This window comes from Podarcis tiliguerta (genome assembly GCF_965153285.1).
Source record: "Podarcis tiliguerta genome assembly, chromosome: 3".
NCBI classification, from domain to species: Eukaryota; Metazoa; Chordata; class Lepidosauria; order Squamata; family Lacertidae; genus Podarcis; species Podarcis tiliguerta.
The window spans coordinates 104,358,869-104,419,816 of NC_139536.1; the positions used below are offsets into that span (position 1 = coordinate 104,358,869).

A 60,948-nucleotide genomic window follows, 5' to 3' on the forward strand; every position below is an offset into this window, starting at 1 on the left:
TTGGCTCACCGAAGGAATTGTACCACCTGAAGCTGCTTCATCCTCGTTCTTCTGAACCAACGAGCCAAGGAATGTAATGAGGGGAGAATGATGAGGATGGAGAGAGCAGGAGAAATGACAAGGGAGATCTTCATTTCAGCAAACAGTGAAAGAATAGATCCATGTAGGCGAAAGGATGTAGAGAAGAATGGGAAAGAGCAAACAAACCACATGTAAATAATAAAATAAAATAAGGAAACAATCCTAGCATACAGTACTTCATTGCTCTTGAGTGCACTTTATGTCACAGAAAATGTGCATGCAAACTCCCCTCCCCCACTATATTGAATCTGCCTGAAATGGGGAGCTGCAAAAATTCAAATGTGTTAACAGTGTATCTGGCCTGTAAGCACTGCATTCTGTTCCTAATTTCAGCAGGCAGCCTTCACAAAGTTGGAAAATATTAAAGGTAAAGGTAAAGGGACCTCTGAACATTAGGTACAGTTCTGACTGACCCTGGGGTTGCGGCACTCATCTCGCTTTACTGGCTGAGGGAGCCGGCGTACAGCTTCCGGGTCATGTGGCCAGCATGATAAAGCCGCTTCTGGCGAACCAGAGCAGCACACGGAAAGGCCATTTACCTTCCCACCGGAGCAGTAACTATTTATCTACTTGCACTTTGACGTGCTTTCGAACTGCTGGGTTGGCAGGAGCAGGGACTGAGCAACGGGAGCTCACCCCGTCGCAGGGATTCAAACTGCCGACCTTCTGATCGGCAAGTCCTAGGCTCTGTGGTTTAACCCACATCACCACCCACGTCCCTTCATGGAAAATATTAGGGCATCATTAAATAGATGCAGCTCTTTCCTTCATCACAGCCACATTGTACTATAACTAAAGTCACAATTTCAAACACAAGTGTAAGCCTTTGTATATCCCATCCACACATCCACACACCATGGGGGGGACATCAGTACCGAGGCATAACATTATTGTGCCATAAAGCAGCTTTCTCCAATGTGGTGCCTTCTAGATCTTGTTGGTCTCCCACTCCCATCAGTCCTGGCCAGCATGACCAATGGTCAAGGATGGTGGTAGCTGAAATCCAGCAACATCCGGAGGGTGACAGATTCCCTAGCTTACATTTACTGCTCCACTATTTTATCATCACAACCACCCTGTGATGGAGGTTAAGAGAGAGAACACCTGACCCAAATTGCCTCCCTGGCCCAAGGAGCCCTGTGAGTAGGGTTTTGAATGTAGCTCTACCCACTCCTACTGTGATGCTACTCTAATCCAGTGGTGGTTGACCTGTGGTCCTCCAGAGATTTCGGAACTATAGCTCCCATCATCTCTGACCAATGGCTGGGGTAGTTCAGTTGGTAGATCATGAGACTCTTAAATCTCAGGTCGTGGGTTTGAGCCCCACACTGGGCAAAGGATTCCTGCATTGCAGGGGATTGGACTTGTGGTTTCTTCCAACTCTACAATTCTATTATTCCAGGGTTTCCTGAACTTGGCCCTCCAGCTGCTTTTGGACCACAACTCCCACCATCTCTAGCTAGAAGGACCAGTGGTCAGGGATGATAGGGATTGTAGTCCAAAAACAGCTGGAGACCCAAGTATTATTCTATGCTGAAGCTAATGGGAGATGAAACCCCACAACCTCTGTGGGGACGGAGGGGCAGTTGTGCAGGGTGCCTTTGAAATTTGATTTTTAAACACAGAAAAGTTCCATAATGTTTACCTTTTCTGCTGCATTTGATGTGATTTGCAAGCACACACACCCTACCCTCCACCCCTGTTCTGAGAGGGGGAGATATCACCACCATAGCAATAGCCCTGTGGAGTTTGGATCATTGGTGAGAGTGGGCTGGCTTTTGCCTGCTCATGGGTTTAAAAGGTAAAGGGTAAATGGACCCCTGACTATTAGGTCCAGTCGCGGACAACTCTGGGGTTGCGGTGCTCATCTCGCTCTATAGGCTGAGGAGCCAGCGCTTTGTCCACGGACAGCTTCCGGGTCATGTGGCCAGCATGACTAAGCCGCTTCTGGCAAAACCAGAGCAGCACACAGAAACACCGTTTACCTTCCTGCCAGAGCGGTACCTATTTATCTACTTGCACTTTGATGTGCTTTCGAACTGCTAGGTTGGCAGGAGCAGGGACCGAGCAACGGGAGCTCACCCCATCGCGGGGATTCGAACCGCAACCTTCTGATTGGCAAGCCCTAGGCTCAGTGGTTTAGACCACAGTGCCACCCGCGTCCTGCTCATGGGTTTGGAAAGATACAATTAATTTACAATTAATTAGGCATAGATCCACATGAAAAATAGCTCCAAATCAACCAATTGATTCGCTAATTAAAAGCAAGAGCTCAAGGTGCTGCTCTAGAAGAGCAATCCATTCCCTGTGTTCGCAAGGTGTCCCAGCAGTGCAACTAAAGTGCCAGAGATCCCAATGCCCAGATCCTGCTACTAGAGTTCTGTGGGAGTTTGTGTTCACAGAAAGAACAGTCAAAGGCAATACAGATAGGAACATGACCATGGACAGCTCCAGAGGGCCCTGCTAAGGCAGCTACAGAAAATGCTATCTCTGCATGAAACTGAAACTAACTGAAGTCTATTCGGTTTACAAACTCTGCAAAACCGGAAGTAGTGTCCCGGTTTGCAAACTTTACCTCAGTCTAAGAATGGAAGCTGAATGGTGGGAGGGCACCAGCAGTGGAAGGCCTCATTAAGGAAAGCGCGCCTCAGTTTAAGAATGGTTTCGATTTAAGAACGGACTTCCAGAATGGATTAAGTTTGTAAACCGAGGTACCACTGTACAGGGGATTCTTTTTATTCTGAATGAACTGGTGTGTGCTATTTCTCTTTAACAGATGTGTGAAAGGAAACACATAACGGTGCTTTATGCCACTTATCAAAAATTGTTGAACCTTTTTAGCCGGCATATGCAGCTGCCTTTAAATATACATGATGTAAGTGGAGCTCGTTGCTATTCCATTTTCAAATTCCATTTTGTTTTGACTGCAGAGAAAAAGGTTGACTTAATGGGCATCCCATTCTTTAAAGAGATAATGCACATCTTAGAGGTGGGAAGCAAAGTGGTGTGCACTGTGGTAACTACAGCATCACCTTTTAACACTCCTTGTTAAGTAAATGGGATCATTCTACTAGGCTGCATGTCAATTATAATACCATTATCAAAAGGTTATGCAGGGCTCTGTGGTGCTTTCAGGCCATTGTGTAGGTGACTAATCCTCAATCCACCAGGCATTGTGCATGGCTTGTCACAATGTTTGCTAGCAAGATCAGGCATTTCTAGAGTAGCAGGAGTAATATACTCTGCTATGATACACTATGTGATATTACCCTGGCACAGAAGTAAGTGTACCTGATCCTAAATGCTTATTCACCAGCACAAGTGTGCATAGCATCAGACTGTAACTCCTACCTATCTTAATGTCGAGCTAGATTGGTATATTTGGAAACGGGAGACACTATTATTCCCCTGCCCCCAAATTTTGTTTCCCTCTTCCACATAAGAGATGGAAGACACCTTTGCTTTCTTTGGCCCTGCATCGCTTTGGGCTTAATTTGACTTCATGTTGGCACTGTACAAGAGTATCAATATTACAGTATGTAGTTTTTCGTTTTGGCAGCTTCTTTTAAAATGGATGCTATTGCATGTTCCAACTAGTGACAAATCATGCGGCAATGCCACTTAGAACTCTAAAGCAGAATTATCTTGCTTCCGGGGGTATGATGGAAAATGCAATACAATGAGAATGTCTGTCTGTCTGTCTGTCTGTCTGTCTCTGTCTGTCTGTCTCTCTGTGTCTCTCTCTTCTTTATCTCTCTCTCTCTCTCTCTCTCTCTCTCTGTGTGTGTGTGTGTGTGTGTGTGTGTGTACACAGACAGACAGACAATTGCTTCATGAAAGAAATGTGGACTGATCTGAGATCTACCAGCTGAGCTTCTGACCTCAACAATTTTCACAGTAACTCTGACACATACTGAGTTTTCTATTCTTGGTTGCAAGTTGGAAGCCAATTAAATTAAAAGGCTATTTGTTTCAGAATATTTGTCTCCAAGCTGCTTAAAGAGGAACACAAACAATGCCTATTCAGAGAGCTCTCTGCATCAGAGGCATTGACAGTGTGCTGCTAGGTTGCAGAAATTCAGCCCAAGACCAATTTGTAATAATTCGGAGGATACATCATTGCTTCAACGAAACATCAACAAAACAAAACAAAACAAAACCTTCCCACGCTGCTTCTTTACATATCACATTGACACAGTAGTTCTGGCACTTTCCCTGGGAAGCATACAACAGGAATAATGTTTTGACACTACTTTCTGCTACAGCACAGCAACTTTGGGGAGGGGGGGATAAGTCATTCCACTCCACATTCCTCAAACCTTTCAACTACCTCCATTACTACAGATACTGGGGCCACATCGATATAACCCTTTTTCTTCAGAACTAAGTTGGGAATTCCCCACTTCCCATGACAGACGACTGGTTCACACACTCAGTTACCTAGATGTATATATAGGAGGGTTGGGCAGTGTTTCTTTCCTGGGGCTTGGAGTGCCCTAATAAATATAATATGTTTTTCAATATCTCTTTCTCTATGTCAAGGAGTGAGGCCTGTTCAGCATTGAAGAGCTCTGGATGATTCTTTTGTTGTTGTTAAGCGAGCCCTATATTTCTGGAGGGTGGGGTGGGGTATGGGTACATGCTTCCATATGTGGTGGAGGTGCCCACCCATTCAGATTTTGGCTGAATGGGTGGTTATTTTATGAAATTTGTTTGATTACATCTCAATACTTACTAATAGACCTGATGAGGACACTACTATATTTGATAACTCAGAAGTTGGAGTTTCCCATATGGACTTAACTATACTTACTGTTCACGGCAGCCAGAGTTAACAGTGGGCAAATACTGATAGTGACTTTCAAGACCACTAGTATCACCAGCTCTGGACTGTTGCACTAATGGCAAAATTAACCAAACATCTAAGATCGTTGCATAAACCCAAAACCAGGAAGACTTCCTTCAGGTTTGACATCCTTTTATTGAAAACATTGCAGTGAAGGAACATGATTGGCATCCATCCTCTTCCCATGGACTGTTGTGGAAGGATGCCCTTGGATAATGCGTTAATAATGGACAATTGTCTGGAACCACAGTCTTTTTCTGTCTTCTAAACTCTCTTCACATTATTATCTCCCCTTCTCTCCTTTTCCTTCCTCCTCTTTTTCTACTCTTTCTTCCCCCCTCTATTTCATTTGTAATTGATGGGTTTAACTGTTATTGTAAAACCTGTTTTTGTAAAGGAAAAGGAAAAGGAAACTATAATTCTTAAAAACAGCAACAGGACAGCAGGTTTTTTTTAAAGTTACAAGCTTTATTTAACTTTTAAAAATGTTGTCCTGCTTGTGAGGAGGATCCCTCAGAGCTGTTCAATACTCTACAGGTAGCAGTTTACACAGCCTCACCCTATAATGTACCGTATTTTTCCACGTATAAAACGATGCTTTTTGCTAAAAAAAAGAAGAAGCAACAATTGGGTGTCGTCTTATACATGGATAGTGAATGCAGAGAGGGGATGTGCAATTAATGGCAGCAGCAAGCAGGAGATTGGCAGCGGCAATTGCGCGGGTAATTGGTGGCTACGGCAAGGCCTGTTGGTGATTAGCTGTGACTGCTGCAATTGGGAAGGCAATTGGGGGCTGTGGCGAGGCAGGCAGGCAATTGGCAGCTGCAGCAAGTGGGTGGGCGTGCTGTTGGGGGCGGTGAGCGGGCAGACAATTGGTGGCTGCAGCGAGGTGTACGATCAGCGGTGGCAGTGGCAAGCGATCGCAGTGGCGGGCAGGTGGGTGGGCGACTGGCAGAAGTGACCTCCCCCCCCCCCAAAGCTAAACAACTTAATTTCTTAATTTTGGGTTAAAAAAAATAGGGGTCGTCTTATACATAGGGCACAGGTGGCGCTGTGGTCTAAACCACTGAGCCCAGGGCTTGCCGATCAGAAGGTCGGCAGTTTGAATCCCCGTGAGGGGGTGAGCTCCCGCTGCTCGGTCCCTGCTCCTGCCAACCTAGCAGTTCGAAAGCACGTCAAAGTGCAAGTAGATAAATAGGTACCAGTCCAGCGGGAAGGTAAACAGTGTTTCCGTGTGCTGCTCTGGTTTTGCCAGAAGCGGCTTAGTCATGCTGGCCACATGACCCGGAAAAACTGTCTGCGGACAAACTTCAGCTCCCTTGGCCAGTAAAGTGAGATGAGCGCAACAACCCCAGAGTCGACCGCGACTGGACTTAACTCTCAGGGGTCCTTTACCTTTACACATCATCAAGAATATTGAAATTTTGTGTGTCTGTACATTCTGCTTTGCTCCCTCCACACTAGTGGGCATAACAGAGCAGCTATGTGTGGGTCCATCAGCCCCAAGACAAATGAAATCAGTCCCATGACACACTAGATTTCCCCATCATTGCCTGAATATCAGCCTGGATAACTTAGTTGGTTAGAGTGTGGTGCTGATAATGCCATGGTTGCAGATTCGATCCCCATAATGGACAGCTGCATATTCCCGTATTGCAGGAGGTTCGACTAGATGATTCCGTTCCAGCTATATGAATCTATGATTCGAGATAATGTCATGTAACATCAGCTGATAGGTACAAGTGAATCCAAGATGGTCTGGTAGTGGCCCAACCATTTGATCTCCTGTTGATTTGTGTAGGAGGCAGGCGTTCATCGAAAACATACAGGGAAGGTTTACAAAGTATAAAGCAAGATGAATATCAGAACAAAACATTTAGAACTTATAATAACCCTTTGAAGCAGGTACATCCGTACACAGGAGGGACTGATGCTTTGGGGTTCTGTACAGGCAAGTCAACATCTTGTCAAATGACATGAGACTGAATAGATACCCAAAAATTCCCATGGCTGTTTGTTATGGCTCTATATTTCTCTTTAAAGTTTAATTTCTGCTTCAAGGGAATGACCTTCATGCTGACGGGGAGGAAAGGGAGTTCGGAACTATCCACCAAGAGACAAAATAACAGCCTGTGTGATGTGCCATTTAGAGATCAGTTCTGCAGCCTGGCAAGCACAAATTAAACTTTCCTATCATCAATGGTGGATCAAATTTTGAGGCTCCCCGTAATGGCCATGGTACCGAAGGCTTGTTGATAGAGAAGATGAGGCTTATAATGGTAGCAGCAGCCTTCATTATAGTTTATCTGGACATAGCTGGCAGGATGTAATAAAAGTGAACGAGACTGAAATGACAAGTCTCTGAGCTTAAGAGACCCTAGCAGGATTTTCAAGCAAAGAAGCAGCAGGGTTTTTTTTACTAAAAAAAAAAAAAGACATGTGCTTAACTCGATGTTCAGAGTTAAAATAGAGTAGGGCTAGGGAAACATTCTGGACTAAGAATGATGTCAAAGTGGTTGAAATGCATTTCTTATTTCCACTGCAGATCTTGGGGAATGATGAATAACTTTGCTGCTCTTTAGCGACCAATAGGATTAGTACTGATAAATGTTTCAGCCCTATTTACATTTCCCTCAGCCTTGTTGAAACGCTTAACAGAAAATATCTTCATCTCTGCCACAGAACCTCATTAAATGCTTTTGGCAATGTATATATTAGGGATGCCTGCACACTCTCTTTAATGAATGGATGGAGCTGTCTGGTCCATTGAGGTAATTGGGAAAGCGATTTTGTGAGAAGGAGCTCACTTAATTTAAATTTAACACATTAATTGTTTTTTTGTTTTTACTTTCTGAAAAAATAAATACCTCTAACTTATATAAACACACAAATAGAAAGGAGGGGGGGAACTATATTGAAAAGTGCTTTAGCTGGACTCCCAGGTCATATGATTTATGAAATTTTATTTTATTTAACAACATTTCTGTACCTCTAAGCAGTTGACAGAAATATTAAAATTATCAATACAAGCAATTAAAGACATTTAAAGATGAGGTAACGTTGCTGAGGTTAAGCACGTCACAGTCTGGCCAGTAACTTAATATTGCTTTGATTTCCATGAAAGATAGGCTCAAAAAAATCAATAAAATAAAAAAGTAATGACAAACTAGTCATCAGCACTGATGTTGCATGTGTAGTTCTTTATTCTTCTAAAGGTCTATGCTGGGGTGGGCTGCTGTACATTTGTATAGGGCTCAGCTGAGAAGGGGGCATTTTGGGGAAATCGTTGTTGTGTGTGCATACACTGATTGGCTAGGATTAATCATATGACCTGTATAGGAAGCATTGCTTTTGTGGTAACCAAACGGAGTCAATCTGCAATTTGTTGTGCCAGCAAACAGTTGATTGGCTGCACAGAATCATGATGTCATCATATCCAGTGTGTGATCCCTGATTGCCAGAGATCACCTGGAGAACGGGGGGAGAGATGTCCACCAAAGAAGAAAAGGGAAGTGAAAGAAATGGGGAAAGTTGGGATTAAGGTTTGTAAGGAGTTTCAATGCCTCGCTTCCAAGGATGTTTCTAGCACACACAAAAATAAATCTGAATATCATTCCGTTCACCCTTAGCAGAGGTCTGTTCAGATCAGAAATGGTCTTTATCATCTTTCAAAGAGGCAGGAATGGGAGTGGATGTGTGGAGTATCCTTTCATTTGAAAGAAAAGAAGTGTGCGGCTTCATCTTTTGCTGCACAGCAATTCCTTCTCAATGTAATACTTCAGACCTTTTGCCTCCCCTGTGCTTGAAAGTGCATTTCTCGTCTCCAGATGCAGAGGCACCTATTTTAAAATGAAACAACCAGCGAGGGAGATTTCTTGTGCAGCAGCTCCCACACTGTGTCCTAAAGCAAAAGTGTTAGAAGAGCAGCTAGGGGCATCGTAATGCCAGTGGCTAATTGTTATGTACTGAGACGAATAGGATCCAAAATGCAGCAGTCTGATTGGTCCTAGAACAATAGGACCCAGAATGCAGCAGTCTGACTGGTCCTAGAACAATAGGATTCAGAATGCAGCAGTCTGATTGGTCCACAGGAGCCACCCAATCCAGCTCCAGGTAGAAGTGAATCTGCAACCTGATTGGCCTACAGGACAACCACAGAATCAGCCAATCACGTGGGGCCCATTGTGTAAATAATGTATATAAAGCAGACATTCTGGGGGAACTTCAATTCCTCCTCACCACTATGAGCTGAATAAAGAGCTTGAAATCCACTCTCGACTCCGAGTATATTTCACTAATATTAAAAAGCAATGGGAATAGTTTATACAAGCCCTTTGGACACAGAGACATGTTACTCAAGTGTTTTTGGATGTACTGTCCACACAGGAAATCAACAATGTTGTGCAAGAGGTTACATGTCTGGGATAGGGAGCCTCTCCTCATTCTAAGCCACTGTCAGCAGTGTGGTCACCTACTGTGTGGTTGAGAGGCAGGAGAAAGGGGCACCTGGGGTGAATATGATGAATACTTGCCCCTCTCATCCTAACTATCAGGTAATAGGCTCCAGGCATTGTGCAATGTCTGGAAGCTGTTGATCTTCAAACGTAATTTAGGCACCTGGCTCAAGCAGCAGACAGAGAAGACTTGTCGTGTTGCCTTGCTATTTAGCACTAACCTAGAATTATCTCCCGGTGTTATTAGTTAGTATTGTTCTGAGTTTGTGGGTGCCAGACTCCCCTGTGTTATGAGTTTCAGACTCCCTTGCATTATGAGTTGTTGGGTGCCAGACACTGAACCCCTGGATTTAGCAAATATGACAACAGAAGCCAGGCCAGTTGCCTGGGAGATGAGCCATTAGGAGAACAAAAGGAAGGTGGCAAAGTGGGGGGGGGGGGGAGAGACTGTGCCAGATGAGAAATGGGAGAGGCCCCTCTCTTAACTCAGACTTAGCTAGAAGACAAAACCAGTTTTTTGAAGCAGAGTTTTAGACTTTTGCTGTTATGTGAGCTAAACGCTAGATGCAAAGAAAGGTTGCAGGCTATTAAAGGCGGTAAGCTGGAGAGGGGGGTCAGAGCACGGTGGTTGATCTCTGTTTGAATCCACGGCTGCAGATATGGCAGAAGCAAGACCCTCTTGGAGTGTCAATGCCGTGAAGCCCGCCATCATAGGCTCAGGTTGTATCTATGTGTAAAGGTACCCCTGCCCGTACGGGCCAGTCTTGCCAGACTCTAGGGTTGTGCGCCCATCTCACTCTATTGGCCGGGAGCCAGCGCTGTCCGCAGACACTTCCGGGTCACGTGGCCAGCGTGACAAGCTGCATCTGGCGAGCCAGAGCCGCACACAGAAACGCCGTTTACCTTCCCGCTGGTAAGCGGTCCCTATTTATCTACTTGCACCCGGGAGTGCTTTCGAACTGCTAGGTGGGCAGGAGCTGGGACCGAACGACGGGAGCGCACCCCGCTGCGGGGATTCGAACCGCCGACCATGCGATTGGCAAGTTCTAGGCACTGAGGTTTTACCCACAAGCCACCCGCGTCCCGTATCTATGTGTAAATAATCCATATAAAGACACCATAGCCTCTACTGTATCTCATTTTCAAAAGGGAACATTAACCCTGGATAAAGTGCCTGGACCTCCCTGGAATCTTGCACCACTCAGAGATTGTGTGTGTGTGTGTGTGTGTGTGTGTGCGCGCGCACACACACACACACACACACAACAGTATAAAGAAATATAAGCCAGCTACAGGACAAAACAAACCCAATAAGCCTGCTCCAATCCAAGGTTAATCCATATTGGCCTCAGTATTTATGGGAAAGAAAATAAATTCAGTAGGAAACCTGGATGCTGCAGTATGGGATGCGGAAGAGGGCCTGATGTGTCAGTTAAGCATATTTAAGTTTACCCAAGGTGGGTGGGTCAAAAGTATTTTAAAGGCAGAATGTAGTGCCCAACTACCTTCAATTTTTTACATTTCTTCCTCTTTCGAATGTTATTCTCCCTGGATAAGCATCAATGTGCTTTATGGTTTTAAAATAATTTTATCAGGTACATGTGCGTGTTTAGTACAATGTGATCTTCACTTATCATTATGAGAATCCATATTGGTTTTGAGGGTGGGGATTGTGTGGGATGTCTAGCTGAGCCCAAAGAAAAACATTGTGTAGACTAGTTTCATTTGTGGGGGGCCTATTCTGCTTCAAAATCCTCCAACAACCAGCTATGATATTTATGAGATGTGAAAGAAAGAAAGAAAGAAAGAAAGAAAGAAAGAAAGGGTTTATAACTATCTTCTGGAACAATTTAGTCACATGAGACCTTGCAACTCAGATATTTGACCCAAACAATTCCAATTACATTTGTATATTTTGGCCTTCTTCCTTTATTATCTTGGCTTTGTAAATTGCCCATAACACATTCTTAAACCAAGCGTACCTGATATGAGAGTACTATCAAACTGATTTCCCCCCTATTGTTTAAAATGAATTATGCACCATAGCCTTAAGATATTTTTGGAGTGGACCAGCCTATTTCTTGATTGTCTTCTTTTGTTCGAAAGGTACTGGCTGACGGAGGAAAGGGGGAGTGGAGGGTGAATCTTAATTTAAATTACACCGCTGTCACTAATCATGGATTAGTTGCCTTTGAGAATTAACATAATCCCAAAGAAAGTCATGTACATGTTTGGCATACCAGTTATTTCAGATATATATGTTAATCATGTTCAAATTAACACAACCTATATAAGTACATAGATTAAAACATCATGCAGAGGTACAGCAAAGCAACTAAGTAGCTGGCAGCCCTGTGAATGGGGGCTCTAATTCTCTTAAAGCTTTCAAAGATCAGTTGTCAGGTGCCTGTATCTTAAAGGAAACAAGTCTTTACCGCCTGTCATTTGAATGATATTTGCAGTAACTCCAAAGAGGGTTATAGGCTGTTTTATTGTTTGAATAGGGAGGATGTTGCTCCTGTGACCTCCCATTGAACCAAGGATTTCTCAAAATGAAAACCTGACTTCTTTTGAGCTCCAGCAAGGTTGTTGGTTTTTTCAAAAATGTGCTTGAGTGAATTGAATATTTATGGCACTGAAAAGAATGTCTTCAACCAGAGTTCTGACGATGGTACATAGGACAGGAGTTCCCAAACTGGTCCATGGGCCACCAGTGGCCTGCAATCTTCATTCAGGAGGTCTGTGACATGTCCAGTTATAATGGGTGGAATGCAACATTCCACGAAATGCAAATCATAAGGCAATGAAATACAATATAACAGGGATGTCCAAGAGGTTGATCGCGATCTACTGGCCAATCGTAGGGTCTCCCTGGTCAATCGCGTGATCCTCCAAAAAAGCTCTACAACTTGATCACTGTCAGATTTTTTTTTAGTGGGAGTAGATCGCAGTCTCTTGGAAGTTGGACATCCCTGCAATATAAGATACAAAAGAAGCAATGAAAAGACAACTTTCTCCATCTTCCCTGTGACATCTCTGGATGAAGTCTCTGGGTGTATCTCTCTCTTGTTTTCCAATCATGTCTAGCTGGGATGGCCATCATCTCTGGTGAGGGTCTCTTCCAACTCTACAATTCTATGATTCTATGTGCCCCCTAAATTATGGCCCAGGACATTTAGGACTTCAGAGTCAGCATCTTAAAATGTTGCAAAAGAAAACCAATGCAGCAGTCGCTTCAGAATTGTACTGGCAGTGTTGCTGTTGCAAGAACTATAAATAGATCAACCTCACACATTTGTCATGCAGCATAGCCCTGATGTGTGCATTTGTGGCAGGACAAATTGTGTGTGGTGGGTGTGGGGTTGTATTTTCTAAATATAAAGAAGCAAAAGATTTATGTAATTTGATTTCATAGCTGACAGTCATTTTTCATCATTGTTCCAAGCATGAAAGGTTCTGCAGCGGCTATATAAAGCTTCAGGGACTCAAACCTTTGATATCATGGGAAGTAGCTTTGCTTTTCTCTCTTAAGCAAAGCAGACCTACAAATCAGTTCCCAATAAGTCTTGGTGAGGAAGATTATTATTGGGGAAGGTATGAATCAGGGGAGATTTAAAGCGTTATTAAAAGAAATGGTGTATCTCCAAAAATTAGACAAATGGCGTTGAGTGGTTCAGCTGCATATCAATTTAATGACCCTGTTCCCTGGCATGAGCTGGTTGCATTGTGTTGTTTAATGATCAAAACATCCAAATTTGAAAGCATTTATGTGAAACTGTGTGGCTAGGGAGTTGGTCCTACAATATATTGACTCAGGCAGCTTTGTCCATCATAACTTTACTTGCCAGGTAATCCAAATGCCCAATCTGCTGTTCTGGGAGTATTGGATGAAGCTGAAATATTGTCCTGCTCATCCCTGACTGGGTTTGCCATCCAGCAGTGCTGGGGAACCTTCACTGCTGAGGGGGGAAACCCCACCAGCAAGGAGTACCTCAATGAACCCACCCAAATGGCAGTGGGTAGAAGCTACCACCAGTGGTATCTCTGCCGGCCATTGTTCTGTTGACAAAGAAAAATGGTCTGGTAAGAAGACTTTGCATTGCCTTCTGCTTGGGATGAATGAAACTGTTGATTTCAGTTCTCCACGTTTCTCATTTCTCCAGTCTTAAATTCAGGTTTCCACATTTTTGCAGAAATTTCTGTTCTTTTAAAAATAATAATACTAGTCATCATCATCATCACCTTGCTGGGAATGTATCAACATTGCAAATTCTCCTAATACATCTTGAAATGCAGTTTTAACTTTTGCAAACATTTTGCAAGCAATTCTCCACGTTATTTTCACTGATATTTGTCATATGCATTTTGGATGGAGAACTACATCACAAGGTTCAGATTGAACCTAAAAGATTATTAGCATAAAAATTTAAGATTAAGAAAGATTAATGTTTTAAGATATATGGAAAATATAATTGTATTAAGACACTAAGATTATGTTGAATTTAAGATATGATAGAGGGAAGGAATTTACTGTCAGAATATAAGATCTGGAATACAGAGTGGGAAGGTCTGGGGAAGTCGCAGAACCAGGGTAATGTTAAAAAATACAAGGACACAATGATTGATTTTAATTTTTCTTTCTTTATTTTTTATATTTTCCTTTTATATCTGTTGTTGTATTGTATATATGTTGTAGTATTGTATTGCATTGTTTTTCCTTTGTCTTAGTTTGTTTGTATTGTGTGTTTCTTGATTGTAAAACTTAATAAAATATTATATATATATATAAAAAAAGAGAACTCCATCACAAGATCCCACTTACTGCAGATTTTGAAGGACAGCTGTGTTTGGTTCAAGAATTAGGGAAATTTTCATTCAAACGCAAACACAATTGTGTCTGTCCTCCACCCCTGTCCTCTGCCTTGCAGGAGTAGATTAAAAGTTTGTGCTCCATGTTCAATGTATAAACTGGTCAAATATGCAAGGATGGAATATGTGCTCATATAAAAAGTTTCCTCCGAAGCACCCTGCAAACTTGATGAGAAATATGATGGCTGCCGCCCTGCCTCTAGTTAAATGCAACTTAGTCCCACTGAAATCATTGCAACTTGCAGTGGTGCACAATTAGTACTGAATGAACTTCCCTCCGTTTTTAGCTGCAGAGATTTTTCTTTTACTCTTATTTCAGAAAATTACTGCAGGCGCCCAAACCCTGGGTGTTAAAACTCAAAATGAGCAGGATGGGGAAAGGATGGCGGCTTTGCGGGGAGCTAATGGGGGCCACGCAGTGAAGATGGCTGAAGGTATATAAGCAAGACAGAAATGATAGTAGATGGCAAGTATACAGAGGAGAGAGTCGGTAATGATGATAAAAGGAAAACCTAGCTGACTGAGTAGAGAGAGCATTATTGGGTGCTTTGATGGATGAACAGGGTCTAAACCCGAGATGTGGGTACTTACCCTAAACACATTTTGGAACTTCCAGCACAGAAAGTGAATTCAAGACATTCTGGTTTAATAAAGCCCCTTGGCGTACTGTAATCAATCAAGGCCATAAGCTTGTCATGCTCAAGTTAGAAATAACTTTCCCTGATTCCATTTAATAACCAGTTACTTCCTAAGAATAAAAGTGTCTCCACGTTCTGTAATATTTTTCTCTCTCCACTTGCCCCCCTTTTTTATTTTCCTGCTAGTGCCTTATTGATTAAGTCCTGAATCTTGCTATAAAATTGGGCCTACACTCAAATATTTTATTGTTCTGACAGGCCAATGCATTTCCCGGGGATTTTTCTCTAAGCCTTTTTCGCCCCCAAATCACCATGGCAATAGGGCCTCCATTTATAAGTTCGTTTATCTTCAACGTACACCCCAATAAGGAAGAAATGAATTTTATTGTCTCTACTTTACAAATGGAGTAGAAAGGCAGTGCAACTAAATACCTGTCTCAAGGTAACAAAGGGAGCCTGTGAGAGAGACAAGAATGGGTTAGCAAATTGGCATCTATTTCAAGGCAGGCGGATGGAACTTATTTATTTATTTCTAAAAGTTAGTCTATGACAGGGGTCAGCAAAGTTTTTGTGGCTTTGGTGCAGTTCACAGTCCCGCAGACGCTGTGGTGAGCCGGAGTGTGCGCGCACGCACATACACGCATGTGTAAACGCTATTTCCAGCACCCCTTCCAGCGTGGAAGAGAAGTGCGCAGCTTCCCATTGGCTGCAGGACCTTCCTGCAGCCAGTGAGAAGCTGGCCAGCGTCACGGAAGACGGTCCCTGCTCTGCTTCATGCCAGTTTAAAACGACGCACGGGAGCCGACCGAGAGGGTGGCGAGGGTCCCCGAGTGGGCGGCAGGGGTCCCTGGGCTGGTTAAACAACCTCATGCCGACCCCTGGTCTATGAAGACTATCATATTTATGGTGCTAAAACCCTTCATATACAAGAACTCACTTCGCCGAGACCATATAACACTGGTCCTGAAAGACCTACATTGGCTCCCAGTATATTTCCAATCACAATTCAAAGTGTTGGTGCTGACCATTAAAGCCCTAAACAGCCTCAGCCCAGTATCCCTGAAGGAGCGTCTCCACCCTCATTGTTCAGCAGGACACTGAGGTCCAGCTCTGAGGGCCTTCTGGTGGTTCCCTCCCTGTGAGAAGTGAGGTTACAGGGAATCAGGCAGAGGGCCTTCTTGGTGGTGGCGCCTGCCCTGTGGAACGCCCTCCCATCAGATGTCAAGAAAATGAACAACTATCTGACTTTTAGAAGACATCTGAAGGCAACCATGTTTAGGGAAGTTTTTAATGTTTGATGTTTTATCGTGTTTTTTATATTCTGTTGGGAGCCGCAAAGAGTGGCTGGGGAGGCCTGGCCAGATGGGCAGGGTATAAGTAATATTGTTGTTGATGATGATGATTTTAATTTTGCACGTATATATATATATATATATATATATATGGGGCGCGGGTGGCGCTGTGGGTAAAACCTCAGAGCCTAGGACTTGCCGATCGCATGGTCGGCGGGTCGAATCCCGCGGCGGGGTGAGCTCCCGTTGTTCGGTCCCTGCTCCTGCCCACCTAGCAGTTCGAAAGCACCCTTAAGTGCAAGTAGATAAATAGGTACCGCTTTATAGCGGGAAGGTAAATGGCGTTTCCGTGTGCGGCACTGGTGCCGGTTCGACGGAGCAGCTTCATCACGCTGGCCACGTGACCCGGAAGTGTCTGCGGACAGCGCTGGCTCCCGGCCTCTAGAGTGAGATGAGCGCACAACCCTAGAGTCTGTCAAGACTGGCCCGTACGGGCAGGGGTACCTTTACCTTTTCCTGTTTGTAATAAAACCTATAATGCAGGTCGGACTGCAAGAATGGGCCGCAAGAATACTTTCACTCAGAACCTGGGGGCTGCATGCTGAATTAAATTCCCATATAGTAAATTAAAGTGTTTGCAATATGGTTAATATAATTTTCAGGTTTCTACATTTCACTAATTTTACAATCATTTTAACGTTACAAAACTTGACTTCCTTCCCCCTCTTTCTGCGGTTCCTTAAATTTATTTTTAAAGATCTTCTGCATATCCAAATTAACTGAATTTTCTCATTTATTCATCTACTTCAAATATATACTCTTATCAAACTGCAGGTTATTACAATAATCCTGCCAATGTTCTTATCTGTTTACAATTTATCTGTATATATTCAATAAAGCATTTCCATACTTTTATAAAAAGTTTGTTGTCTTGATTTTTTTTACTCTTTCGGTAGGTTTCGCCATTTCTGCATATTCCATAAGTTTTAGTACCCATTCTTCCTTTGATGGGACTTATTTGTTGCTGGGTTATTCTCAGAGAAAGACAAATCCTTAAGGTGACCAGACTTCTCCGCTGCTGTGGTATAATTTCTGCAAGCAGCCTTTTTAAATCTTCCCCTCCGTCCTCTCCCTCCCTTCTCCTCAGCTCTTTCTGTAAGCAAACCTTTCTAGTTAAGTAATTTGGCAAATGAGTGGCATTTTTACTCGCAATTACAGAATGGCTGTGAGGCATTATAGTCAGCAGGAATACCAGCCAGAAGATTCATGGCTGTAAAAATGCATAAACAGCAACCTTCCCTTAACCAAAGTAGTTTTTACCGGGGAGTGCAGGCCTGAAAGTTTTGATTTATTAGGGTGAGAACAAGCGTGAAAGCACCAGGCTCCTAAAAGTTCTGAGGGCGTTCGGCACACTCTGCTCACGTACATGAAGCTAGCTTTGAAAGACAGGAAACTGGTCAATTGTAAATTCGGAAATCCTTCGGGCGGGTAGGTGCTATGTCCTTTTGTGAGCAAAACGTTTCGCTGACTTTGAATAAATATCCCAGGCACAAAATATTGCACCGTTTTTGTTCCTTTCATAACAAATGTCATTTTTCCCACTCTCCCTTCCTTTTGCAAAGTAAGAATAGAAGTCAAAAGTTTAAATTCACCCTGCTGAGTTATGTTGACTGCTTTGATTGGTTGTGCGGCAGTTCTGAGAGGAAGAAAATAGAAGGTATCAGACGCCTTTCTTTGCTTATCCTTCCTGCTGCTTTACCTGCAAGTTGTTTTACAGATAGCCAATTGATTTTATAGATTTCAGGCAAGTTCCAACCTTCAAAACTTTCAGACAGAGAAGCTGCAACTTCTACAAATTGCCTTTTTGCCATTGTATATATTGTGTTCTTTGCCACAACTCTAAATGGACTTTTTATTAACAAACGAGAGACAACAAGCTGGAAGCATCAGAAAGTTTCCAAATAAAAGACATAATAGTTATTAGAAGTATCCAGCTTTCCCCAAAATTAGAAAATAAAGGATTAGATCTAGACTTTGCCTCTGGTACCAAACAAGGAAAGATTCCTTCCTCTGCAGAAATGTTCTGCTCAATGTTGCCAGTTGAATAGGAGAAGATGTGATTTCCATCAATTCCTCCCTTCCTCTATGTCCCTGAAAATCTGCTCCAGGGGCTTGGGGAACCTTCTGGAACAATGTGGGAGGCAGCTCTGGAGACTGCAGATGGAAAGGGAAGTTGGCCAAAATTGCCTCTTCCCGGCTTTCATTTGGTGGGGAGATTCTGAATGGAACTCCCCTCAGGAGATGCTACTGCCAGTGGGAGGAAGCTTAAGATCCAGCCGAAATTATTTGGGGACAAACATTACATTAGCTCTTGTTTTGTTGCAGATGCCAGGCTGTGAGTCAGAGAGTTTTTGGTTCACATCTTGCATCTGCCACGAACTCGGCAGTTCCTCTCAGCCCCTTCCTGCAACAACAACAACAACGATGGTGCCAGATTCCACAATTTAGGGGTTCTGACAGACAATGTCCTATCCCAGGTCACACCCCTGCAGGGGTGCCACCTTGAATTAACTATTGGGTAGGGCCAAGTAAGCCCCGCCCTGTAAAATCGATCACAAGACACAGCACGGGCCCACCATTTGCATGGGAATGCCAACCAACTTTGGGGGGCTGTGGCCCCCTCAAATATTTCACTGGGGGTTGAAGGAACCTTGGCCCCTAGGAGTTTGCTCCTATGTACCCCTGTACCTCTGAGGATGGCAGAACTAGCAAGTTCTGATCTTAACACCTGAGAGGGTCTGTAGAGAAGGTGGTAGATTCTCAGATATTTGGGGCCTAAGTAGTTTAGGCCTGGAAACCTTAGAATGAGCACCTTAAATTGGGCATAGAAACAAACTGGCAACCAGCGCAGCTGTTGCAAAACCAGAGAGAGTTGTGTTCTAAAGGAAACATCAGCTGTTGCATTTTGGACCAGTGGAAGTTTCTCAGTTGTCTTCAGGTTATCTTCACATAGAGAGCATTGCAGTAATCCAGTCTGGAAGCTACCAGAGACATCTCTGCCCCAAAGAGAGGCCATCTCCCCACCTCCTGGTCTTGAGAACCAACCTCCCCTCTGCCTCTCGCTCCTGGTAAGCGCAGTGATGCCAGTGACAGCAGATCAGGTAAGCACCAACACCTCTACCTGCTGCCCGATATTGGTGTGTAGCTCACCTATGTAAGAGCTGTATTGTATCTGTGAAATAAGCTTTGATTATGTTGGCACAACATGGAAACATGTATTTTAATTTTATGAGATAATTTACAAAGGACAACGGCATCAATGGCTTTGCACTCTGATGGGGAAAGCAAGAAAACCTATTTCAGGTCCACACCATGTATTTAAAGCTCATCCGATGTACTTTGAAAGCATGTAGCTTCCCCCAAAGAGTTTTAGGAACTGAAGTATGTTCAGGATGCTCGGAATTTTAGCTTTGCAAAAGGGAAACCACATTTCCCAGGATTGTTTGGTGAAAGTCATGTGCACTGAATGTGCTTTGAATGTATGGTACAGATCTGGTACAGAATAGGGGCGGACTTTGGCCATCTGTTACAATATGGTGCCCTGTGCGAGGCCAAAATTTGGTGCCCCAAATGGATCTTCTCAATTACAGATCTTCTCAATTTTGCACCCCCTTGGTTCGGCATCCATGGGGGGGGGTGGAACTGCCTGCACCACCCTAAATCCAGCACTGACACAGAAAGTGGGTCACTCAGGTTATTTCTAAAGATCTTTAAAGGTTCCTTCTCCTCACAGAATCCCATGTGCATTATCATTAGCAACTCATTCAGTGCTGAAGACTAACTGATATCCAAGGAGTGTGCTTTGTAGATAGCCTGTCTGCTGACTAGGGAAATCGCTTTGCCAGAGCTGTAAATAATGTAAGAGTCTTGCAAGTAGTTAACAGCTCAGGAAAGCTTCGATTTGACATCAAACCCCCACCCCCTACACTGCCCCACCCTTAGAGATTAAATGGGGCACTTGGTGAGGCAGAAGACACCATGACTTCAAAGGTTCCTGTCTTAGTTAAAAAGAAACAAATTGCTTCCCCAGTGACTTCTCTCAGGAGAAAAAGAGAGAATAAAAAACTGAGGAAATACAAGCCTAAAGAGATTCTGTGCACTCTTTCTCTCTCTGTTTGTGTGTGTGTTCATGTTATTTAAATGGACACTCTTTAAAAGTAGAATCTTACATGCTGGGGGGGATTCTTCATATTTTATATTTACTTTCTGGCAAGATACTCATTATATCGCAGCAGACGCAGAAGGAAGATTACAGAGTTGTTTTGATGGACTTTCCATCCCTAAGCATTTTCATCCTGATTTTCATTACCACTAATTTGCTCCATTGAGAGTGCAATTGAGGAGCTGCACGATTTGGTAGAATGCCTGTTCTAGACTGAGGGGAGCTCAGATAAACCACTGGGGTGACAGATATGCAGCAAAATGACTGAAACAGGGCAGAGCTATGGGCCAAAGATGAGCCAATTTGGACAACTGAAAGGGATCGCCTTGAAGAAACTCCAACTGGTGCAAAATGCGGCAGTCAGCGTAGTTTCAGAGTTCCCTTCTCAGAACATAACACACCAGTTCTTTTTCATTTGCGCTAACTTCAAGTCTTGGTTATTACATATGAACCCCAAAAAAGTTTGGGGTGTGGTCAGCTGAAGGACTGCCTTCTCTCACATGAACCTGGTTGCTTTGCATTCAACATTTGAGATCCTGCTCCAATGTTATGTCATCTTTAGAGGTGGTCTTGGAGAGTAGTAGCAGCATCTAGATTGTGGAGCTCAAACCCGAAAACGATTGTTTAGCGTCCTTCTGTTTTCATCTTTAAAACGGCATAGGAGGCAGTGATGGAAAACAACCTGGATAGCTTTAAAAGAGGGTTAGACAAATTCATGGAGGAGAGGACTATCAATGACTACCAGCCATCATCATCATCATTTATTATTTATTCCCCCTTCCATCTGGCTGGGTATCCCCAACCACTCTAGGAGGCTCCCAACAGAATATTAAAAACACAATAAAACATCAAACATTAGAAACTTGCCTAAACAGGGCTGCCTTCAGATGTCTTCTAAAAGTCAGTTAGTTGTTTATTTCCTTGATATCTGATGGGAGGGTGTTCCACAGGGTGGGCGCCACTATCAAGAAGGCCCTCTGCCTGGTTCCCTGTAACCTCACTTCTCACAGGGAGGGAACCGCCAGAAGGCCCTCGGAACTGGACCTCAATGTCCGGGCTGAACAACGGGGGTGGAGATGCTCCTTCAGGTATACTGGGCCGAGGCCATTTAGGGCTTTCAAGGTCAGTACCAACACTTTGAATTGTGCTCGGAAACGTACCGGGAGGCAATGTAGGTCTTTCAGGACCATTGTTATGTGGTCTCAGCGGCCACTCCCAGTCACCAGTCTGGCTGCCGCATTCTGGATTAGTTGCAATTTCCAGGTCACCTTCAAAGGTAGTCCCACGTAGAGCGCGTTGCAGTAGTCCAAGCAGGAGATAACCAGAGCATGCACCACTCTGGCACGACAGTCTGCGGGCAGGTAGGGTCCCAGCCGGCGTACCAGATGGAGCTGGTAGACAATGGTGTTGCTCTGTCTCCACAGCTGGAGGCAGCAAAGCTCCTGAATACCAGAGGAGGAAACCACAGGAGGGAAGTGTGCTCTTCTGCTTTCTGGCTTCCCACAGGCATGTGGCTTGCCACTGTAAGAACAGGATTCTGGACTAGAAGGTCCATTGGCCTGAGGCAGCAGGCTCTTCATATGTTCTTAGAGCAGCAAATACTTTTCTTCTTTTTCTTTCCTCAATATCCTTAATCTGTTTTAAGCACCTGCTGAGGCAATGTATTTTTAAATGGGCCCAGCTGTTTTAATGATTTAATTGATGCAATTTGTTTTTTTATCTCATTGCTTCTCAGCGTATTTTTGTGTTTTGAATCGGGAAGCCTCTTTGGGAGGGAGCTAAAAGGTGAGTAGAAATGGTACGGAATAGGTAGTAAGAAAATATTAAACTGTGTTCACTCAGAGGGAAGAGAAAAGGGGGGGGGGGATATTTCTGAGAAAAGGAAACTCAGAGCAATTTCTCCCCCCCCCCGCCCCCCCCCCACTTCACCTGAGGAGTGCATAAAATCACTTTAGACTCATGGCTGGGCAGGGCATAAGGAACCAGGATGCTATGCTTTCCAATGAAAGATCTGAAAGCTTTCATCATCTCCACTGTCATGGAAATAGCCATTGTGAGAGCAATGCCCACGTATGGTTTCCAGGGAGATAAGAGCTTTGGTGGTAGAAAGAATCCTGGAGGAATTGGTGTTGGTCCTAGGGGCTCTTGATGACTATTACAACCCTGATTTGAATCCAATAGTAATACAGTGGTACCTCAGGTTACAGGCGCTTCAGGTTACAGACTCCGCTAACCCAGAAATAGTACCTCGGGTTAAGAACTTTACTTCAGGATTAGAACAGAAATCGTGCACCGGCGGCGCAGCGGCAGAGGGATGCCACATTAGCTAAAGTGGAACCTCAGGTTAAGAACAGTTTCAGGTTAAGAACGGACCTCCAGAACAAATTAAGTTCTTAACCTGAGGTACCACTGTAATAATAATAATAATAATATATTATTTATACCAACAAATGTGGCGGGTGGCACAGAGCCTAGGGCTTGCCAATCAGAAGGTTGGTGGTTCGGATCCCCGCAACGGGGTGAGCTCCCATTGCTCGGTCCCTGCTCCTGCCAACCTACAATTCGAAAGTACATCAAAGTGCAAGTAGATAAAAAGGTACCGCTCCAGCAGGAAGGTAAATGGTGTTTCCGTGCGCTGCTCTGGTTCGCCAGAAGTGGCTTAATCATGCTGGCCACATGACCTGAAAATGTACGCTGGCTCCCTCAGCCAATAAAGCGAGATGAGCGCCGCAACCCCAGAGTTGTCCACGACTGGACCTAACGGTCAGGGGTCCCTTTACCTTTACCAACAAAAGATTTAAAATACATGAAACCATCAGTCATTAAAAACCAGAGAAGCTAGAGAAGAGCTCCACTTGTTTGGCTATTGACAACACCAACATCTGGTTCAGCTTTCATTTTCACTCTTCCCCCCTCCCTCTCTCTCTGTCATCCCACTCGCAGCACTAAGGCTGGGAGATATCTGGCTTTCATCAACATCGTGAGATATTACCACCTAAACATTGCAATATACCAATAATATCATGATGTCTAATATAAGGATGGAGCCATGTAGAGGCATTGTCTGGCTTCGCAGTTTTTCCTGCATTGTGGTTTTCGCCAGCACTTGCTCTTCTGATCTGCAGGAGGCCAGTGAGAGCCGAGCCAGCAGAGTTAACAGGGGCTGCAAGAATCGAGAGAAGTCTTGAGCTGGCTTCACGGATTTCCCCACCTTGTGATTTTTGCCTAGCAGACACACACACACACACCATGATTCATGATATATTGCCAGGTCAAAAATTATGAGACCGCTATCGTGATGTGGAAAAGGGACGCGGGTGGCGCTGTGGGTTAAACCACAGAGCCTAGGACTTGCCGATCAGAAGGTCGGTAGTTCGAATCCCCGCGATGGGGTGAGCTCCCATTGCTCGGTCCCTGCTCCTGCCAACCTAGCAGTTCAAAGTCACGTCAAAGTGCAAGTAGTTAAATAGGTACCACTCCGGTGGGAAGGTAAACGGTGTTTCCATGTGCTGCTCTGGTTCGCCAGAAGCGGCTTAGTCATGCTGGCCACATGACCTGGAAGCTGTACGCCGGCTCCCTCGGCCAATAAAGCGAGATGAGCGCCACAACCCCAGAGTCGGCCATGATTGGACCTAATGGTCAGGAGTCCCTTTACCTTTACCTTATCATGATGTGGACTTCAAACCGGTTTTGGGTGATATATTGATATATCACCCAGCCCTGCCCAGCACCAGGAAATGTAGTTTTCTTAAGGGCAGTTAAAGATGTTGAATGAGACAACAGCAGAAGCTGTCACATCTCTCCGTCCTTCATGCGGCAGCCACCACAGAGAAAAAGGAAGTGTGTGTGTGTGTGTGTGTGTGTGTGTGTGTGTACATCTGGCTGTAAGACCAGGGGGGGGCAGACATCTCCCTACTGCTTCTGCGATTTTACTTCTCCAAAGCAAGTTAACTCAATAAACAATAACAAGATGCGGGTAGAAAACTACCAGGAGTGTGAGGACTATTCAGTGCATGGGCCAGGGTGTCACGTAGACAATTATCTTCCTGCTGGATAGAAATCATGGTTTCGCTCTCGGTGTAATGAATTCATGTCTCTCAGGGGACAAGTTTATTCCCCTGAGGCCAAGGTAGCTGATCTGCAGAAGCTGAGAAAGGCCGGGGGGTTAGTAGATGAGGCCTTCGGAGTCATGATATCAGCTCCTCTGTGGTCATGGCGAATTAAGGTCTTGAGGAAGGGCAGTGTTAACTCTCAGGAAGAGGGAAAATATCTCTTAAAAGGTTCCTTGAGGAGTGAAAATATATCCTCTCGTACTGAGAATACTGTGCCTAAAACAGTAGGCCACAGAACTGACCAGAGGGGCAGCAACCCTGTATTTAATCTTAAGTGGTGCCCAAGACCTGGTGTGAGACGTAATGTGCCCTCTATGTATTTTTGAGACCTCCAGCTCCCATCAACTCCTGCAGTGGTCAAGGAGAATTGGAGTCGTGGTCTAATAGCACCCGGACAGCCCCCCTGATATAGATGCTAATGAGCTGGATCAGTGTTTCTCAAACTTGGGTCTGCAGCTGGGTCCTACAACTCCCATCATTCCTAGCTAGCAGGACCAGTGGTCAGGGATGATGGGAGTTGTAGTCCAATAACAGCTGGGGACCCAAATGTGAGAAATACTGATAAATGGACCAAAGGTAGGCCACTGATGGAAGAAGGCGTTCTTTCTTTCTTTCTTCTCCTCCCTCTCTCTCTCTCGGATGAGAATATTCAGAAATAAGAATCTGCAGACTCTCCAAGTGCCTCTATTTTCCAGGCACAGTCCTAGATTTACAAAAGCCATCCCAATTCCTGATTTGATTCTGGAATGTCCCACTTTTCCTTAGGACGTCCCTATTTTCACTGGAGAAAAGCTGGAGGATATGGAGTTATGTGACCCCCCCCCAAGCCAAGGAGATAAGTAACTACAGTGGTGCCTCGCAAGACGAAAAGAATCCGTTCCGTGAGTCTCTTCGTCTAGCGGTTTTTTCGTCTTGCGAAGCAACCCTATTAGCGGCTTAGCGGATTAGCGCTATTAGCGGTTTAGCGGCTATTAGCGGCTATTAAAAGCTTAAGGGATTAGCGGATTAGCTGCTAAAAGGCTATTAGCAGCTTAGCACCTTAGAAAAAGGGGGTGGGGAGCGAAAAAAAATCTCAAGAATCGCAATACATTTTCGTCTTGCGAAGCAAGCCCATAGGGAAATTCGTCCTGCGAAGCGCATTGAAAAACGGAAAACCCTTTCCTCTAGCGGGTTTTCCATCTTGCGAGGCATTCGTCTTGCGGGGCACCACTGTAACTATACAACTTTTAGAAGACATCTGAAGGCAACCCTGTATAGGGAGGTTTTTTTAAAAAAAATATTTGATGTTTTAATGTTTCTATGTATGTTGGAAGCCACCTGGAGTGGCTAGGGCGCCCCAGTGAGATGGGCAGGGTATAAATAATATAATTATTATTGTTATTACTGAATAGGACATCCCTATTTTCATCAGATTAATGTTGGAGCGTATGAATCTGTGAGCACAATCTCTCACTGAGGGGGGCAAATGAAAGGTAGGCACAGCCTGAAGTAACCACCAGAGTTATTTTTCACTGAATGTATGTTCAGGGAATGCCAGCAGGAGCCAGCAAAAGGGAAGAGGGTTGGCAGGCAGGCACCCCAGCTATCACAGAGCTTCTGGTTGCAGCCAGGCATCTCAAGGTGGCCTGGCACCAAATGAAGATGGTATCATGGAGGCAGGCTCAAGGACTTTGGCAGCACCCCAGATGAAGCAGCAAGGCATTGGCTTGCAGAGCGTGCGAAAAGCTGGACACGGTTTGAGAGACAACCTGGCAGGCTGCAGGTGAGCAGAGGGATCGCTGACGCTGGCACGGCAAATGCAGAAGGGCGTCTGCTCCTCCCTCAGGGGTAGCAGTGGTGGAGGATTAGCAAATAGAGAGAAACCAGAACCTGGCAGGTAGAATAGCAATGGGCAAGAGAAAGCATTTCTTCGCTCTCCAGAGACTGTGGGGTTTGCGGTGTGTGCCGCTGAGGGGGGCGGGGGTGGCATTAGGAGAAAGGGATGCCAGATGGCAGTTGCCAGAAGCAGTAGAATGGGAGAGAATGGGAGGAGAGAGAGAGAGAGAGAGAGAGAGAGAGAGAGAGAGAGAGAAGTTGGAAGTAGCTCAGCCAGCATCTGGCTCAGAGGAGCCAGAGAAAGAGAGGGAGGGAGGATGGGGGCAGGGGGGCAGAGACAGTGTCCCAAGTGGATGGGACACCTTTTTGCCACCCCACTGTGCTGCATGCAGCCTGAAGACCAAAGGATACTCATCTGCGCAATACATGATATCACATCCAGATATCATGGGAATGGATTGTGACTTGCTTGCAAAGCGCCACTTCTAGGAACTTTGCTCCAGCTTTCGGCATGCTCGCAAACTACCTACCCTATCTTAGAACCTCCCCCCTACAAAATCTCTGCTTCCCACTACCTTATTTCAAGAAACCCACTCTCCCCAACCCCACCAGTTTGGACTACAATTTGACTCAGCAGATTGGGACGAGGGTAGCAAAATGGGCCCAAGGTCTTGGTTCACTGAACGAGGGTGGGAAGCATTTCTGCTTCCTGGGACCGTTCTGATTGAGGAGATTTCACCCCTCCCATATCCAAGAATCTGCTGATGTTCTCTGCTGATTCTCCAGAGAGGAGGGGGCGGTTTCTGCTCTCTACTTATTCCGCTCCAGCCTCACATCAAAGAGAGAGAGAGAGACTGAGTGTTAGAGAGAGATCGTGTGTATAGATAAGATTGCTGCTAAGAACAGCTGCAGACACTCAGTGCAGTTCAGCATTTTCGCTTAGACCTCATTTAGCTCTGTACATAGTTGTGTATTATAGTTGTAGATAGAATAAAAGAAGATATTCTACAGAGCTGCTCTCCGAGTCGTTTATGCCCTGCTATACTCTGCTGTACTCTGCTGTGCGACGACTGTCTTCTTGTTGGAGTGAATCCGGTGCTCACAACTCTAAGCTCTGAGTCCACAGCACTTTGACCTGTTCCTGTGCAGAAGGTGGTCTCTGGAAGTGCTACCCAGCTTGCCTAGCCCAGTCGGGGCTGAAGTGTATGAGTCCAGTTGGTGGCACTGGCTCAAGGGCGATGCTGACACCAATTTGGTTTCAAGATGTTTCTACATGGCAGAATTGTTAGCCTGCACTCTGATTTGGCTTCAAGATATCATCGCAGAGCAAAATACGAATGGCTCTGTGGTCATGTGGCACCATCATGTTGGCTATATGATCCCTGATTGGTTATCTTCCTGAGGCAATCCCAAACAATCAATGCTCATGAAAAGAATACTGCGATGGCAGGGAACGGTAAGCAAATGGTGTTTTGTGAAACTTTTTGACCCATTGCCAGCTCTCTCCCTCCTCCTCAATTTTCATGGAGAGATTTGGGTGCAGTTCTAATCTGTACTGGTTGGTTGAAGAATCTCACCCCGCTACTTCACAAGGTAGTAATCAGTTGTGTATCCAGGTAGCTGTGACATCATTACATCCTCCATCTTTTGTAGAGGTGACTACAAAACAGGAAGATACCCAGCAGGGGATGACTGGGGGAAATGACCTCCTAATTTGAGGAAAAAACACTGCTGTGTGAATCAAGTCTGAAGAAAGCTATGAAAGGCGATTTGATTTATTGGCTATTTGTTCCTTCTTGTTTCTTTTATTCTAGTCGGAACTGTGAAATTGCCCAGCAAGTCAACATGACCTCACAGAATGCTCAGCACACAAAGAAGCCTCTAATGTCAAGTTCCCGAAGAATTTCCTTTCTGCAGAAATAGTAGCTGAAATGGTAAAAGCTGCTCCAAAATTGCAGAAATCACTTGCTCTGCTCTGTTTGATCACATAGCAAAACAGATTGCAGGGTGGGGAAGGTGGTTATGAATTTAGCTGAAGGAACGATGGTTACAAATTACTGCTAGTAGGTTGGTTTGTTTTTTAAGAACCCTACTCTAGATCACAGGTGGTCATTGGGATCCCTACCCCCATCCAATCATTTAGAAGGAATATTTTTCTTCCTACCATGTGGAAAGCTTCCCCCACTTCTTAAAACACTAGCTTGCAAGAGAGTGATTTGTGGTCAGGGAATGAGGAACATGACACAAATTTAATTTGGCCACTTGGGGCTAGTACCAAATGACAGAACAGCAGGAAGCAGTTAAAAGCTTCCCCTCTACAATCAAAGCCCTGTAATTTTCTGTCTTTCTCCAATCAAGTGCTGCATTGGAGACCAGTCCCACTAATAACCTCCGAAAGAGCCTTTCATGCTGGCCTTCCTTAGGTAATTTGCTTCTCTAACTAACTAGGGAGTCTTAGCAGGAGCTCGACAAGAGCAGGTGTCACCTGCCCGCTTTTTCCAGCCGCATGACAAACAGCAGAGATGTGCTTTGTTACCTTATTTATAGGGGGCTTTATTTGGCTGTCCCAATTCTCTATTTATGTAAGTGTCCTTATCAGCTCCTGAGCATATGGCGCCATGCCCCCCTCCCTGTGTATCTCCCCTATTCTCTTGACTCTCTGTACTGGAACATAAAAATTAGTGATGTAGAAAACCTATTAATCCATCATTTCTATCCCTTTTCAGCATTGTTCCCTAAGGTATCTTTTTCTATTAGATATCAGTTTGAGTTCTCGAGGTGTAATTACGACAGGTTCCTTTCCCAGATCAAGTCATGCTCTCGTCAGTATTTCGTTTGGTGTTTCATTTCCGTGAATCTGGCTTTGAAAGGTGTGCTGCAAACTGGACTCTGGCTGGTTAAGGATTACATCCATCCATCCACTTGCACCTTACTCAAATGCAGTGGCCACGTGGGAGGTAGGATCAGGGCCAATCAGGGTGGGGTCCAGGTGAGCCATTTAGCCCACAGCCACAAGCTCAAAGTGAGGCTATGATTTATTTATTTTTGTCACTTGATCAGTTTCGCTCCTTATCTATCAGCTGAGATCTGCAAATTTAAGCAAACAAAAGGTGCAATTTGGTAAAAAGCCATATTTTAAAAAAAACATTTATGAACAAAAATATTATCTGTCCTGATGGCACAAGATTAGACCATGATGAACACGGTCCTTTCGGACCTGCTGATTGTATAAACAAACCACTCTCTGATTGATTGTGCCTTATTTTGTTTTCATGTGTCATCCTTTTTTATTTTAAATATGGCTCGGGCCATCAAGTGGCCTGGGCCTCTCTGGATCTCTGGGCAGAATATACCATTCCTAGCATTAAAATCCACCTCGGTCTCATATGACTGCTTCACATCTGGGAGGGATGTGGTATGTGACCCATTTTACAATATCCTTCTTTGCTCATTGAGGCCCAGTCAGGGCCAGCCCAAGACATTTGCTCCCCAAAGGGCAAAACATAAGACAAGACAGTGCCCACTCCTCCATTCTGTGTTCAGAAACTGATTTGGATGGCAGATGGGCCTTACTTCTTCCCACACTGATGACCTGGCAACATTCCAGATTAGTGGTCCCCAGGAAACAGCAGAAGGGAATAGCTGGCTAGCTCAGAAGGAAGAGCCAGGGGATTTTTCCAGTAAAGAACATGCTATACATGCAAATATTAAATGGATAAATTTATCTGGGTATCAATCTAGGACATATGCACCCTAGTGGTTGGCATGAGTCAGATGAAAAAACCCCCCAAGGCGCAGCAAAGTAAAATTGAACTTATTTAAAGCTATCTGCCCACATTCCCAGATTACACTATAAAAAGCATCAATTTAGTCAAGCTTGATCTTAAGATGCCTATATTGAGAGTGGCACTAATTAGGTCTATAAAGTTTAAAATGAGGTCCAGGGCTTATTTCCTGCTTTCTCACAAGGCCAAACATTTTGCAGCAAAATGAATATTAATATACTCCCACAAACTGGGTTACTTTAAAAGATATTGCTGGTGGTGTTTGAAGCAGCAGCTGCTGCAATCTGTTTCTTTTAACACAAGCATACCCTACAAGCAGAATAACTCTTTTACCTTTCTAGATTTCACCTTCACTTTGAGCCGATTCTTTTGAAAATGTTGTTATAGAAGCCAAGCAGACAGTCTAATGTGCGGGTGGAATAGGCAAATTAAAAACAAAACTGCCATATTCTGCTTTACCTGCTAGCAACCTTTGCAAGTAAAAGCAGATGAAAGACTCCTGCAGTAACTTTGCTGGCTTATGGTTTGATAGCACTTAATTCTTTAATTCAGTTTGTGCAAAAGTTAGAGCCAGAACTCGCAAGTCAGCAGAATCAAGACAGTTTTCCTCTGTTCCATTTACTATTGTGCCATTTCAGACTGCAGAAGGACTGTATATTCCTTCTGCACACCAAGTAGGACGCTAAGTAGGCTCGACTGGGGTGGATAGAATCATAGAATCATAGAGTTGGAAGAGACCACAAGGGCCATCGAGTCCAACCCCCTGCCAAGCAGGAAACACCATCAGAGCACTCCTGGCATATGGTTGTCAAGCCTCTGCTTAAAGACCTCCAAAGAAGGAGACTCCACCACACTCCTTGGCAGCAAATTCCACTGTTGAACAGCTCTTACTGTCAGGAAGTTCTTCCTAATGTTTAGGTGGAATCTTCTTTCTTGTAGTTTGGATCCATTGCTCCGTGTCTGCTTCTCTGGAGCAGCAGAAAACAACCTTTCTCCCTCCTCTATATGACATCCATTTATATATTTGAACATGGCTATCATATCACCCCTTAACCTCCTCTTCTCCAGGCTAAACATGCCCAGCTCCCTTAGCCGTTCCTCATAAGGCATCGTTTCCAGGCCTTTGACCATTTTGGTTGCCCTCCTCTGGACACGTTCGTTTGTCAGTGTCCTTCTTGAACTGTGGTGCCCAGAACTGGATACAGTACTCCAGGTGAGGTCTGACCAGAGCAGAATACAGTGGCACTATTACTTCCCTTGATCTAGATGCTATACTCCTATTAATGCAGCCCAGAATTGCATTGGCTTTTTTAGCTGCCGCATCACACTGTTGGCTCATGTCAAGTTTGTGGTCAACCAAGACTTGTGCAGTATGTAATACAACTCTTTCTTAATTTATGAATTTATTGAAATCATTTCTATATCATATTTATTCGAATAATATTAAGGCAGCCCACAGCCATCTAAAATAACATTAATATCAATATATGAAAAAAATAAAATGGTACGTTAATAAGACACGATACAGCAGCATCCACTAACAGTTCAAGCTGTGGTTTGGCAGGGGCAAAGTTGCTCACTTGCAGATCATAATGACTGGGTAGATCTATATGGGGAATGGGATTCCCTTGGGGAACCTGGCCCTAAGTTGTTTAGAGGTTTATATCCCATCAACAAAACCTTAAACCTGGCCTGGTTTACTGTACTAAGTTGATTCACAACAACTTAGCCGCAGCAGCCTTTGCTAGTTGCAACTTTTGAACCATCCTTAAGGGAAGCCCCACAAAGTGCAGCTGTCCTGTATTGAGGTTACCAACACATGGGTCCCTGTGGCTATGTTAGCCCTTTTGAGAGATGGCTGTGTCTGGCATCCCAGCTAAAGGTGGTAAAAGGCACTCCTAGCTACTATGGCCCATTGGGAGTCAAGTGGCAACACTGGATTAAGGACATCCGTTTCTTGGAAAGAGGATTGCTTTCTCTCTGTGCCATCTTAGTCTAGAGAGGTAGCAAGGGCAGCTCTTTGATCAAACTTTTGCTCCCGCCAGCAAAAATGTGTCCCCCCACCAGCAAAAATCCTTTGCCAGCAAAGGCAATAATGTGTGCCTTTGGCTGTCAATTTGACACTGATTTTCTCACTCCTGTAGCACCCCAAAAGGGGCATGTGCCTTGCTAACAAAATAGATTAGGCAGCTCCCATTTTCAGTACATTGTTGCTTTTCCGTTGTGTCATATGCAAGCATCTCTGATCGTTGATTGCTATCAATAGGGAAATATAATCTGGACTTGAGAAGCCGGTTGAGGAAAGAGAGTTCAAGAAAGTTCCATTTTCTCTTGAGCTTCGTATTCTGTGAAAGGGTAAGGACAGGAAAGAGTTGGCCACTGTGTGCATGGTTTCGTTCTCTCAGGAATGGATGTGCCAACAGGTATTCCCCCCCCCCCCTTCTCACCTTGGTGGCCATGATCATCGTTCCAACCTCTACAGATTGTTTCTCTAGCACAGGCTTCCTCAACCTCGGCCCTCCAGTTGTTATGAGACTACAATTCCCATCATCCCTGACCACTGGTCCTGCTAGCTAGGGATCATGGGAGTTGTAGGCCAAAAACATCTGGAGGGCAGAGGTTGAAGATGCCTGCTCTAGCACATGTGGTCTTTTCACCCCCTCCAAAACCTACTGAATAGGTTGATTAAACAACCTGGAAGAGCACATTATGACACCACCACCATCACATGTAGGACTGTCACTGGGGTTGGGAGTGATAAAATATCATTGCCCACCCAACAACCCCATGTGGAAGAGCTTTCTGTTCATGGGCTGCAGTAAGCACCAGAACCTAGAGGGCTGCCTTATACTGAACCAGCCCATTGGTCCATCTAGCTCAGTATTGTCTTCATTGACTTGGCAGAAACTCTCCAGGGTTTCAGACAGGGTTCTCTCCCAGCCCTACCTGCAGAAAAGTGAACCTGGGATCTTTCCCATGTTCTTCCCACTGAGGTACAGCTCCCAACCAACTTGACCCAACTCAAGTTGGAGCTTGCCCAGTTGAATTCCACCTTTTGTAGTATTTACATTTCTCAAGAGTTCGAACCCACCACTCCTTCCTATCTCCTTTGCTTAGGTTTTAGCATTTTAACAAAATACTGATCAATCCATTTGTTGTTCTTCCTCAAGATGGAACTTATCAGGTACATCAAGCCTTTCTGATGCCCAAAGTCCAGAAAGTATTACTGCAAATTTATTAAAGTTTCAGAAGCACACCAGGAAACAGTGTAAGAATCAGTTCAATTTTTATTTGCCTTTTAAATGTGATTATACACATTCATGTGTCTACTAAAATTCTGCACTGTTACATTAAAGATACAGTACGATAACATTCAACTTGAGGTACTTCATATTTATATATATATCTGTCCTTCATAAATAATGCCATCGGTTGCTATAGTCAAGCACTGCTTCAAGCACAACTAGACGCAGTTGTCTTTGAAATAACGGAGTTTTAACATTTAAAAAAATCAGTGCAATAAGTACTGTAGAAATTAGAACATTTACTTAAATACTATGTCAGATATGCTTAAAGTATATTACACCACAAATCCAGTTAACAGCTTCCCTTCCCCCTTCCAGCTCGCCATGCAACAAGATGTTAGGCGTAATTTAAACAGCATCTATAATATTTTCTCACATCTCAGGCTCTGTTCCAGATAAATATGTCTGGTGCTTTAGAAGAATAAACCAAAATATACAGGAATTCATACATTTAGGATATTGACTTTCTATTTAAGGGTACAAAGCTCTCATTTGGAAACAATTCTACGGACATCCCCCGCTTCCAGTCGATTGATGCTGGCAGCCTTATAGTTCAATCCACAAACCATTTAAGGCAACATACATTGATTAGAATGAATCCAACCTAACATGGGTAGATACAGAAAACAGGATTGACTCAATGCCATTTGGGTAAAGCCTTTCATTGATAGTGGTGGTATGATCACCAGCAGATACTTTTAAATAGCACTATTAAAATATGAATGCCAATAATATAATTAGTGTTAATGTTAACAGATAGCAGCAGTTGTGGGGCACTTTATGCATTTAAGAGACAAATGCATAGTCCCCCTGCATGCAAGGACCTTGTATCCACAGAGATGTGCCTCTGTGCATGTACAGAGATTCCTCACTGCATACCCTTGTTCATGTAAGAGAACAGCAAAGTCCACACACAGCCATTTGTGCATTTCAGAGATGCTGAATGACGACCCTGTAATTGTTTTTTCATTTGGCATATTTCATTGGGCATTCTCTTCTATTCGTTCTAAAAGTGACGTAGGTCTTCAGGCAAAAAGCACTTTTGTTAATCAGCAGTGGGGGGAAACTCAACTCCGTAGACGTTTCCTTATCCACAGGAAGCTGTCCTCTACAGAGTCAGACCACTGGTGCATCTAGCTTAATAGTATACACTGACTGGCAGCAGCTTTAGTTTCAGATGGTATGTGTGTGTGTTTCTCAGATGCTGGAGATTGAACCTAGAGGCTCTTGTATGCAATCTACTGTGCTCTAACCCCCTGCCCCATTCAAGAAAGTAACCAGAAGCCTTAGGACCACAATTTCTGCTAGCGCATTGGGACTTTCCAATGTGCTCTCCCCAAATCTTCTCCAGGGGTTTGGGAGAATCCTCAGAATGGCATGCTGAGGAAGGGGAGATAGCTCTGTACAGCAAGCAGTAAGGTTTGCGCTGATGGAACAACAGCCTTAGTCCTACTTTGAATACAACACCATGGAGATCTTGCATTCAACGAAATGCAGTACCACACATTACTTTCTATCTGGGGATGGTTTGCAAACACAATAGTCTTTACCAGGTTGCTCTCTGGAGACTAACAACTGACCAGGAACTAGATCAACGTGGACAATTCTGAAAGGTACAAAAACCTCCTTCATAAAATTGCTAGTTGCATGGTGCCACTTTAGGTAGCACATTTCATTTGGCTGAATTTTCTGGTGTTATCTACAGAACCAACTCTGAAATCCTCAGCTTCTGCAGCACACTCAGAAAATGCGGACTTCCCCATTCTTTGTGTGTTCCCTCCTTATCAATATATTAGCATTCTGACTTTTCATTTTGATCCCATTTATACTTTTCTCAGTCATACATCTGAGCAGCCTCCCCAAGGAGGTGCTCCTGGCCCTATCACTACTCACTTTTAAATGAGCAGCAAAGGCAATTTTATTACAGCAAGCTTTTGCAGCATGCCTTCATTTTTCACCCTTCCCCTGCCAGATTATCCTATAGTTTTTAGTCCTTTTTATTGCTTTGCCATTTTCTTCATATTTTTGTACTTTATGTTGTGCATTCTTTTTATTTTGATTACAAGCTGCATTGAATATGCCTTAGAAAGGCATGGTACAGATGCTGACAATAAAAATAATTCATACTAGAAGTGGCCCAAGTTTAATAGTAATTTTAAAGGCATTTTAACTGAAAACTGCCAAAAGTGGTGCAATGCACACTTTAAATTCTACTGTCTAAAGCTGTAATTCTGTGCATGCTTATCTGGAAGTAAGACCCACTGAACTCAATGAGATTTACTTCTGAGGAGACATGCATAGGAGTGCATTGTGAGGCACGTAAAATAATGTGCAGCAAGCAGAATGCAAACACCCAATCATGTTGGAAGCATAACTTAGTTCTCTCCCGTATAATCTAAAAGCAGGGAAGGGTGCTTTCGTGAAAGCTGTGAAAGTATTTAGCTCTCATGCAGCTAAATACTTGCAGAGATAATTTTTAAACACCTCTGCAGTATGTGCCTTGAATGCAAATCAGTTTCAAAATATGCTTTAAAATATTGTCCATACTAAGACAAATTTAATACTATTTTAACTCTGAACTCGTCTCTTTTTTCAAGGAACACATGGGGAAGGCCTCTTGATCAGCTTAAGTGACTCAGTTGCAGAAGACACATGCTAACTTTTATGCAGCAAGCTATGCCTCCCTTATCTTAAGAGTAAACCAATATATCGCTTAATTTTTATATTGGTTTAAGACATGCATTTTTTGTATCTGACAGCACACCTCATTGACATTACCCTTGTACAGTAAAGGAGATGGTGCACCGAAATGTATCATCAAAAAAGGATTGCAATTTACCACTGCAAACTGGTTTAAGAACTGCTCATAATGGTAGGCAAATAATACTCACTTCTGCTTTTAGGTTCAAACTGAATAAGCGCCTGTCGCTTTGACAAACAAGGGAAGGGGGACAGAAGGACGCCCCTTTTCAGGGGAAGTTGAGCTACGGATTCCAAAATCAGGGGCTGCCAACCTAGCTCTCTTCCTCCCCAGCACTACACCCAACTAAACCCAGTTACTTCCCCCCATGGAAGTGAATTGCAAGACATTCACGCTTATGGGAAATATAAAGTGCTACACTCGGATACCATTCTGGACCTCTTGACAGCCATCTGTTTCAGTGGGGCATTAAGTAAAAGCAGCAGTGTACATATGCCATCTAGAGGCCAAGAGGGCACAGGGCATCAAAAACCCCACATGGCCCTAGTCTGGAAATTGGCTTTTATAGGATTGCTAGTAGGGAAAATAGCACTACTTGCTCAAACAATGCAATTCCATTGTGACTCTTATTTGAGGTTCATGAAAAAGCATGGGGAAGCATCTACAGGAGCCCCTCCACCTCTCCCAGCACATTATGCACAAATTATTCATTCTCATTTCTATCCTGCCCTTCCTTGATGCCCTGACACCAATTTCATCCTCACAGCATCAATGTGAGGAAAGTTAGGCTGAGAGACTGGCCTAAGTGCACCTGAGGAATTCTGTGACTGAGCAGGGCTTTTACCTGGTTCTCCCTGGATGTAAGACCAATGTGCCAGCCACAATGGTTCTTGACGATACATCTGATGTACATCAGGTACATCTGATCAGGAAGCAACCCCAATACAACATGAGAACATTTATATGCTTTACATCATACCGTTTGAAATCATTAAAAAGGCAATAATAACATTTTCCCTTTAAGGATAGCCTCTGTGTTTTCCTTTATATTATACACATCTGAGAAAACACTGCATTTGAAGGCTGGATTTTCTCATGCCCAATCCACCATATTTTAGATTCTTAATGGCACTTAAAAGACTACTAGAAGCCAGGATTCCATCAGGTTAAAATATCCAGAGCAAGCACATGAACAGATAATGTACCATATTGGTGGGTGGAGAGGTGGGAGAAACATTTATACAGTTATATCAGTGTGTAGATTTAGTGTTGGGGAGGTACACTCCCACCTTAAACAATGTATCAGGAAGCATTCATGCTTACTTTACTGAATAAATCATATCCTTAATTTAAAGCAAGGGGAGAATACCACTGTAAGCAACTTTCAAGCAGAGGCAAGTGTTGCCTACTTGAAAATGTGCCTTTTATTATTTCATGAACATGAAATTGCTCTGTATCATTCAGTTATGCTTATTTCCTTTCATTTTTACTACCACCCAGCCTGCAGCCCTTTCCTGCCAAGAACACAGATGGTTCTACAGGAAGCCTGACAACCAATTTAAAATAAGAGGGGAAAAAATGCTTCTGGTCAATGAAAAACTGAACTTCAGATCTGAATGAAGATCAAATTAAAATGGGGGAAACCTAAGTCACAAATGTCCCCCTTTCAGAAAATGCTGGCAGTTAGCAATTTCATTACAATCACACAAAAATCAAAACTTCCTATAAAATGAACATATACATGTTTTAGAGATGCGTCTTAACAGGCGTTCTATGCAGTGTGGTAATGAATGCTACTCAAAGCAACCATTTTCAGCTGTGCTAAAAAGCAGCTCAAAGAAGAAAAACTACAAACAGCATCCACGCCAGCCAAGTTACTATCTGATTCCAGACACAGTACGTAGTTAGGGGGATTCTGAAAGCCAAGAAATCTGGGCATCTTTTTTAAAAAATCACAGATCTGGGGCATCTTTAAAAAGCAAAGATGTGGGTGAATATTTAAGTACAACTGTATTTTGTCCAACTTACTTTTTGGATATTGACCCAGAAATGGAGAAATCTTTGAAACCTAATTGCTTCTTGCTTCTGTCCATTTATCTGTCAAGTCTGTCAATTTGTGAACTATCCATAGCAATTGAAAGTAATATAATACTACAAAAATTGCTATTATTAGTATTATTTTACTCAGGTGGTAAAAGTAACCCCATGCCAAAAAGTTTTCAACTGCCTTTGGAAAAAGAAAAAATAGTCACTGGGGATTTGCTCCTTTTCTACGGATCAGAAAATTGTGGGAAACGGACTGGACCCATAAAGGGTGACTACAAAGGCTTATTAAACGGGGAAATGCTTTATTAAAAAGAAATGGGTCACTGAGGCACTGCCATGGTGAAAACACCATTCATTTCAATGCACTAGCTGGACAAGCAGGGGTTGTTTTGTGTCTCAGGAGAAGCTTGGGAGAATGGTGTTGAAGAAAGTAAGAATCTACTGTGCATAAACCACTTTGCTCCTTTCCTTTGTAGACATTCTCAATGCACCAGTTCATCCCAGTGGTCCATCTCAATTAACACAACTTCCCAACATCTGACTAGCACATGCAGGAAGACCGAACTTGTCTCTCTAGCAAAACTGATTTTGTGTGAATTGGTGGTGTTGCTGCCAAATCAGCCTCCAGTGGAAGTGTGAGGGGGTGTCCATTAAAACAAACAGTGAGATGTTTGAAAAGCCTATGGCATGAAGGAAACAAAAATAAATAAATCAAAAGAACAGGAGAAAGTAGCAAGTTTAAAAGTATAGGTGGGAAACAGCATGGAGAAGAACATCTATTTCCTTTCTTTCACAAAAAAGGCCATCTCATCTGTGGTAAGGCTGTGAAACTCTTGACTTTTATAATCTGCTCATTTCTTGTTCCTGGGAGCTCCCAGTAAAAAGAATTTTACACTTAGGCTACAAAAGTACAGCAAGCATTAAGCTGTTCACTGCATTCAGGAACATATTACCTGTACTGATCACATATCTGCAGACAGCAAGGTAAGTATCAAACAGGTCTGGACCAGACATATACACCATGGAACAGCACTCTCCATGTTCTGGAACCCATCTTCTTTCAGGCATAAAAGATAAGTTCTGGAATCTGCCCCCCCTGAACCCCAGTGCCATTGGTACTGTCTGAAGAGCACTGGAACTGCACAGTTACTTTGCCACACTGAACTTCTGTCATCCCTTCCTGTCCAAAATAGCTGAGTTCATTTCCATCCAGAATCACACTAGCTGTGTAAAAAGTATCTGGCTCGATCTGCACGGGGTACTCAAACCACACTGGGAAAGTGTTGCTAGATCCGTCAGAGAAGTACTTGCTCAAGTTTTGCCCTAGGATAACGCCTTGCCGTTTGAGTTCAATCTTGGCACTGTATTCGGCCGATCCACAGCTGGAGCCATAGAGCCCGAAGCCAGCAATGAACACTCTCTTGTCAACAGCAAACTGTATGCTGTCACAACGGCCCCTGTAGCGCCACTGGTTGCTGCGGTAGGCACAAGACTGGAAGCGGTGGCAGCGTTGCGGGACAAGGCCTTTCCGGGCATTGCTCACAAACTGCAGCTCTGGCTTTTTGGCAGCCGTGTACCAAAGGAAGATATCGTTTGTTTCATTGAGGGTCAGGATGCCGGACTGAGCAGCACCATTTGCAAAGTCATCAAGCGCCATCGTAGGGATGCGGATGAGATAGAGGGCCTTCCCAAGGACTTTGCGCTTGTTTTCTATGCTGGCAGGTAGCTCTTGGCGTTGACACTCTACTTCGGCCCAACTGAGAGCAGCTTCAAAAACCACAATTTCTTTGGCATTCAGGGTCTCCCTCTGGAGGATGCTTTCGAGTGTTTGAAAATCAATGTCACAGAACCCTTCTGATTTCAAAGCCAGCTCTGCCTGGGCATCAATCACTTCCCAGCAGCGCTCAGTCAGGTCTGGTTCCTCAAATAAGCAGCTCTGGGAGAGCAGTACACAAGCGTTTTTTGCACTCAGACTCGTCTCTAGGAAGTTAACACATGCGCGGGCAAGATGAGGAACGATGTACTTCTTGGCAGCGTAAAGAGTTGCCAGAACTGTATCCGCAGCCAAGTCAATTTCATCACAATATATGTATCTGCAATAAAAGACACGCATGTAATACTGTTAACAAAACAGATGGACGTTTTTCAAGAACACTAGTAGTGAAAGACACATGTATGATAAAACGCTAATATAGTTGTTCAGGAATTATTTGCAACAAATGCTTAATGTGTTGATTTGTCATCTACCTTTTCTTAAGCTCATCAAAACCTCAATATGGGTGACTTTTTAAGATGATGACAAAATCTGCAAATGGTCAGGAGGCAATGTTTCATATGGTCTTTTTTCATTCCACAGCACTGCAATGCACTGCAACGGAAGTTGCCTTGATGAACAACTGTGCCCTTAACTGGCAGCCCCATGAATCAATCAACGTAAGCTTTAGCTCATTATAGTGTAAAGTTGACAACCAATTTAATTTGGCACATGGTGAAATATAATGGACTTGTATTTCAGGAAAAAATGTCAATAACTCTGCTCATGACAGACAAAAAGCACTTCTTCACAGAACATACAATTAAAATACAATCGTACCTTGGAAGTCGAACGGAATCTGTTCCGGAAGTCCGTTCAACTTCCAAAATGTTTGGAAACCAAAGTGTGGCTTCTGATTGGCCACTGAAGCCCCGTTGGACGTTCAGCTTCCAAAAATAGTCCGCAAACCGGAACACTCACTTCCGGGTTTGCAGCATTCGGGAGCCAAAACGTTTGAAAACTAATCTGTTCGAAAATGAATATACAAATGTACTGAATTCGCCAACACAGTGTGGTAATTACCATTGGCTTAGGTAGCCAGTAAAAGAGCGGACATATTTATGGAAGATCGCTCTCTCTAAAATGCTTATTCACTATGACTAGTTAAATTGATTATTCAGGTTCAATGGCTGTGTCTCTCTGGATACCAGCTGCAGACAATGGAGGGGCTGCTTGTGGGCTTCACCAGGGACTGACCATTGTTGGAAAGGATGGTGGTCAACTAGATGGACACCCTCATCCTATCATCTACAGAGGTCTTATTTTCCTTGTTTCTGACAACTGACATTGCAATCAGATCACTCAAGGGAAGTGATCAAAGTACTCTAGAGAACATCTTCCACAATCCATTCCACATAAGATTATGGGGCAGATTGTAGTGTGCCTGCAATAGATTATTTGGGGATCTAGCTGGGTTCTGAAGCCAAACACTTTCAGATTGGGATAGCCCCCCTAAGAAGCTGATAGGCTGTCTCCCAAGTGAACTCACAGCATACTCCAAAAATGCACATCCAGTAGTAGCCTTAGTTTATACTGCCTATCTTCCTCCAGCTCCCAAGCACAATGAAGAAGAAGAAAAGGAGGCATTACTCGAGCACACAAACAAGGCAAAGGTACTTCACTTTCAATCTGGCTTCAGTTTTGCATACTGCATGCAATTCATGCTGAACATTCAACCTGACCATGATGAAAAGAGTTTAGAGCAGCCATATATGTATGACTTGCAGATCACAATGGGAAACCTATGTAATTTCTAGCAGAGTTAATTATTTGGAGGGAGGGAAGTAGCACAAACTGGTTTTGATCTGGCACTGGGGCAAGGGAAGGAGGATGAAGGTAGTCATGACATCGTTTAAAAGCCATTTGTTGCTGGGGGGTGGGAGAATATTTTGAACTATATTTGTGAAGCTTTGATGTCAATTTCACTTAAGCTCTTGTTTAAAAGATTTGTGTTTACTTCTTTTGATTTTCCCTATGGGGCACTAGCTGCTCATTTACAAGGCAACCATAATCTCTCTTGGATGCACAATGTTTTAACACGTACTTCTAGCCCTTGGGATTTTCAGTGTCAGAAAGAATACAGCATAGAAGACAGCACTTAGGGATGTTAAATATCTAACTTGCACAGCTATTATAAACAGTAGCAACAGGCTAATTTACCTGTGGTCTTTTTAAAATGAAACTTTTATTATAACAATGAAATTGCTTTGGGGATTTTTGGTGGATTAAAAGCAACTGTCAGACAAAAGCTCCGACTCTTTAAGTGACACTTACCAGACATAGAAATGATAGCTAATACTTTAAGGAATATGCATATTTTCCTTTTATGTTCAGAGCAAATGTGCACATCACCGGTGTAGAGGTTTTATGCATTCAAAACATGAGATATAGAAGCCAAGTAGGTTTTAACACCACATATTTTAACATACTGTACACATATTAGAAACCAGGGGCCTAAATTTTTCTATTAAAATAATTTTAATCCTACTCTTCAACAGAAAACAGTCTCACAGAGTAGCTTACAAATATTAGTAAGATATGCTTTAAGCCACTTTACAGATTTACCTTTTGCTGTACCTTGCCTAGATGTGGTTAAATGTGGCTTTAATGGGCCAGTTTTCAACACTGCAAATAACACCAGGCAGTTTGGGGTAAATCTCCCCAGCTGCAGTCCCGAGGAAAATCCCTCCTCCACCCTGGTTTTGGAGATTTCCCCTACAAAACAAATACCAGCCTCCGAAGAGGGACCTTCCTCAGGACTGTTATCAGGAGATGAAAGAGTTAAACATTTTGTATAGTTTGGTCATGAACTAGGACAATAAAGTACACCTAAGCCTACTCTAACAGCCATATTTTTCTTAAATTGCAAAAATGTCTGGCTCCTAATTTTAGAGATGCTTTTTAAAAATTGCCGCAGAAAGATAATAAACTGGTTACCACCAAAAGAAAAAATCAAGAATGGAGATAACAGTGACCTGGTTTGCACCCTTCCCTTCTTTCTTCTCTCTTGGCACACCTTAGCTATGGATAGTGAAAACATGGTATTTCCATTGTGATGTTTCCACTGCTACCCTATTTTGACAGGGGAGAGTCCAGCTCAGCGTAAATGTTGAGTATTAAATATGTTTTCATTAGGATGAATCCACTCGTCTTACTCTTAAATCCATGTTTCCAGAACTGTGCACACCAAGAGTACAATCAAGTGCACAGCAGAACACACACAAGCATCTACTGAAATCAAAGGCCTATTGAAATCAAAGGTTGTGAAGTGCCCTTAAACCTGTATTAGACTGTGCTCTGTTTGAGTATGCCTCCTAGTGCCTGCATTTAGGAAGATATAAACTCTTTCCACTGTAGAGCTGCATCAAGCAGTAAATCCTTTTTTTTCTGGCACAGTAAGATTCAACCGAAGATCCCATATCTACCTAAGGCACTGCTGGTATTTATAACCTGAACAGATCATACTATTCACCTGACAACATCCCATTTGCATCAGGACGTAACGCCTATATTTAAATACTGCAACCTTCGCAGTTTGACAGATCTAGCCACAAATGACGACACAACTGCGTCTTGCCGGTTCGTACGTGTCATCTCCTTTCTTTGAAGCTCTTCACACATTCGTGTGCTGACTAACCACAGCTACAAGCAGCAAAAGCACCCTAAGGAAAAGTTAGAAAGTGCCCTTCACAATCGCCAGGGCAATCCAGACCGGAGACTAATATTTAGCAGTTACATGGTCAGGCAAAGCTTGCAGGGGGATTCAATGGCACAGCGAAAGGATTTTTATAATATACAAGCACACATATAAAACTGTAACAGATGACACAGAGAAAAACGATTATTTTTTAATAAGAAATGCTAGATGTTTCCAAATACACATTCCAAATTAAATTCTGAGTTAATGGGCAATCGTTGTTAGAAAGCAACTTGCTCTTCCTTACTTCCCACTCGTCATGCAAGAAAAACAAGCTGGGTGGAGGGAGAAATCACCCCCCCCCCCCAAATGCATGTCCTTTCTTCAGTTCAGGTTTAAAATGCAGAAACAGCATTTAAGAAAATACTATTATTTTTAACATTTGAAAATTCATCCTGCCTATAAGAAAACGTTATCATCAGTGACTGCATTTCAGAAGTTTACAGTATCATCAGAAGCTGCGCTTATCAGGAATAAAAAGGAATTGTGTCGTTAGTAAAAGGGGTAGCACAAACAAATGCAGACCTGGTTCACCTGTAATGCTAAGCCAACTCATGGTTTATTGGGAATGAGGAAACGTGTGAGATCTCAAGAGTGAAGATTGTGTCCCATGGTTCGCCTTGCACCAGACAAACCACCCGCTGCAACCAAGGTTTGTTCTTGCTTTGCCATGCATTGTATCTCTGAAGTGAGTCAAACCACAACCCTGGATCGTGGAAGGAAGACTAAGCCAAGCCATGGCTTAGCCCCAGGAAGCATGACAGCAGCAAGACTGAGATATGATTGTTGAGGCTGTGATCTTCCCTCTGGAGACTCGCATGCTTGCTCAGATGTGCTAAGCCATGGTTTGGCTTGGTGTTGCATCTAAAATGGGCAACAGTATATTAATAGTTTGGAATCTTTCCTTTTCACCCTGTTTTAAAGCTCTTCCTTTTTATATTCAATTCTTTATAAAGTATATGAAAAAGCAGCTTGACCAATGTGACCTGCTGACTAAATAAATATGCAGGAGATGGAGGCAGGGAAGGGAAGTGAGGGATTATTATTAATAAAATAACAACAACACCCCACCCATCTGGCTGGGTTTCCCCAGCTACTCTGAGCGGCTTACAGCATTTCTAAAAACATAAAACATGAAACGTTAAAAACCTCCCGATACAGGGCTGCCTTCAGATGTCTTCTAAAAGTTGTTTAATTCTTTATCTCTTTGATATCTGAAGGGAGGGATAAATAAAATATTCATTTTTTAAAGTCCTATAATTAACACACAACTACAGACACTGTATCCATAAGCTAATGACTGCGTTTGCACATCAATTCTTTCTTTATGACAATGCCTAACTTTTTAACTGTGGCATTACTAGATCAAGTACAAACAAATTCACTTCCAGCAATGAAGAAGGATGCTTACTTCAGCATAGCGAGGAAAGCAGCAGGCTCCACATCTGGTATACGGATTTCATCTTTGTCCTCAGCAAGCTCTCCATAAAACATTGCATGGAATACAGAGCTTCCAACAGCTAAGACATACTGTTCAAAAAGGGAAATATCATTTCATGCTTTAGAACAAAATTCTTCGCCAACAGAAAAGCAGAAATGTGGCAGCGCCACAGTGAGCATTAAGAATGAAGCCATGAAGGCAATCAAAAATAATGAGAGAGCATGGCATGGCTTCACTTTGCACTCTAAATTTTTAAAGCAAAACTCACTAAGGGAATCCTGGAGAAACCCCATCCACAACCCTTGAAAAGACAGCTATTCTAATACATTGCTATCCCCACTGGGAGGCAGTGTGTTGCAGTGTTTCAGAGTGTTATATGTGGAGGCCTGAGATCAAATTCCCACTTATGGGGTGACTTTGGACCAGCCGCTGTCTCAGCATAACCTACTTCACAGGGTTGTTGTGAGTTTTTAAAAGGAGGGCAGATTGGTGGAAGGATAGGATAATAATGCCATAAATCAGTAAAACAAGATTTTGGAGGGGGTAATATTGTACTGCACAGTTGAGGAACATGTTGAACTACAACTCCCATGCCCAACGGTTAACATGGCTGGGAACTGTGGTCCAGAAACAGACACAGGTTTTCCCAACCTTGTATTACAGTAGCAAAGATACTTAACTGGAGGGGAAACTGCTAAAGCATTTCACCAGGCAAAGATGCTTAAAAGCTTCCATAATTATGTCAGTTCCAGTACCCAAGCCTCCCACACTAAGTTACAATGGCAACGGTTGATGTTCCCCTTGCTTTTCCCATGTCAGATCTAGTAATGCAGCTGTTGCTTACTTTGTGTCCTGGCAACCGCTGGGTCCCACCTGGTGGACCAACCACAAAATGAACATCTGCCATCAAGTCATTGTTGAACATTACTGCATTTCTACAAACAGAGGCAATAAGTTATTTTAGGGTTTCAGCATCCCATACATGGAATTCAGCTCCTTAAAATGTTACAATCTTTCAAGAGCAACCAAGAAAACACACAAACACAAAGAGAGAAAGAAAACAGTCCTTTTTAAAAAACAGCAGAACAGATTTAAAATGACTTTAATAATAATTAAATGTACCAAGGTATGGCCTTTTTTTAATAAAAGAAAAAAGTATGACACTGCAAGAAAAACTTAGCAAGAACTTTTGTAAAAGTAAAAATGCTAAACTGTGTGATCAAATATGAAGATTAATATGGCGTGAATGTGCCTTCATGAGAGAAGAATGCCTAATCAAGGCAGCTTGCATGCAAAAATATTCTTCATTATCAGGAGAAAAAATAAGAACTGCACAAGGGGAAAGTAAAAGCATTTCCCCTTCTTTGAGCACTGCCTAACGGGAAGGCATGCTGTTCGAAAAGAGGGCACACATCTCACTACAGACTGCCACTGAACTGAAAAGCACAATTAAGAAACCATTTCCCAACTTGCTTACCTTTCTCGGATGGTGGGGTACAGTCCTTGCCAGTTTGGAGCTGGGATGATGTTGTTGTTATTGATGTTTTGCTGGTGGTATTGCTGGACAGCAGTGGTGTTACTGTTCGCCGGCTTCTTTCGGGGGAAAATATCAGCAGCCATCTTCTTCTTCTTTTTAGTCTTCAAGGTAATGATTTCATAGCAAACTGGAGGTAACTTGCTGCTGCTGCCACCACTGCTACTGCTTGCCTTCTTGGAGCTTTTCTTGGACCTGTTCTTAACTGTCTCTGGAAGCATCAAGAAGAAGGTGAGACATTTCATGTTCTTTCCCTTGTCATCTACCATGAGTATCCTCGTCTGTGTAATCAGATAGCCTAACTACGTAGAACAGAGGCAAGCAGAAGGTACCGAACACAGAGCTGCAAGGCTAAGATTGTGTGCTTCTTTTTCCAGCAAGGCAAGGTGACCTTTTTTCCAGTATGCTGAATTAAGATATTAGCTTTTTAAGTTTGATCCAGTACTTGATCTGTCAAACTCCTCCCCATCATGACTCCCAGCTTCATTTGCTTGCGAGAGAGCTTTGTTGTGTGGCAAAACAAAGTAGGAGAGCAAGATATGCTGCTGCTGCTGCTTGCTTGTCAGCTGGCGCGAGTTGTGTGTTGAATGGATCTGAGTGCAGGAGGTGTTAGAGCCCTGCAGATGGAGTCAGACAAGCAGCGTTCTGAGCCAATAGCTGAAGTCACAAAGAGCGATTGGACCAGCAGCACAGCGACACAGTGTGCATATAGCTCTAATATTAAAGAGCCGGTGGCTGCGCTCTCATTTAATGATCGGTTTAAGTAGAAAGGCAAACCGTTCGCACAAAGTAAATGATACAAATGTGTGTGTTTTCTATTGGTCCTTGGCTAATAATTTCCCCTTGAAGCCATACCAATTTTCAAACAGGAACATCATTTTAAAGAACCCAAGAAAATAAAAATGATTGTGCCTCACCAGCACCAACAAAATCCCGAGAAACGTTTGCAAGCAAGGCAAAAAGGGAAGTGAAGAATATACTGCATTTTTTCCTGTAAATTATTTCCCGTTATAACTGCAAATGTTAAATTGGATAAATTTAGTATCCAAATTAGAGCAGATTAACTTGCAGCATAAAAATGGACTGATACGGTTTAACAGTCGCTCTCCAGTGCAGTTTATACTCTGGAGCTTAATGAATAGAGATGAGGTCACTGCATTAGCTTTTAACTCACTACGTTTCCTGAGAACATAACAGTCCTTGATAGACATCCCAAATCACTAAGCAAAGGCTAATTAGGCCAAATTACACTACTGGTGATTGCACAGTCACAGCAAAACTTCCATATGTGTACAAGAAATATACAATATCAAATTAGACATAAATTTAAATTGTTTAAAGAGACAGACTTCTTGCATTTGAAAGGGTCTAAACTAAAGTAATTATGGTTTACTATGTATTGGCATGTTGCTTAATGCATCCCACCAATTGGATGTGTTGTAAGTACAGGATCTGGTGTTTGCCCCCTCCCTGGCATAAAGGTGCAGCTCACCCCTTCCTTTAGAGCTTGGATCCAACTCTGCTTCCTGTATTAGTACATGTACAGCTCCCCTCCCTCAAAGCAGAGTGAGTTGGGTGAGTAGGGAGGGGTATTGTAAGCACTTTGCACTGCACCCAAAGGGATGGCAGGTTTCAAGCTTGCAGGATCTACTTTTACTAGCTAAATGTTTTTTGCTCTTTTTTTTTTAAAACCAAAGCACCAGGGTGCACCAGCCAGAGCTAGGAGAAAGGGGAAAAATGATTTGGAGGGGCTGGCAAACACTGAGAATTAAGGAAGAGTGTGCCTCTGAGCATATTTGCTGAAGGTCTCTCCCCCCCCCCCCCATTATAAAAACTGAGCTTACAGTTCTTTTGCACAAAAAACACTTATACAGATACTTCCACAAAAGCATTCTTAATTTCAGCAACCCTAGTGAATTATTTCTAAGACATTAATTATTTGCTATTGTTGACCACTAAAGGTCAGAAACCCACACTCATCCACTGCAGACCTTCTAGAGATCTACCAGAAGACCCCAAATCTACCTTCTGCTCCTCCTGGGCTAGAGCATTCCTCTCTCGACACAAGGCTGTGTTGGCAAATTTTTGAAATAAGGGTTCACTGAGTGGTACAGTACCAAGCTGGCATCTCACTTTCAAAACATGTTGTTCCTAATACACCATCAGCATCACACAAAAAATTAGAAGTTAAACAGCAATCACTTTGGGGTACCAGAAGCAAAACGTCAAACAGGTTTCAAAACTAACCCCTCTTTCTGGAAGCCTGCTTCTCAAGAGTTGCCAGTTTGCTTCTGGTTAAACGTGAGCACTTCTGAAAACAGGTCAATGGTGCAAAAAGGTGCCTGATAATAGAATAGTCTGAATGTGATAGCATGCAATCATCCTACAGAGGTGCACAACTACAGTGGGGTATAAATTCCAGACAAAGAAGAAGCTGTACAAGTTGCACCATATCCTATCTGCCATCCTACCTACTAGCTGTAATTACGTGATAAAAAGTTGCCTGCAAATATTTAGCCTACAGTCTTGAGCTGCCTGGCGCATGCATTACGAACATGGTGCCTGCACTTGCAAGATCCCATTCCTTTCTCTGTTCCACCTCCCATAGAATTAAGCTTGAGATAAACATTTTTATTGTAGCCAATAGCAGGCTTCTTTGACACCTTCCTGCAATGCAGGGAGCGATTTCATGTGTGTAGGGGTGTGTGTGTGTGTTACACCTGGGAATGGATAGCTAACACTTTTCAAGCCAAATTGCTGACAGAGGGGAGAGTGTGTGACGGCAGTGCATGTGTAACTGCGCTAGCTGTGTCAGTGTGGTGGCCACGTCCGTTTTTCTGGTTTGCAAATGTGCCCTTGGTCTCCAAAAGGCTGGAGCCCTTTGGAGGTGCACCGTGGAGGCCAAAATGCCACACAGATTAGCGATGGATAAGCAGTCCCACTCCGTTGCCAGAGTTGCCCTGAAAACATTACCATTACTCAGCAGTGCCTTATGTACAACGCGAATAGTGCTGTGTCATACTACTATAATTCAAATCTTACATCCTGCTGGTGCAGGAGCACATGCTGAATGCCCCCCATCCTTGCAATTTTAGGAAGAGAGCTTTGTATTACAGGGGTGTATGCATTTTAAGTAGGTTGGGCCTAAGTTCAAAGTTCTAAATTTCTGGCAACACCCCTGAGCTCCTAAAAGAATTACTGCATCAAATACTAAATCTGATTATGGGAGAGAGGAAGGAAACTTAACACTAGAAAGAATTCACTGGCTTTGGCGATGCCCTGTTTAAGACCCTACATATGTTTGGCTTGGTTTCGGGAGAGGAGAGACTTCAATTTACTTCAAGCCAAAGAGAGAGTTAATTTAAGATGGATTCAAAAAGGATCTGGTACTATACCTTGGAGGGCAAAATACATGGTTTGGAGGGCCAAAGGCTTGGAGAGAATGGCTCTCTGATAAAAATGGTAACTAAAAGCACAGCCAAATGGCTTTTAGCTACAGTTCCACTAACACAGACCACGTTCCATATTTATTATTTATTTTATTTCTATAACACCCTTCATCTGAGGATCACAGGATCACAATATAAACAAAATATCTAGCCCATAAAATATTTTTCTGAGCCTTAGCTAGATTTTCTTAGCACAAGCAAGGGTGATGCATCAGTGGATGGTTTTGTTCAATCCAGAAATGTGTAATTATGTGTTATTAAACTGTTATCATATCTATCTATCTATCTATCTATCTATCTTATAGATACAGCTATAGATACAGATATATTAAGGGTTGTCATGTCTTAAAATATTTACAAGTATTCCAATGCAATAATTTTCTTGTAAAGCTTTGAATATGCTTGAATATATGTTTTGAATGAAAAGTGCACTTTATTTTTTTCCCTTTTCAAATATTTCAGTTCAACTAATCTGGACTACTGTATTTTTGCCCCAGTTATTCATACAGCATATGTAATTTGTTTACTAACTCTTAAGGCAAACATGCAAAAGGAGATCTCCACTGATAAGGGCAAAGGGGGGAAATCACTTTTTCTGCTTCTTATTTTTACAGGAAAGCCCACACTGCTATAAGCCCAGTATATGATTGCCAGGAGCTTTCTGGGATTCCTTAGGTAGAAAGTCTTTCTCAGTTTAACTGTCTAGGGAATTCTGCCCCCAACCACAAAATAACTCTAAATAAGCCATTTGTGTGCGGTAGCATTTGGTTCCCTCTCTTCAGATTGACTTCCTCTTAGGCATCACTGTTCTTTTTTTAATTTGATCCTCATTTTGCTTCCTTCCTTTCCTGTATGTTCAGGCCTTCCCTAGCAACAGTGCCCTCCTATAGGAATACCCACGTCACAGTTGGAAAAACTAAAGTGTCACAAAGATGGAACCCTTCAGGACTGAAATTGCATATAGGACTAATTAGTGTACAGTCATTTTGTTCCACCAGACAGCTTTAAATGGAATGGAATAATATTTTAAGTTTCCCTGCTACGCTGTATGATTTTACCAGTATGGCAATACTTATTTTCCCACTGTGCATTTGACAAAATTACCAAGAAACGTTTAGAGTGCTAGCTATGCATAATTTGCTTCTTGACAATACAATTAAGGGGAAAACACCATGATTAATCTCGGAAACAAATACAGAGAAGTGCAGGTTTAGCCCTATATAACTCTATAATGGTTATTTTCATTAAGTACTTTAAAAAAGAAATAGCCATCTGTTTCATTTAGTCAAACAACAATGGAATTGTAATTTTCCAAATCATACAACCTTGCACTACTTAACATACTTAGCAAATGTATTCATTCCCATATACTTCATTAGAAGATGTTGTCAATAGAAAGACTGAACAGCATTCACATACCATATAGGAACGCTAAACGTGAACGGAAACATTAAGCACTGATCACCATGTTCTCAATATTTACCTATAAATCCAAACCTCAAGTCAAAGCAAACTATCAACAAATTCAACAGTGAAGTCAAGGTGGCTACAAAGCACCTAAAATGTAATCCTCTGAGCTAGGGTTAGAGAACCTGGGTTCAAATTCACACTTGGTCATGAAACTCACTTGGAGAAAATAACAAATATCTACAAAATGGTGTCATCATCAGACTATAGTACACAGTCCCTCCCACTATTCTTGTTACCACTTAAGACCATATTCCATTGCCATTTTAAGATGAATCCCAAATGCATGTAACAGCCAAACTCTGTTGTGGGAGAGAAGAGAACACATTTATTCACTAAGAAGTAAACCTCTTTGAACCCTGTGGGGCTTAATGACAGTAGATACACTTAAGACTATGCTACAAGTTTTGCCTACACTATGCTTAAGTTGCAGATTAATGTTGATTTGGCACAAATGCTACTCGTCTGCCCTATATTGATTTAATAGACATAATCTTGTGGTATTAATGACTGACTCCATTAAAGCTTTAATTGCAGGGTATAACTTGCTCTTTGATTAATTGGCGGGGCTGACAACAACGGAACCTAGCAGCAGCCACCCATCATGTCAACATGGTGGAAAGCAGGGTATCCCCACTGGTTCTATTTGGCTTCACCTCTTGCTATTTTCGTACCACTGAGTCATTATAAGAACTCTGTAATTTAAGAATTGGTGCCTGAGTTTGGTTAGTTTCCTCTTCCCTCCTTATCCCCTTTTTGTTTTGTGTTGTGTCTTTTAGACTGTAAGCGTACAGGTGGGGAATTTCTTGTTTTTCGTGATTTTATATAAGCAGAAAAGTTTGGTAGATATTGCTTTAAAGGAACTTATTAATTTTAAGGAGCAACTTCAGATGTGATTCATCAGAATGTCCCTATCCATTTGGAAGCTTGTCTTCTCATGATCTACAACTGTTTCTTGAGGAAGCCATTACTGTTATTAAGCTTATAAGAAGCAAAGGGCTACTCACTTTATATTTTTCAAACTGCTATGCTATCACTTGTCTTCTTGAATGTCTGGGAAATACAACCAGGCCTAGATAGATACAGATTCAAAATATTTCCTGTGTGAATATGCAGGGTAGCTGGTTATTCTTTTTTCAGAAAACTCTTCCCTTTATCATTTTCAGGTCTGCCTGATCTACAGTTCACTTAAACTAACAGCCCTTGGATTGCGGGGGGGGGGGGGGGAATCTCGCACATAATGTATCTTTTGCAGTAAAGCCACCAACCTACTAAAACTAAGATTCCCTTCTAACAGCAATAGCCAGTTTGCCAAAGCAGGCAGTTGCAAACCAAAGTTCATGCCACTACTTTCAAATATGGATCTTCCTATGATACTGAGACAGTTTTGAGACATTTTAACATTTTACTCAGGTGTGTTCAAGCATCCTTGCAAATATGCAAACATTGAAACCATGGATGCGAGCAGGAGTCACATACAAGCCTCATCCCTAGTGTCACCAGGAACACTGGCTCCTGTTCAGATCTTGGTGCAACTAACACAAAGGTTTGAAGGAAGTTTTGAACTGCACTCTGCTGATACCTCCCTGCTACCAGGAACCATGGTAAGAAAGGGCTCCAAATCAAGGGGAGTTTCCTAAGTGGGTTTATAGCAAAATGCACTTTAAATTCCCCTTCTAATCACACAAAGGTCTAAACAGGAGTCCACACATCTGGGAACATTGAGGGCAGGGCTTGCATGTGCGAACATTCACGTTCTCAAGTGAAACCCTGAACAACCCTAAATATCTAAATTCTTCTGTCGGGTGAAGAAACATTTAAACACAGTATTTCTTTGCGCAATGGCTAATAACTTGCTGTGGAGCTGGCACTGTTACAGTGTTACACGTTCTGCAGCTGTAAGGTATTTTAGTGTGGCAGCACCTACACCTTGGAACAGCACTCTCCCACTGTTGCTCCCCAGAAGAAATTAAGGCTTGGTATCATATAAATATTTAAATGAATTTAACCGACCAGTTTATAACCCTAGTTTATACTTTGAGCTCTTATACAAGCAAGGAGTGGGGTTATGTCAATGACAGAAAATAAACCACACCCTGGTAATTACAAAAAAACAGCCCAAGAGTTCAGAACTAAATTGATTACATAGAATCTGGAAGCAGGGAACAACTGGAAGAAGAAAGCAATGTAAACTGTTAGCAACACAGAACAGTGTTCTGCCAGATACAAAGAACATAACTTGCAATGCTGTTTTAGGTCTATAGCTGTACCCTTTGATTTCTGTGATAAGCTTGGGAAAAGTTCAGAAACAGGCGATCAAAATGATCAAAGGGGTGGAGCAACCTCTCAACAAAAAAAGTTTAAAACATTTGGGGCTTACTTAGTTTTGGGGGGGAAATGTGTACTGCTGGGGCATGGCATGATAGGGGTGTATAAAATTTTGCAGGATGTCCCATCCACTTTGTCACAGAAAATAAAATTACTATCAATTTTCTCCTCCTCTCATAACATTAGAGCCAGGAGCTACCCAACAAAGCTGCTGGAAGTATGAGGACAGATAACTACTAATCATGATGGCTGTGTATGGTATCTGAGGTACTATGCCTCTGAATAAGGTAAGGTAAAAAGGGATAGGACCTCTGGACAGTTACATCCACTCAAAGGTGACCATGGGGTTGCGGCGCTCATCTCGCTTTCAAGCCAAGGGAGCCGGCGTTTGTCCACAGACAGCTTTCTGGGTCATGTGGTCAGCATGACTAAACTGCTTCTGGTGCAACGGAATACTGTGACGGAAACCAAAGCGCACAGAAACACTGTTTATCTTCCCGCCACAGCGGTACCTATTTATCTACTAGCACCGGTGTGCTTTCCAACTGCTATGTTGCAGGAGCTGTGACAGAGCAACAGGAGCTCACCCCATCATGGGGATTCGAACCGCCGACCTTCTGATCGGCAAGCCCAAGTGGCTCAGTGGTTTAGACCACAGCGCCACCCGTGTCCCAAACCATTGACTATCACTTGCTGGGAACTGAAAGTAGGGAGAGTGCCCTTGCACTCATGTCTTGCTTATGGGGCTTCCCAGGGGCATCTCATTCACCACTGTGGGGACAGGATTCTGGCCTAGATGCACCTTTGGTTTCATCTAGCAGGGCTTTTCTTATGTTCCTAAGTTTGAATATGTGAACATCCACTAATTAAATAAATATTTTGGATGCAAAGAGATTAAATACTGCCCTAGTTCATTGTAAGTTGCTTTTCAATTTTACCAGGCACCACAGACCTAGCTTTAAAATGCCACGAGCGATGCAAATGTGCCAGTTGGACTCCTTTAACATGCAGGTGAAAGCCTTTGCTTCATATTAACTTCATAATTTCAGGAAATTAGCAAGATTCCAATTTGCATAAATCTTCCCCATTTGTGGATGTTTTGTTCTGACTGAATGCTCTCAAGGCACGATGAATATCAAGCAGAATTTTCATTTAAAAAACTAGATTTGTAAAATATAGATTATTGAATTTTTTTATATTTTAGTCATAATCTGCCTATTAATTCATTTATGAGCCAATATTTTTACTGCAATTCTTTGCCTACCTCTTTCCATTTTAAAAGTGTGTACTCCATATTCATGGCTTAGCAAGGAACAATGTGTTTGGTTTTCTTAACACCCTCTGTTTCCAAATGAATAGTCCCCCCCCACACCAGTAAGAGACAGCTCTCTGGGAGTAAGAAACAAACTATTTATTAATACAATCTATATGACAAGCAGAGAGCAGTGTGCGCAGTTTAATCACTGGTGGGACCTACAAGGAAGTGGTGACATGACTGGCAGAACAATAAATACGTATTTAGTCAAGGCCTTGTTAAGTTCTTTTGGCTGCTACATACACACTACTTCTGCATTATTCTTTATTATCAACATAAATAATAATAATGTAGCATAAATCTTTAGAATCCTACTTTAAGAACCATAAACATGCCAGTGCATGAATTCAATCCATGTGCCTCTTACAACTGTTATTTCAACAACTTGAATAATGCCAATTTGGTTTAAGAACATGGATGAATTTCATATCCTCCACCATAAAAAGATATACTGCTTCTCAGTAGTGGGACACGGCCTATTCCAATCTGGGGAAGTGGGTTCTCTACAAAAATGCTCAGGGCCCCCTCCACCTTTCCCCAGAGGGAAAACATCCCTGCCACACTGCCCAGAGGGAGACGCAAAGCATTTAAAGGCAACAGCTGCCACCACTGTTTGCTCACCTGAATAAACAACAGAGGCAGTTGCAGGAAGCAGAAGCTGTCACCTCTGCTCTCTCTCTTTAGGAGGTACAGCAGTTAGGTCTGTGCATCGTGGACTTACCGGTAGGTCTTCTCCACCCAGAAGCAAAGAGCAAATGGGCAGAAACTGCAATTGCACCTTCTCTTTGAACTCCCTATGCTGCTTACATGCCTTAGTGGGCAACTCAGGAGTGAAGAAACCTGGAAGAAGAAGCCACTGCCCTTGTTCACTTTCTATCTCTGGGTGATAAAGTCCTTGGGATTATCTGCCACATCAACCAGGAGAAGATAGCCAGTGTATGGAAGCAGCTGACAAAGCAGCAGAGGCAATACAGTGGTACCTCTGGATGCGACGGGATCCGTTCCGGAGCCCCGTTTGCATCCTGAAGTGAACGCAACCTGCATCTGCGCGTGCGCAGGTCACGATTCGCCACGTCTGCACATTATGTCATTTTGAGCATCTGCGCATGCGGCGAAACGCGGAAGTAACATGTTCCATTACTTCAGGTCGCCACAGAGCACAACCCGAAAGCTCTCAGCCCAAAGCTACTTTAACCCAAGGTATGACTGTAGCTGCTGCCATCACAGCAATGTGGCTAGTTGTGTTGTGCCAGTCAGAAACAGAATAATAACAATAATTTTATTATTTATACCCCGCCCATCAGAACACTAAAAATAGAATAAAATGTCAATCATTAAAACTTCCCTAAATAGGGCTGCCTTCAGATGTCTTCTAAAAGTCAGGTAGTTGTGTATTCCTTGACATCTAATGGGATGTTCCATAGGGCAGGCGCCACTACCGAGAAGGCCCTCTGCCTGGTTCCCTGTAACCTCACTTCTCACGGTGAGGTAACCGCTAGAAGGCCCTCAGCGCTTGACTTCAGTGTCCAGGCAGAACAACGGGGGTGGAAACACTCCTTCAGGAGCAACAGAAAGCAACTGAGAGGCAGAAGTGACCCTAAGAACATAAACAGAGCCCTGTTGGACCAAGCCAATGGCCCATCTAGTCTAGCATCCTGTTTTCACAGTGGCCAACCAGATTCCTGTGGAAAACAAAGCCCAATACACCACATGGCACAAGGGGACATGGCAAGCTCCCTGTTACCATTGCTCCCTGTGAGCAGCAGGTACCTCTGCTCCCCTGCCTCTAAGGCAAAGGGGCTGTCCTGGGCCCAATCCCCAGCACTCTAGAGGGAGACAATGCGGGAAAAGGAAGCAGTCAAGCAGAGATGGCTCCTGCTTTGACCTGCCACATGCCCACCTGCTTTGCGAAGGAAGTGCTGTCATCGCTGTCTCTACCTTCAATGCCACCGCACACAGGAGGGAGCCCAAATCTCCAAAGATGATCCGCCTTCCACTCCCAGAAGGCTGCTACTTCTCAATGGCAGCTAGTGAGTGCTGCAGGGGTTTCTGCAGTGCCAACCCCCAGTACCTCCCTGCAGAGCGGCTGCCAGTCAGCATATACAAAAGTTAGATGGGCCAATGGTTAAATGTCTTACAAGGCAACTTCATAAGTTCCTACCAGTGGTAAATCATCGCTTCTGAAGTTATAGTACATTTGACAACATATGCATATAAATCCCTTAATGTTAAATATTATTATTAAGTAGCATGTCAAGGAGAAAGCTGCAGGCTTTGCCTTTGTAGGACTAGCTGCACACACAGTGACCGATCTCTCATTGGTCCAAGTCTTAACTGGCAAAAACCTTCCTCCAGGCAAGTGAACAAAAATCCCTGAAAACAAAAAAGTTTGGGTGCAAACTAAAACACTCATTTTCAATGAGCAGATAGGAATGGGAAGGTTGTAATCTAGCCTTCTCCCCGATATAGCTTTCTGCTTGTAAGAAATTGTGTGAGCGCGTGTCCGCAAATCTTATGCATACTTGCCCACAAAGTCCCACTGAATGCAATGGGACTTGGCTTCCTACTTGCAGGAAATTGCGTGTGCACGGCTGCAATCGTATATACCTGGGGGAGGAAGTCCCACTGAACTGAACGGAGCTTGCTTCTGAGCAGACAACCCCAGCTTCCTACTTGCAATAAACTGCATGTGTGTTTCTGCAAATCCTACGCATACTTGCCCAGGAAGTCCCACTGAATGCAACGGGCCTTGGCTTCCTACTTGCAAGAAATTGTGTGTGTATGGCTGCAATCTTTTTTCCCGGGGGGAGGAAGTCCCACCGAACTGAATGGGACTTGCTTCTGAGCAGACATCCCCAGGATTGCAGAGAGGGAGGGGGGAAGTAGAGAGTTATCTCATCACTCAGGATCCCCACCTGCGGCCTGAGGTCGATCGGATTGGTCTTTAGGAGGAAAAACTAGGCCAAAACCTTTAAAAAAGAAGCAGTACAGCAAGGAGGGCGGGGGTGGGAGAGAATAATAATAAGTGCCAAGGAAGGGATATCCCCATCGCACCCGAACTGCGGAAGGCCCGGCCCGTCTCATGCCAGCCCCCACCCGAGGTAGGACCCAGCGCCTCTCGCTTGCCCCGCTGCTAAGCCAGCCCCCCCCCCCCCGCCGCCCCAGACCCGCCATTTCTCGACGGCCAGGGCCGGGCCTCTCTTCCCGCCGCACCGGGGCCTTCCCGAGGGAGGGCCTGCAGGGCGACGGAGGGAGAAGCCGAGCCCGGGCCCGGGCCACCTACCATCGCTGCCCCCTCCGTCCTCCTTTATCCGTCGCGGGCGGCGGCGGCGGCGCAGTGGCTGAGGCGGGTCGCCTCCCCCCGGAGCTGAGGAGGAGACGGCCGGGTAAGGGACGGCGGGGCCGGGCCGCGAGAGCGCGCCCGCCGCCCCACGTGCGCGCTCCCGGCGCTGGGCGGGAAAAAGAGCGGGAAAACCTGTGAGGAGGAGGAGGAGAAGCGCGCGATATAAAAACGGCGGCTGTCGAGAGAAAGGAGGCTCTTTTGGCCAAACAACGAAGCAACCCCACGACCCAAAAAGTGTGTGGCTTCGTAGCCGTTAGAAATGTTCGCTTCCTTTAAAAAAATTTTTTTTTTGCTTTTGAATGATTTTCCGTTACAAACGAACAATATTGTTGTTGTTAATTTTTTTATTATACCCCCGCCCATCTGGCTGGGTTCCCCCAGCCACTCTGGGTGGCTCTCAACAGAACAGAATATTTAAAACACGATAAAACATCAAACAAACCAACAAACATCAAATTAGGTATAATGGAGGAGAGGAGAGGAAGGGGATGATAATATCAGGAATAGCGACACCGAGTCAAGAGCATGGGGCTGTCACGAAACATGGGGGGGGGGGCTGGATAGAACGGATTTTTTGTTGTTGCTGTTACATTCACACGATGCACTTCGCTCGAACGCAAAAAGGTATAGCCACCCATAACTCCCACAAAAGTGGTTTGAAAGGCCAGAGACAAAGGTTGAAGGGGAACGTTTTCCGCTCAGCGCCTACACACACACACACACAAATATAGGATTCCCTGTCCGAGCTGCTTCAGGTCGTGGCGGATTTTCTCCTGGAGACACCTAGTTTGGTTGTCCTAGGGGATTTTAACATCCATGCCGACACGACCTTACAAGGGGCTGCTCGGGACTTCGTGGAAAGCATGGCCTCCATGGGGCTGTCCCTGAATAAGTTTGGCCCAACTCATAGTCATGGCCATGCCTTAGACCTGGTGTTCACCTCTAGTGACGTGGGTGATCTGACACTAAGTAAAAGTGAAACAAAAGAAGTGCCATGGTCAGATCACTTCCTGGTGCAACTGGACTTCTCCGCGACCCTTCCCCTCTGCAGGGAGGTGGGACCAATTCGGATGGTCCGCCCCCGCCACTTAATGGATCCAAATGGTTTCCAGAGAGTGGTAGGGGATGCTCTAACCCATGTTGATGGCCTTTCAGCTGATTCCCTGGTGGCCCGCTGGAATGTGGAGTTAACCAGGGCTATCGACTGTCTGGCTCCGAAGCGCCCTCTCCGATTGCATGGAGCCCGGACAGCCCCGTGGTTTTCCTCGGAGCTGAGGGCGATGAAACAATCGTTGAGACGGTTAGAGCGTCGGTGGCGGAAAACTCACTCCGAATCTGACCGGACACAGGTTAGAGCTCAACGTCGAGCCTACCAAGTGGCGATAGCGACGGCGAAGAAGACCTTCTTCACCGCCTCTATTGCATCTGCAGAAAATAGTAGCAGGAGACTCTTTCAGGTGGTTCGCAACTTAACGGAACCACCTTTACCACCGGGGCCTTGTAAAGACCCCAAGATCTCCTGCAACCATTTTGCAAAGTTTTTTGCAGATAAAATCACTCATATTCGGAAGGAGCTAGACACTACCGTGGGAGCAGGGCCGGTGCGGGAGAGTGCTAGAGCTCTGTCTGGTCAAGTTGCATGGAATCAATTTCAATCCATTACCCCCGAGGATGTGGACAGGCTGCTTGGACGCGTGAAACCAACCACCTGTCTCCTTGATCCTTGCCCATCCTGGCTAATAAAAGCTAGCCGGGAAGGACTGGGCGATGGGCTCTGCGGGGTGGTGAATGCTTCCCTCCGTGAGGGAACATTCCCAGATCCGCTGAAAGAGGCGGTCATTAAACCGCTTCTTAAAAAACCATCTTTAGACCCGGCCAGTATGGCCAACTATCGCCCAGTCTCAAATCTTCCATTCTTGGGCAAGGTGATTGAGCGCGTGGTTGCTGAACAACTCCAGGCACGCCTGGAGGATGCGGACCATTTGGATCCCTTCCAATCGGGATTCAGGCCTCACCATGGGACTGAAACTGCCTTGGTCGCGCTGGTTGATGATCTCCGGCGAGCTAGGGACAAAGGTGAGAGTTGTTTCCTGGTTCTGCTGGATCTCTCGGCGGCCTTTGATACAATCGACCATAACATCCTTCTGGACCGTCTAGAGGTGCTCGGAGCTGGGGGCACTGTTATACAGTGGTTTCGCTCCTTCCTCCTGGGCCGTGTTCAGAAAGTGGTGGTGGGGGATGAGTGTTCAGACCCCTGGGCCCTCACTTGTGGGGTGCCTCAGGGTTCCGTCCTCTCCCCCATGCTTTTTAACATCTATATGAAGCCGCTGGGAGAGATCATCAGGAGGTTTGGACTGGGTGTCCATCAATATGCAGACGATACCCAGCTCTACCT

General features: G+C 43.7%; 1 protein-coding gene across 2 annotated transcripts; it reads right to left on the minus strand.

Moving 5' to 3' along the window:
* Positions 1-33,383: 33,383 nt before the first annotated feature.
* On the minus strand, positions 33,384-58,645 carry BTBD3 (BTB domain containing 3). Of its 2 annotated transcripts, none has more exons than XM_083431985.1 (5): positions 58,494-58,645; positions 46,595-47,268; positions 45,962-46,052; positions 45,088-45,206; positions 33,384-40,259 (listed from the first exon to the last, which is right to left on the minus strand). In XM_083431985.1, the coding sequence occupies exons 2-5, from the start codon at positions 46,918-46,920 to the stop codon at positions 39,227-39,229; spliced, it is 1,569 nt and encodes a 522-aa protein (XP_083288111.1). In that variant the 5' UTR covers positions 46,921-47,268; positions 58,494-58,645; the 3' UTR covers positions 33,384-39,226. The 2 variants fall into 2 exon arrangements, with proteins under 2 accessions (XP_083288111.1, XP_083288112.1); XM_083431986.1 differs by having other exon boundaries at positions 46,595-46,862; positions 58,494-58,633.
* Positions 58,646-60,948: the final 2,303 nt, after the last annotated feature.

Coding starts and splice junctions, on each gene's coding strand:
- BTBD3 (XM_083431985.1), bottom strand. CDS start 46,920: ATGGTAGATGACAAGGGAAAGAACATGAAATGTCTCACCTTCTTCTTG. Junction 45,207..45,961: donor AGCGGTTGCCAGGACACAAA/GTAAGCAACAGC, acceptor CTTTTTGAACAG/TATGTCTTAGCTGTTGGAAG. Junction 40,260..45,087: donor GCTTTCCTCGCTATGCTGAA/GTAAGCATCCTT, acceptor CTTTTATTGCAG/ATACATATATTGTGATGAAA.